The sequence below is a fragment of the Ailuropoda melanoleuca genome, chromosome 12, assembly GCF_002007445.2.
Source record: "Ailuropoda melanoleuca isolate Jingjing chromosome 12, ASM200744v2, whole genome shotgun sequence".
NCBI lineage: Eukaryota > Metazoa > Chordata > Mammalia > Carnivora > Ursidae > Ailuropoda > Ailuropoda melanoleuca.
Genome location: NC_048229.1, coordinates 49048378 through 49117787, shown reverse-complemented (window position 1 = coordinate 49117787; position 69410 = coordinate 49048378). Strand labels below are relative to the sequence as shown.

The 69410-nt window shown below is 42.5% G+C and overlaps 1 protein-coding gene across 5 annotated transcripts; it reads right to left on the bottom strand.

Annotated features, from left to right (window-relative positions):
• Positions 1–8721: 8721 nt before the first annotated feature.
• Positions 8722–65213, bottom strand: HEATR3 (HEAT repeat containing 3). Of its 5 annotated transcripts, none has more exons than XR_004629120.1 (18): positions 64861–65213; positions 64557–64729; positions 62568–62655; positions 60724–60836; positions 58615–58724; positions 55823–55963; positions 53885–54162; positions 49622–49712; positions 49360–49517; positions 49009–49091; positions 48003–48139; positions 42460–42548; positions 36502–36645; positions 32391–32567; positions 29097–29290; positions 24599–24727; positions 22618–22689; positions 8722–8972 (listed from the first exon to the last, which is right to left on the bottom strand). XR_004629120.1 is itself a non-coding variant. In XM_034672656.1 (15 exons), the coding sequence occupies exons 1-15, from the start codon at positions 64993–64995 to the stop codon at positions 29168–29170; spliced, it is 2040 nt and encodes a 679-aa protein (XP_034528547.1). In that variant the 5' UTR covers positions 64996–65212; the 3' UTR covers positions 28468–29167. The 5 variants fall into 5 exon arrangements, 2 of the variants coding, with proteins under 2 accessions (XP_034528547.1, XP_034528548.1); XR_004629119.1 differs by lacking the exon at positions 8722–8972 and adding an exon at positions 19650–19814; XR_004629118.1 differs by lacking the exon at positions 8722–8972 and having other exon boundaries at positions 19650–22689.
• Positions 65214–69410: the final 4197 nt, after the last annotated feature.

Genomic DNA, 69410 nt, shown 5'->3' with positions numbered 1-69410 from the left:
AGCCCCGGGGGCCGCGCCGTGCGTCACAGAGGCCGCGGTGCGGCGCGGCGGGGGCCGCAACCGCCTGACCCAACCGTCCCCGCGGTATCTGAAGAAGGGGCCGCATGTACCTAGGCGTCCAGGCGCCCGTGATGCGCGTGCCGCCCCGGTCTAGGTTCCCGGTCCCTGAAACCGGTCGAGGCCGGACGGACGCCGGCCGGCTCCGCCGCGAACGGATTGTGGGAGGAGCCGCCCTCACATCGTCCCCTCCCCCACCTACCGGCCTCGGGACCCCCTCCGCTCTCGCGACCCCTCCCGAGATCTCCGCTCCAAGCCCGCCTCGGGGGCGGGGTGGGGGGGAGAAAACGTAACCCACCCCGGAGCATGTGCCCTGGACCCTGCATGGATGCGGGCTGTGCGGGCACCCCCGCCACCGCCCGCGGTACTGCGTCCCCGGGGTTTTGGAGCCGCAGGCCCTGGCGGATCATCCCCCACCCCAGCCCAGACTGGGGAAACCTGCGCCCGCCCGCGTGGCTGGACGCGCTTCTTCGTTGAGCGTGTAAGCCATGGGCTCAGAACCTTCACACACCCAAAACCCGCGTTACACACACAGGCACACAGGAACGCGCCCAGATGCACAGACACGGAGGCAGCCACACACACTGCTCGGCGTGGAAAGAATCGTCACTTGCCCTCAGGTGCACCAGCAGCCATGGAAAGCTCTCCTAGGTGCAGAATTAACTTTAAGAAAACCGAAAACCTTTTAAGCCTAAAATGAGGACCATGTCGTCGGCATCAGTAGAGATTTTCCACAAAGTGGTTGTTTGCCTGTCTTCCCAATCCCTGTGGTAAAAGCGACAAGGAAAAGGGAATTTTAAGTATTTTAAATCATAAAGAGAAAAAATAAGTGAGCACGTTTCCTCTGTGCCCTCAGAGGTTGATCCAAAGTCCAGAATGAGTCCCTGATGCCGGATTTGGCCTTCTGTTTTGGAAGCTCAGTATCCTGGAAAGTTTGGGGTTTGGGGGCAAAGATGAAAAAATATTGGTCAAATTACGAAGCATTGCTCTACCGTTCTTCTTGAGACAACAACATGGCCATAAATAGGAAAGCACACCCCAAAAAACCCTAAATAGAATTTTGGCTCATCCTATTTGCTGCTGATTTACTACAAATGAATATTAAAGGTATTCCCAGAATATAATTTGCTCTATACTGAGAATTACAAAGCCAGGAAAATGAGTAGTGGTATACTGAAGGCTATTCACACTGACAAATTCTACAAAAGTAAAACATTGTATAGAAACAGGTTTCTTTTGGGGTGCCCGGCTCTTGATCTCAGGGTTTTCAGTCCCAGCCCCAGGTTGGGTGTAGAGATTATCTAAAAATAAAAAACTTAAAAAAAAAAGAAAGAAAGAAAAGAAAAGAAACAGGTTTATTTTGACAACTTCCCATTTGTTTTAAAAATCAAACAGGAGGGTGCACCTGGGTGGCTCAGTTGGTCCAGCATCGGCCTTCAGCTCAGGTCATGATCCCGGGGTCATGGTCCCGGGGTCATGGTACCAGGATCCTGGGATGGAGCCCCGCATCGAGCTCCCTGCTCAGCCCGGATCCTGCTTCTCCCTCTCCAACTCCCCCTGCTTGAGCTCTCTATCAAACAAATAAATAAATAAATCTTAAAAAAAAAAAAAAATCAAACAAGAGGGGTGCCTGGTGGCTCAGCTGGTTAAGCAACCAACAGGATTTCAGCTCAGGTCTTGATCTCAGGGGTGCGAGTTCAACCCTGTTGGGTGTGGAGCCTACTTAAAAAAAAAAAAAATCAAACTAAGAAAATTGGAAAGCCTAAAAAAAAGTAAACATTATCAAGGCCCCACCATCTAGAAATAATCCCCTTGAAGACTTTGTTAAAACATTTCCAAAAATCTGTCCCTGCACGTGTTATGTGTCAAGATAGCCTTTTTTATTTTTACTTATTTCAAACGTTATTCAGTCTTTAAAAATACTTTTTCAGATGTCCAAGAACACATTAAATGCCACTGATATCTAAGCCAAAAAAAAAAAAAGTATTCAAAGTTAATAGTTCTGGTAATAGTTCATACCAGAAATTAACATGTTATATTTGAGAACCCATTTATTTAAGGAAACCTTAAAAAATACTAAAGTATTGCCAAAATTATCAAATGGGTTAATATAAATAAAAGAACTTTGTGAAATGTGGGCTGAGAGGCAAGACGCTACTGTTTGTTCACCTGCAGGGAATGCTGACTAGTTAGCCCCATAACACATCCATGTTTCAGAACATTCTTTCGGTATATCTTGGTTGAATGTCTATCATCCATGCAGAACCAAGCTAATTGCTTTAGAGAGGATAAATAAGCAACCAGGGTCTTTGGCTGCCTTCCATGAATTTACTGTCTGGTTAGGGAAGAAAAAAGAGGTAAATATTTTAAGTTAAATTGCAATTTATTCAATAAATTTCAACAAATATATCTTGAGCAAATATGTACCATTGTTGGGGTTAAAGCAATGAACAATACTGATGAGGTCCCTGCCTTCATGGACCTTACATTCTAGTGGATAAGGCAAGCAGGTAATGTCAGACAGTGGTTGAGTGCTATGAAGAAAAAGTAGGCTAAAGGGATAGTGACAGTGTGTTATTTTTAGATGGGCTCATCAGGGAAGGCTGCTCTGAGGAAGTGATATTTGAGCAGGGACTTAAATGCGGTAGTGGGCCATGACCATCTAGGGAATGATCCATCAGGCAGAGAGAAGAGCAAGTGCAAAGGCCCTGAGGCAGGAATATACTTTGCATGCCAAATGGCAAGGAAATATAATTGCGTGTTGAATGTATGCCATGGTATAAAATTGTAATGAGTGTTGAATGACTACAGTGGTATAGAATTATAAAGTATTTTTGCGGAAGTTTCCTCAAAAATCATCCTGTTTAAAGTAAAACAGTAGGGAATTTTATATATACAAAAATGTATTTTTCCCCCAACAAATCTGCAGTGTTTTGTCTCAAAATAATCTACTACTGCATTCAAAGAGATAGACTACACTAATTTCAATAATAAATTTTGATTACTCAACCTTTTCATTTTGCTATTTAGAACAAAAGAACAGACACTTATTACAGTCTTCAAAACCATCTGCATTAAATTGATGAGCCAAAAAACACGGCTATCACAAACCCAGACATTTTGCTCCATAATCTAATGTCCTATTCATTCTCAGTATTCTTGTTCTTAGGGGGAAAATGTTGAGTCAATGGTTTCAACTTGGAAGATTTACTGAAACATCAAGATTCTGCAGAGTAAAAATCGAGTGGAAAAATGAGAAGAAAGCAAGTTACCCAAGAATCAAGCAAATTTAAATAGGATTTCGTTGATTTATTAACCTGAATAAAACTGAAGGGAAATTGCACACACACAGTACTACATGGCATTATTAATAATTGTCATTATATTTAAATCTTAGGCAGTATGTGATTACATTACTTCACTCCAGAGTTAACAAGAACCACAAACGGTAAGTCATATAGTTATTAGTCTCCTCCGTGTCTGGGTTTTGAAGCATTTGCTCCAGGTGTTAATAATCTTGAACTTGGGCCCGATTTACAAACTTTCCCCTTTTGCACACAATATATATCATCGGACCATGGCTTTTTCTCCCTCATGAATACAAGTAGGATTCCAAGTAGGAGAATCTTTTTCAATGACATTTCAAAATAATAGGCAATGTGGAGGCCTGTATCTTGTTCTGGACTGTCAAAATGTCTTCCATTCCTGTTTTAGAAACAAAATTGCTTAAGTTCTGTGCCATTCTGGAATCTTTGGAGTGAACGTGTGTGTGTGTGTGTGTGTGTGTATGTTCAGGAGTTTTTGGTATAATTTATATATTATAAAATTCACCTGTTTAAAGTATACAGTCTAATGAATGAGTTTTAGTACATTTACAGACTTACGCAGCTATCACCACAATATGATCTTGGACTGTTTCCAACCCCAAAAAGATCTCTAGGGCTTATTTGTAGTCAATGTGTTTTCCCAACCCCATGCCCAGGAAAGTACGAATCTACTTTTTATCTCTATAGATTTGCCTTTTCTGAATAACCTCTGTTTTGACTGGTGTCTCTATAGAATTTGACCATGGTGGCTGCAAAAGCCCCCACAGAGAATTGCTTGCCCAGCCTAATGACAACTAAAAACAAAACAAAAAACACTGCCAGAATTTCTGACCCATCTGTAGAAAGTTCCAGACGTTTTTCAGATTCAAGTTTATACAAGGCTGTTAAGGCAGCTCCTTCTACCATCTTTCCTCCTGTCAGGGAAATAGCTTCCTTGACCATGTGTTTGCAAAGCAGGCGATAGTCCCTGGGCAGTCACTCTACGGGGAGAAAGCCCAGAAACTCAGCCAAGATCCAACACCCAAACAACCCTCTGCGTTTTACCATTTATTTTTATTTTTTAAGATTTTATTTATTTACTTGAGAGAGAGCATGCCCAGGGGAAGGGGCAGAGGGAGAGAGAGTGAAGCAGGGTCCCTGCTGAGCAGGGAGCCCAAAGCAGGGCTCAATCCCAGGACCCCGAGATCATGATCCCAGCCAAATTACCAATTCTTTTTAACGCATCACTGCAGGGCAATCTGTGGGAGAGGGAGAAGACCCTAGATAAGGTGGTCTTGCCTAAGAAGGTGCTCACCTGCAACCACTTTTGTCAACTCTCATTGAAATTCCATTTCTAAAGACAAAGGCTTTCCAGAATATTCTCTTGATAGACCCTATATAACTTGAAATGCAGTCCAGACCTTCTTCTTGAAAAAGTTATTTGGTACGATTGTTCATTGAATTAAATTAGTCCACACGGACTCCCCCATGTGGGTGGGCCTTATCCTATCAGTTGAGGGCACAAATGGAACCAAAGGCAGAGGAAAGACGAATTTGTCCCTTTTTTCCTGCCTTAGCGATAGAACTGGGCCATTTCAACTCATCTTCTCCAGCCCCCTGGCCAATATTTACACCATTGGCATGCCTGGTTCTCAGGCCTTCAGACTCAGACTTAATTATATCACCGGTTTGAGAGGCGCCTGGGTGGCGCAGTCATTGGGCGTCTGCCTTCGGCTCAGGGCGTGATCCCGGCATTCTGGGATCGAGCCCCACATCAGGCTCCTCTGCTGGGAGCCTGCTTCTTCCTCTCCCACTCCCCCTGCTTGTGTTCCCTCTCTCACTGGCTGTCTCTGTCAAATAAATAAAATCTTTAAAAAAATATATATATCACCGGTTTGACTGGGTCTCCAGCTTGTGGACAGTGGACTGTGGGATTTCTCATCCTCCAAAGTGTATGAGCCAATTCCTCATAATAAATATCCATATAAATCTCTACATATTGGGGCACCTGGGGGGCTCAGTCGGTGAAGCATCTGCCTTCCGCTCAGGTCATGATCCCAGGGTCCTGGGATAGAGCCCTGCATCAGGCTCCCTGTTCAGCAGGGAGCCGGCTTCTCCCTCTCTCTCCGCCCATCCCCCGCATGTGCTCTCTTACTCTTGCTGTCTCAAATAAATAAAATCTTTTTTCTTTTTTAAAAAGTCTGCATATGGATATATATTATGTATACAATAAATCCAAATAAGCCATACATACGTATCTATGAGAAGTGGGGGTGCTGCCATAACAAATACGTGAAAATGCAGATGTGGCTTTGGAACTGGGTAATGGGCAGGGAATGGATTTGAAAGTCCACACTGGAAAAAGCCCGCACGGCATGAACAGACATTCATTCCTTCGTTTATAAGGTTTTATTTTTTTAAAGATTTATTTATTTATTTAAGTGTGCACAAGCAGGGGGAGCAGCAGGCAGAGGGAGAGGGAGAAGCAGACATCCCACTGAGCAGGGAGCCCGACTCGGGGCTCTATCTCAGGACCCTGAGATCATGACTTGAGCCGAAATCAAGGGTCAGCCATTTAACTGACTGAGACTCCCAGGTGTCCCAAGATTTTATTTTTAAATAATCTCTACTCCCAATATGGGGCTCCAACTCACAACGCCAAGATCAAGAGTTGCCTGTTCACCAACTGAGCCAGCCAGCAGCCCCATGAATAGACCTTTAAAAGTAATTCTGGCGAGGGGCGCTTGAGTGGCTCAGCTGGTTAAGCCTCTGACTCTTGATCTCAGCTCAGGTCTTGATCTCAGGGTCATGAGTTCAAGGCCCACAAGCCCCACAAAAGTAATTCTGGTGAGAGGTCAGAAGGAGAGATGAGAACTGTAGAGAAAGCGTCAGTCTGCTTAGAGAATCCCTCAGTGGTCTGAACAGTATGTTGGTAGGAAAACGGACAGTAAAGGCCACTCCGATGAGGTCTCAGACAGAAATGAGGAACATGTTACTGGAAACTGGATGAAACGCAGTCCTGGTGATAAAGTGGCAGACAAGTGGCTGTATTGTGTTTGCCTTCTAGGGTTTTGTGGAAGGTAGAAATTGTGGGGAATGAAATTGGATATTTAACTGAAGCGATTTCTAAAAAAAGGGTTGAAGGTGTGGCTTGGCTCCACCTGGCTGCTTATAGTAAAATTCAAGAAGAAAGAAATGACTTAAAAAGACAGAATTGTTAAGCAAAAAGGAAGTAGAACTTAATGATTTGGAAATTTTTCAGCCTATGCATATTGCAAAAAATGAGAACATTAAGGATATGGCCAAACCACCATTTGAGTTATTGGGTAATGAGTGTGGGTGGGAATCACAGATTAATCAGCCATTCCCCAGGAGGATAACTGCCAGGAGTAGGAGATGGGAAAGAACGAAAGAAGGAAGGTTGTCAGACCTCGTGGGTTTTACAGGATGAGCCCATAGAACTATTTAGCTGAGATCACACGCTATTCTTCAAAACAAGGCAAGAATGACCCCAAAGGCAATTCGGAGGCCATGAGCGCTTTCTCCTTGCTTTCCAAGTTTTTAATACTTAAACACATACACACATACAACCCACACACAACAAAACAAAATCGCCCTGTGACTTCACATTTTAATGATTTCCAAAGTAAAATCACTCCTTCAGCTCTCAAGTGCTTAGTCGGTGATCTGCCATCCCTGTAAAAGCAACACCTAGTCTGTTATTCATTTCCACCCCAGATGTTTCGTGGCCAGCATCTTCAACAAGAGAATGGCTCCAAACAGAAGTGAATATGCTTGGAACGGGTACACCATGGTTTGACTCCCTCAAAAGGAAGCAGAAAGGCAAATTTTATTTCTGGACATGTGTAAGCCAAGCCACAGGGGCCTTCTCTAAGGTAAAATGCATGACAAAAGGTGCCGAGCATTTCCCTTATTGTGTATCTAGCCCAAAAGGCATTTCATTCGAGAAAATTTTGAATAATTTGAGTTACAGAGTTACCCTGAAGTCTGTGGACAGTCGGACACAGGTTTTGAAAAGTGCAGCCAAGATCGCGAGCAGCAATTTCTGTATTTGTTTAGCAGAAGTGCAAAAAAAGCCGACTAAAAATGTGCAGGCGGAGGACAAAGGGACAGAACCCATTACACAGCAAGGAAAACAGAGTCAGAGTGTAGAGCACAGCCCTGGGGAGGCCACACACCATGTGCAACAAGGAGAAGCTGCCGAGGTTACCACTTGGGAAACAACACTGTGACATCGTGCTAGTGGAACAGTTTCCAATCTGTATCCCCTGATCGGCTTTGAAACTAGTCTATACAACAAATTTCAGATACACTGAAAGACATTTCTCCTAGGGCTGGAGAGAATATTTGAGACTCGGTTATTCACTGTCAGTAATCACAAGGGACTATGACCACAGCAACCCGAGATTATTGACCTTGTTCAAAGTTCTAAACTGGACCTGAAAACACACAACCATAATGAATGTTCAATGATTAATCAGCATCCGTGAATGGATGGCTGAAAAACAGTGAGTTATAAGATAGCATTTCTATGTAGCTTGTGAAATCATACTTAGGGGTGTGTTTGTGTGTGTGTAAAACATTACAATCACACTGGTGACACAAAGGTTGCGTCAGCTTGATACAATAATAATCTGCTCAAGCCATGCATCTTGCCAACGTGGCTCCAAGGTCATGACTTTGACTCCTGAGAAGATCAAAAGCAGCACTCATCCTCTTGGCCAAAATAACATCCTTCCCAGGAAACATTTGGATGCTTAACTAATTGGTGTCTTTGCCATCCATTCATACATTCATTCATTCATTCCACCACTCATTTAACACCGGGGCACAAAGAGGATTAAGTCAGGGGACTTGGTCACAATCCAGTGGTCCATGGGTGTGTGCTTGTGTTTTCTAGTTAATACATGTCATTGTAGCCAAATCTTTTTCCCCTTGGCTGAAATGCAAGCACCTGGATGACAGGCTGGAGGGATCTATAACTCAAATGGGGCACCTGGGAGCCCCTGGAGCAGAATGTCCTAATGGCACATCTTTGGACTCCTAAGTGGTAAGAAGGAGGAAAGAAGAATGATCAGGGAGAATCTAGCTCAACAGATTACAAAGAACAAAGAGTGCAGGCCCCTCCTGTCCCTACTTATAACAGTGCTGTGGACCCATTAGTAAGCACTCCCGTTCTAAAATTGTTCGAATCCATTTTATTGTGATCACGCAGTTGAGAAAATCTGAGACTGCAGTGCAAGATTATGTTCATCTATAATACTACATGACCTATGGCTCATTTCCCCAAATCACTGTGAATTAAATATCTTACTATTAAGTATGAGAGACCCCAAAATAATGTTCTCTTATTTTAATTTCTTTTGTAGCCATTCCAACTCATAAAATATGCAAGCAAGAAAAAACGGAAAGTGCATAGGAAAGTTTCTTGAGGGGCACCTCGGTGGCTCAGTCGGTTAAGTGTCTGACTCTTGATTTCAGCTCAGGTCATGGTCTCAGGGTCAGGAGATCAAGTCCTACGTTGGGCTCCAGGTTGGGCGCAGAGCCAGCTTAAGATTCTCTCTCTCCCTCTGCCTCTGCCCCCCACCTCTAAAAAAAGAAAGAAAAGAAAAAGAAAGAAAGAAAGTTTCTTGAAACCTCCCTGTGGAGCTGGACCAGCGTTTACATAATACCACATAATGGATTCCCAGGGATGGGGAGGGTGGGTCAAACAATTTCACTCATTAAAAGTCACACACACGTTTGGAAAAATCTCAACTTCAAGCATCCATTTGAATTACAACACAAAGAATCTGTGTTTCTCAGATTGATAAAGGTTAAACAGTTTCATAATACCTAGTGCTGGTGAGGATATGGGAGAAACTAGTCTTGTTCACGGTCTGTGGAAGGATAAAGTGGAGAAAAAGCTTTGGAGGACTATTTTGGTCTTATATCTATCAAATTTGAAATGTGTATATCCTTTGACCCAGTGTATTAGCCACCTCCAGCTGTCGTAACTGAACACCACGGACTCGGTGGCTTCAACAACAGAAATGTATTGTCTCCCTGTTCTGGAGGCTAGAAGTCCAAGATCAAGGTAGTCAAGGTTGGATTCCGGTGAAACCTCTCTTCCTGGCTTGAAGGTGGCATCTTTTCCCTGTGTGCTTACATGTGCACGTGCAGAAAGAGAGAGAAGTCAGGTGTGTCTTCCCCTTCTTAAAAGAAGAGCGGTCATATTGGGTTCGGGCTCTAACCTATGACCTCATTTAACCTCAATTACCACCCTAAAGGCCCTGGCTCCAAAGAGAGTCACGTTGGGGGTTAGAGCTTCAACATATGAATGGGGGGGGGCTCACAAATATGGTCGACAGCAGACAGCATAGCTACTTTTAGAAATTTATCTTGGGGCGCCTGGGTGGCACAGCGGTTAAGTGTCTGCCTTTGGCTCAGGGCGTGATCCTGGCGTTATGGGATCGAGCCCCACATCAGGCTCCTCTGATATGAGCCTGCTTCTTCCTCTCCCACTCCCCCTGCTTGTGTTCCCTCTCTCGCTGGCTGTCTCTATCTCTGTCAAATAAATAAATAAAATCTTTAAAAAAAAAAAAAAGAAATTTATCTTGTAAGTTTGCATATGTGTGCAAAGATCTTTGAATAAGAATATTTAAAGTTGCTTTGTCTGCAGTAGCCAACATAAACCTCCATCAAGAGGGGGCTAGTGAAACAAATTAAGGTACAGTCAATAAAATACTATGCACCTGTTAAAATGAATGAACCGGCACTAAACACATTGATAGAGAAATCACTAAAATGTATCAGTTAAGAGGAAAAAAGCAAGGTGAAGAGCAGTGTGTGGAATATGATCCAATTTCTACTAAAAAAACAAACCCTTAAGCACCAATATTTTCTTTAAGGATTTCTAAGAAACCACTGACAGTCATTAGCTCAGAGGAGTGGACTTGGAGCATGGGAGAAGCCCTTGTTCCTTCTAGCCTTCCGAGCTGTGTGTACTTAGCCCACTGTCCCTGCTGTGTGGAGATAAGTTACTTCTGTTCAAAAACTGTAAATTTCACAGAGCAAAAACATCACCATCGTAACCATTGAAAAATGTCTGATTCAGTGGTACTTAGGACTTTCACAATGTTATGCAACGATCACCTCTATCAAGTTTTAAACATTTTCATCACCCCAGGTGGGCAGGTAGTCCTCATTCTCCCCTCCCCCAGCCCTTGGCAACCACTAATCTGCTTTCTATCTCTATGGATTTACCTATCGGGATGTTTCATATAAATAGAATCATACAATATGTGGCCTTTTTTTCTCGTTTCTTTCGCTTAGGATGATGTTTTCTTTTTCTTTTTTTTTTAAGATTTATTTATTTGAGAGAGAGAGAGAGAGAGAGAGCATGAGTGCTCTCATGGGAGCGGAAGAGGGAGAGAGAGAATCTCAAGCTGACTCCCTGCCAATCACAGAGCCTGACACGGGGCTGATCCCACGACCCCAAGATCACGACCCCGAGATCGCAACCTGAGCGGAAACCTGAGTCAGATGCTCAACTGACTGAACCACCCAGGTGCCCTCTCTTTTTTCTTTTTTTTTTTAAAGTAGGCTCCATGCCCAACATGGGAATCGAACACACGACCCTGAGATCAAGAGTCTTACGCTCTACCACCCGCGCCAGCCAGGCGCCCCTAGGGTCATGTTTTTGAGGTTCATCAATGTTGTAGCATGTATCCCTTTTTATGGCTGTATGAATATACCACATTTAGTTTTTTCATTCATCCGTTAATGAACATTAACGGATGAATAATGACCATTTGGGTTGTTTCCTTGTCACTATTGTGAATAATGCTGCTATGAATATTTGTGTACAAGTTTTTATTTGAATACCTGTTTTCAGTACTTCTGGGTAAATACCTGGGAGTGGGATTGCTGGCTCATTGGGTAATTCTATGTGTTATTTTTTGAGAATGAATGTTGGTTTTCCTTGTGTTTAAATATTTAATTTTATGCCATAAATGGAACGGTATAGGACAGGTTCTTTAAAGATCTTTTAGTACAGTCTCCAGAATAAATGGACATTGACAATGGACATGATTTATCTAAATTAAAATAGTAACTTGGATGGAACAATATATTTTGCCTTAGGACCTAGTAGATGTCTTGTATAAAATGGACATTCCAATGTTCTTGCTATTGAAAACAGTGTATCTTAAAAGGATATAAGCATTCTTCTGCTAACACTAGGCTCCTTAGACAAAACACAATGCAATAAGTAGTAATTATTCTAATTTTAGAGATATTGTTGGTTCATTCAAAAAATAACTGCTGACCACTTCTCACCCATTAGGATTGTTTTATGAAGAACAGTGAAGTTAACAAATGTTGTCAAAGATGTGAAGAAACTGCAACTTTTGTGCACTGTTGGTGGGAAGGTAAGGGGGTGCAGATGCCATGGAAAACAGTATGGAGGTTCCTCAAGAAATTAAAAATATACCTACCCTATGATCCCACAAGTCCATTTCTGAGTATCTACCCAAAAGAACTGCAATCAGACACTTGATTATACATATACATGCTCAGACCACCATTATTCACAGCCAAGAGGTAGAAAAGACCCAAGTGTCCATCAACAGATGAATGGATAAACAAAATGTGGTGTGTAGGGGCGCCTGGGGGGCTCAGCCGTTAAGCGTCTGCCTTTGGCTCAGGTCATGATCCCAGGGGCCTGGGACCAAGCCCCACATCAGGCTCCCTGCTCGGTGGGAGGTCTGCTTCTCCCTCTCTCACTCCCCCTGCTTGTGCCCCCTCTCTCACTGTCTCTCTCTGTCAAATAAATAAATAAAATCTTTTTTTAAAAAATGTGGTATCTCTCTATAGTTAGAGAGACAGAGATAGAGACAGCTATATGGAAAAATATACATTACACACACACACACACACACACACACAAATGGAATAATATTCAGCCTCAAAAAGGAAACTCTGGGGCACCTGGGTGGCTCAGGTGGTTTAGCACCTGACTCTTGGTTTTGGCTCAGATCATGATCTCGGGATCATGAGATCAAGGCCCGAGCCTGGCTGCGCGCTCCGCAGGGAGTCTGCTTCGGATTCCCTTCCTCTCCCTCTGCCCCTCCCACTGTGCCCGCGCGCGTGCTCTCTCTCTCTCCGTGTCTAAAATAAATACATCTTTAAGAGAAAAAAGGGAAGGAAACTCTGACACATGCTAAGACACGAATGAACCTTGAAGACATGGTGTTAAATGATATAAGCCAGTCACAAACAACAATATCATACGATTCTATGATTCCACTTACACCTGGAGGTACCTGGAGTAGTTAAATTCGTAGAGGCAGAGAGGAGAATGGTAGTTGCCAGGGTCAGGGGGTGGGGGTGGGGGGGGAAGTTAATGTTTAATGGGGACAGAGTTTCAGTTGGGGAAAACGAAAAAAGTCCCTGAGGTAGATGATGGGGATAGTTGCACAACAACGGGAATTTCCTCGATGCTACTGAACCATACACTTCAAAAAGGTTAAAACAGCAAATCTATGTTATGCGTATTTTACCACAGAGAAAGGAACACACACATACACACAAAAGTAAATAAAAAGGACTACTGAAAAAAATTAACTATTGAGCGGCTACGAAGGGCACTGAGGATATAGCAGCCAACAAAACATAGAAAACACAGTCCCTGCCTTTATAGAGCTTACTATCTAGTAGGGAAGACAATGACAAATAAGAATTCAATACGCAGGGGCACCTGGGTGGCTCAGTCGGTTGTGTGACCCCCTCGTGATTTTGGCTCAGGTCATGATCTCAGCGTCAGGAGATCGAGCCCCACATCGGGCTCTGCACTCAGCACGAGTCTACTTCTCCCTCTCCCTCGGCTTCTCCCTACCACCTGTGCTCTCACTCGCTCAAAGAAGTAAAATCTGTTAAAAAAAATCAATATGTACGCATATGTACGTGCACACACACTCAGATCCACATACATATGTATCTTTATAAAATCAGTTTCTATTTAAAATACAGCTGTGCATTTTTTTCTGTAATTGTCTTTTCACTCCACCACCTTAGACATCTCTCAGCGTTAGCCCATGTGACTACTCGCCTCCTTTTTTAACTCTGTACAGAACTGCACACGAAACCATACCATAGTGACTTAGCCATACCGCTGTGAGAGGGACATTTCCGTAGTTTGCAATCTTTTGCTGGTATAAACAATACTCCGAGGCAGATCTTCAGAAAAGCACATGTCATTCTACTTCTTAAAGGCAGGTCTTTTAAAAACAACTCTAATTTTACTTTTTAGATTAACCCCCCCGACTTATCCAGGCAATCATCAAGGTAATCCCCCTTGACTGATGCACAAATGGAGGGACAGTTTGGATAAGTGAGTTCTTATATACATATATATATTTTTATGCCTGTTGTCTCTCCTAAATGAAAACATTGTTTTTCAAACCAGGCTGTATTGCTCTGATTTTCCAGTATCTCATTTCATCTCATTCCTGTTAAGTGACAATTTAGCAATTGCCCTATCAGCTGCAATTTCACATGTAGTTCAGCAAGAATTTCCATCCACACACTCATAGATTAGATCTTGAAACTTAGCCTTGAAGTTAGTTGTTTGGACCACAGAACCCAAACCCGGGCATCTGCGGGTTTTGAGTTTTAGGCTGAAAGATCTCCCTCTTGAATTTGCTTCCCGTGTAACTGGCAGTGACGTGGCAAACGGGGGAGTGCCATCCTATTTTTCCACTAGAATTTAACAAGTTGCTTTCCCAGTTCAAACAACTATTTTGTTCTGATCCCGAGTAGAGCGAAGTATCATGTAATCTAGCATCAAATTAATTTCTCCTAGAGATGTAAACTGACCTAAGCAATTTTTGATATCCGCAGAAGGAAACTGGTTTGATAAATGGAAATGAGAATTGTCCTCCTAAGGCAAGAAATCTAAGATAATCGCCTTGCACATTAACTAACATTATTCCACCAGTATGGCTAATGCCTAAAGCTATTACATGCCCAGATTACAAATTTATGAATTTACAAATCTTACACACACATACACAATCCCCCCCCCAAAACACAACTTTAATATGTCTTGTGTTGCTCTGGGTTCTTTCAGCAGACACTGAGCCAAGGTGTCAAGGGCAAGCAGTTCATATAGCTGGTGATCCCCAGAGACACCAGTGGGGAGAGGGGAAATCAGATAAGGAAGGGAGGGCAGCGGCAAAGTTTTGTTTTCAAGAAGGGTCCCAGCATGAGTAACTGACTTAATCCTGCTGGAGAACTCTGGGCCTTCAGAGTCTCCCCATGGAGCGGGTAAGAGTGCTGGGTATTTATACACTTCTTCCTGCCAGTCATTGATGGAGGGATTTTGGTAGGGTGGGGTTGGGGTGGGGAATTTCATCCATTCCTTATACTTCCCAGCTGTCATGCTGTGGCCAAGGGGGACCCAGGAGCCAAAGAAAGTCCTCAGGCCAGGAAATTCAGAGACTGGCAGCTGGAAGTTGGGCCGATGTGCACCAAGGTGGTAAGGATGAGGGTAGATGTGCGCGAGACAGCATCGCCACCTCTTTCTTCCTGAAATGTCTAAGTGGCGTCTTTTTTTCTTTTTCCTCCAGAATGTATTCGGCTGTCCATGTTATTACACATATCACAGACACTCACAGGTCTTTAATTCTCTGCAGGGACTCTGCAAGCACCCACCCTCCAAACACACACACACATACACACATCCCGCAGCCAGGGAGGGACAGTGACTCCCTCACCTCTCATCTCCCGCAGGAAAGAGCGTGGTGAGCACTACAGAACAGGTGGCTTCCAGATGCCCAGTTCTCTCTAAAGCCCTCCTTAAAAATCTAGAACACAGGAAGCGTCTCAGGTTTCTGGTTGTCATTTTTCTTTCCAAATGTTAAGAGAAGAAATTTGGGCCAATTTATGGAATTAAAAATACAACGTTCTCAATGTATATGTCAAATGGTGTTAAGTACTAAAAAAGAAAAATACAGCAGAGAAAGGGGGTATATATATGTTTTTTTCTTTTTACCCTTTAGTGATTCAAATTCTAGGATCTGGTGCACAGTCACACAAGTACTTGAATACTCAACATCGCCTGGAACAGCAAAAGACTAGAAACAATCTAGACATCCGTTTACGTAAGAAACATTCATGTGTCTCACAAATATTAACTCACGCCTCGACAACAAACCTGTTTAGTGGCATGGTCATTATTCATTATTCCCTTTTTCAGATATGAAAACGGAGGCATAGAAATTAAGTCATTTGTCCACATTTACTCAGTGAGGAAGGGGTAGAATCAGGATTTGAACCCACAGTGTCTGGCTCCAGAGTCTAATCTCTTGGGCTGGATGCATGACCGCCTCCTTCTCTAAGGGAGAACTAATTAAATTACAGTTCCACCCCTTTCAGTGGAATTCTATGGAGTGGCTGAAAAGAATGGGGGCAGTTCTGTACATGTTGATATGGAAAGACCACTAAGATTTTAACTGACAACATCAAAGTATGGAACAGTATGAAGAGTAAGCTACCACTTGCATCCCAAATGGGAGAACGCCACATATATGTGTTTTGTTATGCAAAGACCATTGCCGGAAGGACTCATGCAAAACCAGTAGGGGCACTTTTCATGGGAGGAAATGGAAGACACAAAAACTTTTCACGGGTTTTTTCTGGCATTGCTTTAATTGTTTATCATACACATGTAATACCTGTTTTATAATACGTAAGTTAAATATAACTTTAAAAAATTGAAAGGAACTATAACTTCTTTTACGATTTTATTTATTTATTTGAGAGAGAGAGAGATAGCAAGAGATAGCATGAGTAGGGGGAGGGCAGAGGGAGGGGGAGAAGCAGGTTCCCCACTGAGTGGGGCTCTATTCCAGGACCCCGGGATCATGACCTGAGCAGAAGGCAGACGCTTAACCTTAGACTGAGCCACCCAGGCGCCCCAGAATTTCTTTTAATAGAGCAATGGAAAATGTCATGTTTTGAATTTTCCAGAACTTACTTTACCTTATAATTCAAAGTGAAAGAGCAAAAGTGAAAAGCTCCATATCTTTCATATGGCTTTAAATTTAGGGGAAGGGGGTAGTTTATTAAGTTATTTTATCAAACTGTGAAATCCATTAAATTCATGTGCAAATTTTAGTGAAAATAATTGAATATGGTTTATTTCATTAGAGTATGTAATGTTTTAAAGATTGTGACAGGAATACTTGGGTAGCTCAGTCAGTTAAGTGTCTGCCTTCAGCTCAGGTCATGATCCCAGGGTCCTGGGATTGAGTCCCGCATCAGGTTCCTTGCTCAGCAGGGAGCCTGCTTCTCCCTCTGACTGCTGCTCCCCCTGCTTATGCTCTCTCCCTCTGACAAATAAATAAAATCTTTTTTAAAAAATTAAAAAAATAAAAAATTTTCATTTCTTCCTGTTTTACTTGAATAACTTTGCCTTTTATGTTAAATAAACTCAAGAAATTGGTCCCTATAAATGAGAGTAGCAAAGTGTTTTTCCTGATTTCATACTAAATGGAAGTAATTAAAGAAGCTCCTTTATTCAAAAAGAATTAGTTCTTTTCATGGACAGGCACACATCACTGAAAATGTTAAAAATTTAGGGCAGCTGTGTTCTCAAAATTAGGATTCCTATATAAGATTAGGGAGGATAAAAATATACGTAAGCAAATATTGGAAACCACTTGCTTATAATTTCTCATTCTGCATAGAAAAAGGATAACTCAAGTTAATTCTGTTGATCAAAATAAGAAAATGCTCAATTATGCGGGCCGAAATAGTTTCAATTAAAGATATAAATTTCTCTAATAGGGCAAAATTTGAGAATCTTCTACTATATAAAGACATAACGTTTTTTTTGGTTAGATAGTAAAACTAAGGTGAACTTGTTTATTTTATTTTTTTAAAAGATTTTATTTAGGGGCGCCTGGGTGGCTCAGTTGAATAAGTATCTGCCTACGGCTCAGGTCACGATCTTGGGGACCTGGGATCGAGCCCTGAGTCGGGCTCCCTGCTCAGTGAGGAGTCTGCTCTCTCTCTCTCTCTCACTGCTCCCTGCCCCCCAACTTGTGTTCTCTTTCTCTCTCAAATAAGTAAAAATAAAAATCTTAAAATTTTTTTAAAATTTGTTTGAGAGAGACAGAGTGGGAGAGAGAGTATGAGCTGGGGGAGGGGCAGAAGGAGAAGCAGGCTCCTGAGGCCCCTGGGATCATGACCTGAGCTGAAGGCAGACGCTTAACTGACTGAGCCACCCAGGTGCCCCATAAGGCGATTTTTTTTTTTTTTTAAACTAAGGTGAACTTTTAAGTGGAAAAGGGGACAAGATAAAAAGCGCATGACCCAAGACCTGGAAACTCTCAATGCTTCTTACCAACAGAAATAGTAAATGGGCTTCAAGGTATAAAAGGAAAAAGGCCAACATCTTTAAAAAAGAAATTAAAATTTCCGAGGGAAATGCCTCCTCAACTCAAACACAGGTATGTTCCACCTAACTTGGTCCTGAGTTTCCCATCTCAAGAAATAGACCATTATTTGATTAGTTCCGGAAGCTCTAAACCAGGTGCCCTCCTGGGATTTTCTTTTGCTCTATTCTCCACATCCAATGCATCACCCATTCATTCATCTATTTGCTGAGAGTAAACGAGCTATTGTGACTCCATCCCTCAGTTGCTCTTTGTCTCTTTTCACCCTTGACATACCCCCCCAAAGACTCTCTCCCCAACAGCTTCACTTCCCCACCTCACGCACTCCCCATCCACGTCCCTAAATCGGTGGACCTTCTTCATCTCTCCTCTTAGCGGACCTTAACCCACATTCCACATTATTGGCCCCATCCACCATCTGCAAGCATTCCCTGACCTTTCACTTGTCTGGATTTTCTCCGATCTCCCAGGTCATTCCTTCTGTGTTTCCCTTCCGGTTCATCCTCCAACCAGGCCACCAAATACTCGATTTCTCCAAAGCTTGGTCTCAGTCCTCCTTCTGTTCCCTTTTTACCTCTTTCTAGACTAGCAGTTCTCAGAGGGTGTTCCACAGAATCTTTCAGGGGTCCCACAAGATCAACGCTATTTTTGCAACAATACTGAAATGTGACTTGCATTTTTCACTGTGTTGACACATTGGCCTGTGGGCACAAAAGCAATGGCTCGTAAAAACTGCAGGTAGCTCCTGTGAATCAAGGCACTGACACCATCCTGTACCGATAGTCATTGTGTTCTTCCCTATCATGTACTTACAGAAACAAGAGCTGCACTTAAGAAGGTGCTTGATGGGGACACCTGGGTGGCTCAGTCAGTTGAGTGTCTGCCTTCAACTCAGGTCATGATCCCAGGGTCCTGGATCGAGTCCCACATTGGGCTCCCTGCTCAGCAGAGAGCCTGCTTCTCCCTCTGCCCCTTCTCCCACTTATTCTCCCAATCTCTCTCTCTCAAATAAAAAAAATCTTAAAAAAAAAAAAGAATGTGCTTAATGTTGTATATTAAGTATACTGAAATTTTTTTAAAAATGCATTTGATGAATTAGTAAAAATATTGAATTTCATTAAATCTTGACTCTTGAACATATCTCTTTCCATATAGGTAGCAGTTATTCTAGCACGTTTAATAAAAAGACTATTATTTCTTTATTGAATTAATTTGGCACCTTAGTGGAAAAGCAATTGGCCATATAATTATGTATGGGTCTATTTCTGGACTTTCAAGTTTGTTCTTCCGATTCCTATGTCTTGCTTCAATCACTATAGTTTTACACTAAGTCTTAAAATCAGGTAGTATAAGTTCTCCAAATTTGTTCACCTTTTAGAAAGCTGTTTTGGGTCAGACAGCTAAGCGTCTGCCTTCAGTTCAGGTCATGATCCCAGGGTCCTGGGATCAAGTCCTACACCGGGCTTCTTGCTCAGCTGGGAGCCTGCTTTTCCTTTGCCTGGGGCTCCCCCTGCTAGTGCTCTCTTTTTCTCTCTCTCTCTCTCCCTCTCTCTGACAAATAAATACAATCTTAAAAATAAATAAAATAAAAAGCTGTTTTGGCTATTCTAAATCCTTTGCATTTCCACATAAATTTTAGATTCAGCTTGTCAATTTCCACAGAAAAGCTTGCTGAGATTTTGACTGGGATTGCCTTGACTCCATAGACCAATCTGGGAGAAATGTCACCTTCCAATCCACGTACATGGTATATTTCTCCATTCATTTAGGTTTTAATTTCCTTCAACAATGTTTTGTAGTTTTCAATGTACATGTACTGTATATCTTTTTTTTTTAAGATGTATTTATTTATTTTAGAGAGTTGGGGAGAGGGGCAGAGGGGGAGAAAGAATCCTTGAAGCTGACTCCCTGTTGAGCACGGAGTCCAAGACCAGGCAGCGGAGGCGGGGGGAGAGGGCCCAATCCCAGGACCCTGAGGTCATGACCGGAGCTGAAATCAAGAAATCAAGAGCCAGCCACTTAACCATCTAAGCCACCAGGCACCCCTATACTGTCTATCTCCCATAAACTGATTCCTATATACATTTTTGAATGCTAACATAAATACGATGGTTATCTGAATTTCTATTTGGATTCTTCCTTGCTAATATATAGAAATATAATTCACTTTGGTATATTGATCCTGAATCCTGTGATCTTGCTAAATTTACTAATCCTAGTAGCCTTTTGTATGCTTTGAAGGACTTTCTACATATGTGTCAACTGCAAACAAAGGCAGTCTCATTTCTTCCTTGCTGGTACTCCGTCCTTTAGTCTTACTTTTTTTTTTCTTTTTTTTGCTTTATTACACTGGTTAGGATTTCCAATATGATATTGGATAAAAGTAGTCAGAGTGAAAATACTTGCCATGCTTCTGATCTCAGGCAAAAATAATTCAGCCTTTCACTGTTAAGTACGATGCTGGCTGTAGGTTTTTTGTAGACGTTCTTTAAAAGGTTGAAAAAATCTCCTTCTATTCCTAGTTTGCTAAGAGTGTTAGATTTTTGTCAAATGCTTTTTCTGCATGTATTAATAGGGTCATACGGTTTCCGCATCCATTCTGTGCAAGTAACAGAAAATGTGAATCAACTGGTTTAAACCATAATGACTTTTTTATCTCATAAAAAAATCCAATGAAGGGGGTGGTTAACTCCCTTCTGGGGCTGAAAGATGGCTCCAGCATCACTGTTTCTGCATTCAATCTGTTGCAATATGTTGTTATGATTGAAGTATAGGAGGAAAATCTGGACTCACACAGATATGATTAATACAAGCCAATCACAGTAATTCCATTCCCGTTATCAGTGGTAGAAGTAAGGTATTTGGCCCAATTCTGGCCGCTGATAATGTGAGGATACAGCAGACTGGCTGCATGTTGACCAATCCGGCTCCCGTTTTGGGGCACAGACTAAGACTACATTTCTCAGCCTCTTATGCTGTTAGGGCACGGTGGGGAACTGGTTTTGGCTAATGGAATGTGGGCAGAAATAAGAGTGGCCACTTTGGAGCTTGGCCCTAAAATTTCAAGTGAGATCCTTGCGTCACTCTCTTCTATTCACCCATAAGGCTAAAAGGACTGGACTCCAATATCATGGAAGCATGTAAAAGAAGGATCCTAGATCTTCAAGAGAGAGCTACCCAACTTGCATGGAACTGTGATGTGAGTGGGAAATAAATTTTTATTATGTTAAGCCACTTGGTAATCAAGACTGTTTGTTATAGCTATAACATTAAGCACGCTGACTGATACAGAGAGATCTGCTTCTGGGTGTTCAGCCCCTAAAGAGACAGAAAAGGAGGGCGCCTGGGTGGCTCAGTCAGTTAAGCATCTGCCTTTGGCTCAGGTCATGATCCCAGGGTTCTAGGATCGAGCCATATGAGGGGCTCCCTGCTCAGCAGGGAATCTGCTTCTCCCTCTCTCTCTGCCCCTCCCCCCACTCATGCTCTCTCTCTCTCTCTCTCTCTCTCAAATAAATAATAAATCTTTTAAAAAAGAGAGAGATAGAAAGAGACAAGGCGGAGAAAGTCCCCTTTCTGGCTCTGGACCCTACTGTCTCTAGACGTCTTCTAACCATAAAAGGGAGCTAACCCGTGTGCTGAAGAAGGCAGAGCAAAAATGTGGGAAGAGACTGGATATCTGAGGATGCCAATGAGCTGCTAAATCAACCAGCCCTCTCGCCGGATTTTATGTGAGATAGTAAGCTCATTACAATTTCAGACAGTGGATCTACATTTTCTGTTGTTTGCACTCAAAAACATCTTATCTGATATTTAACAAATCAAAAACTCATCAGTTTTCCCCAGGCCTGCTCCTCTTCTGGAGTTTCCGATTTTGGTAAATGGTAACACCATCCAACAAGTTATGTAAGCCAGAAACCTGACTCACCCTTGACGCTTCCCTCCATCTCACTGTTTTCCCCCTTGTATCTAATCCATTACCACCTGCTGTTGTATCTTTCTACTTCATCAACACCACACTGATCAGAACCAACACCATCTATCTCCCAAGCCACCCCAGTAACCTCCTGGCTGGTCCACCTGCTTCTCCTCTGGCTCACCTCTAATCTTTTCTTCACATCGCAGCCAGAGTAGAGGTTTCCAAAATTTTTGTCTGATCATATCATCCCTCCTCGCTATCCCTCTCTGTTAAAAAATACTTGAGGGGGGGTGCACCTGGGTGGCACAGCGGTTAAGCGTCTGCCTTTGGCTCAGGGCGTGATCCCAGCGTTCTGGGATCGAGCCCCACATCAGGCTCCTCTGCTATGAGCCTGCTTCTTCCTCTCCCACTCCCCCTGCTTGTGTTCCCTCTCTCGCCGGCTGTCTCTATCTCTGTCGAATAAATAAATAAAATTTAAAAAAAAAAATACTCGAGGGACTTCATTTTCCCATCGCTTGTAGGATAAAGATGTAACATCTTAAAAAACCCTGTAAGTCTGGCCCCCACCTGCTTCACTGGTCACACCTTGCAATGAACACCCACTACACGGGAGCGTCTACTGGCCCCTCATCCTTTTCTCACTCTCTCTGGCCCCAGGATCTTTGCATATGCAGCTCCCTCTTCCTGGAAACAATACTCCCTGCTTCTTCCCCTAGTTAACTGCTTCTGTCACTTCTCCAAGAAGTCTTTTCTGGTCTCCAGTGTGGCCTCATAGCTTCGTGTACCCTCTTTGTAACACTTGTCACTTGTAATTTTACATAGATTCTGTCTCCTACTAGCCCCTAAGCTCTATAAGACAAGGACCATATTTGCTTACCTTGGTGTCCTCAATAGCTAGCAGGATGCCCAGCACACAGGAGCTTCAATAAATGTGATCACGAATGAAGTGCTATATGAAGAAAGGGAAATATATGGTACAAGATGCTCTGAGTGTCTAGAACACCGACCCGTGATCTTGTCTAAATGATTAGAGAAAGTTTCCGTATGGGAATTACTGATTGAATTGAGGTTGTTTTTTTTTTTTTTTTTTTAAGATTTTAAGTAATCTCTACATCCAATATGGGGTTTGAACTCAGAACTCCGAGATCAAGAGTCACATGCTCTACTGACTAAGCCAGCCGTGTATCCCTGAACTGAGTTCTGAAGGATGAATAGGAGTTAACTAGATGAAGTGGGAAAAGAAACCCAGCAATGGGTATGCACATGCATGTGATGCAAAGGAGCGTGACATGCTCAAGCCACTGAATAAAGGGCAGAACGGCTGACGATACCGACTGAGGCAGAGAGCAGAGCGGGAGACCAGAGGGCCAAGCAGAACCAGACTACGCAAGGAGTCGTGGGTTGGATAAATGTATCATTTAAGTTCGAAACTGGAGCACTTGCTTTTTCAGCCTTTTACATATTAGTTTCTTAAGTTTTCATTTTCATATCATTTCAAATAATGAGAAGTTGCCAAGAACAGTTCAGAGAAGTCCCATGTACCCTTTCCCAATTTACTATTTGTTTACGTTTTGCCTATGTGCTTTATTATTCTCTCTACATTTATATATAAATGTTTTGTTTTTTTTCTGAATCATTGGAGAGAAAGAGACATCCTGTCTCTTTACAAGGATATTCTCTTCCATAAATAGTGATCAAATCAGGGAATCGAATGTTGATAAATCATGGTTACCTAGTCCACTTTGCAAATTCAACTTGGTCAGCTATCTGTTTTGTCCAATATAGCTGTTTCTATCCTGGTCCCACACCCAATCCTGGATCTCACACTGTTCCATCAATTCATTTTGATATTTATCCAGGGTCGTCTTGGCAGTCAAAGAGTGCTGTCGATAATTATGCTGGGCTAACAGGCACAAATCTGGACTCTATCAGGCAAACCTGGCCCAGGGGTCATGCTACTTGCAGGATATGGCAAGGATTTTAAATTTTATATCTTGTGGGTAATGAGAACCACTGAAGTAATTGAGCATAAAAGCGAGGAAGAAACTTGAGTAAGTTCATGTTTTAAAAAGACTACTTTCACTCCATTGTGAAGAAAATATAACATGGGGGCAATATTTGTATAATAAATAAACACTGAGTGAATAAAGACACTTGTTAAGAAACAACTCCATCTAGAATTGCTCAGAACACTTTCTGACTTAAAGCTTGAAAAGTAACCAACCACGATACAAAATTGCAATCTCTGATGTCCATGCATGAATCAAAAAAACCCATCAACATTCTGAACCCTGATGCAGAGTGCAGGTATGCACACCTGGTGGTTATCCACCAGGGTGCTTGGTTGGCTCAGTCAGTAGAGCATGCAACTCTTTTTTTTTTTTCTTTAAATATTTTATTTATTTGAAAGAGAGAGAGAGAGAGCGCACTATCTGGCTGAGGGGCAGAAGGAGAAGCAGGCTCCCCACTGAGCAGGGAGCCCAACATGGGGCTTGATCCTGGGACTCTGGGATCATGACCCAAGCTAAAGGCAGATGCTTAACCGACTGAGCCACCCAGGCGCCCTGAGCATGCGACTCTTGATCTTGGGAGTTCTAAGTTCAAGCCCCACACTGGGTGTAGAGACTTCAAAATAAAACCTTAAAATATATACACACACCAATTATTTGATACCCCTCCCTTCAAGAAGTGGAACTGAATTTCCCTCTGCCTGATTGTGCACTGGACTCAGTGACTTACAACAAATAAAATGTGGCAGAAGTGACGGTGCGTCAGCTCTGAAACCACCTTTCTCCTCTCTCTCTCTCTCGAATACTGACTCTGGGGGCAGCCAGGTGCTATGTCATGATGACACTCACAGTCAGGAACGGAGGCCTCCTGCCAACAGCCATGTGAGCAAGCCACCTTGGAAGAAATCTTCCAGCCCCGGTCAAGACTTCAGTTGACTGCAACCACGGCCACCGTCTTTACTGCAACCTTGTGAGACCCTGAGGAAGAACCACCCAGTTAAGCTGCTCCTCAACTCCTGACCCAAACAAACCGAGAGAAAAAACATTTTGTTATTTTAAGCTACCAATTTTGGGGTAATTTGTTACATGAATGATAACGAATGAGGTGCATTTAGTTGAGGAGTCTGTGATTTTCATCAGATTGTCAGTAAAATAATGACCTGAAAAAGGGTAAGAATTACTACTGTAACACAACTACTGGATTTTTAAAAAATCTTTGGTCCTCATCCTATGGTTTCTATGGGTCAATTTTTTATACAAGTTTGGGGTTAGGTCCAACAAATGAGAAGATTCTATTCTCCAAACCACTGGAAGACTCAAAAGAATGTTTTAAAAATGCTGTCATAGGGGTGCCTGGGTGGCTTAGCCAGTTAAGCATCTGACTCTTGGTTTTGAGCTCAGGTCATCTCAGGGTCATGAGATCGAGCCCCCTGTCAGGCTCCACGCTCAGTGGGGAGTCAGCTGGAGATTCTCCTTCCCCCTTTCCCTTTGCCCTTCCCCCCACTTGAGCACTTTCTCTTGCTTTAAAATAAATAAATGAATCTTAAAAAAAAAAAAAAGGAACCAGCTGAGCAAAGCTAACTTTACCCCAACATATCAAACTAAGATCTAAGAGAATATCTAGTAGAAATGAAGTACTTTTTCATTTTCTAAGAAGAAAGTTCTACCATTAGACCTAACCATGATTCTGATATGACAATACATCCATAAATTACTGTTAAAGAAAAAATCCAACTTATAGAACACGATGTTCCCATTACAGAAACAGCGTATTCATATATGTATAGATGGGTATGTCCAGAAAAACTTCTAGAAAGATAGAGTATCAATCAGGGATTTTTCAGCTATAAGCAGCAAAAACTCATCATGGCGATCAAAAAATAAAGTTTATTATAAAATTCTAGGGTAGGTCACAAAATTGATGAGCGGGGAGGAGGTTCCGGGTCTGCAAGTGGACAGGAAATGGCAGACACAGGGCACCAGGGACCCAGGGCAGCCATAGGAAGCTGCCCCAGAAAAGAAGATACCATTTGGCCATGGGCCTCTTGATGCCATCACGAATATGTCAACTAACCCTTGACATGTGCTGCTTCAACAACATTCTAAGTCCTACGGCAGAATCATCCAAAAAAAAACATGAATTTCGTTGGTAACAGGCAATCTATTGGTACCATGGTCTACTTAGAAGACTTCAATCGGGGCAATAATAAGAGAGGATGACAGATGTACTTTTGAAGGGGACAGAAGGTATGGATTAGATAGGTACATGAAATCTGTATTTTATAAAGATAAAATGGCAGAGAAAGGGAGTCTTCTGCCACAGTGGATGTTTAAAATACTGTAAAGCAATTTTACTATTGTTCCTGAAAAGAAAGAATTTCTGGATATTGTGAAGTGATTTCTAAAACTGTTCATGTCCTACATAGTGGTTAAATACAATCAGATATTGGTCCATGCAATTTCAAGGCAGGAAGCAAGCCTACAACAGAACTGGGTAAACAGGACCGCTGAAGAGATAAGGACCCTTCCCTATCTTGACAACTCAAAGGTATTTCTTTGAAAGGCTAAATAAAAGCAAAAGATAAAACTGCAAATAAAGAAATGTAATTAAATGACTGATATTTCAAAATCAATTCTATTTTAAAATGAGTTTCCATCTTAAAGCCCCCCCCCAAAAAAAAAAGTTTAAAAAATGAGAAGTACACCAGTGATTTTTATTTCCTTGGGCACATATGCCATGGTAGGTTGAATACTTGAAAATATCTCCTAAAACAAAGGATCTCACATGACTTCATACTTCAACACTTAAAATAGTGCATATTACTACCGGATTATTCTGGATGAGTCCTCAAGTATATTTAATATTTTCCTATCTTTCCCTGTTGTTTGAATAGCAGAATTAAATATAGCAATGAGCCAAACTATCGATGCCTCAGAGTCTAGAATTTCTGGATTTCTGGATGGCACATTTTCTTCTTCTTCTTTTTAAGAGAGGTGGGGGGAGGGGCAGAGGGAGAGGGAGAAAAAGGATCTTAAGCAGGCTCAATGCCCAGCACAGATCCCAACACAGGGCCCAATCCCACAACTCTGAGATCACGACCTAAGTTCAAGAGGTGGACGTTTAACCAACTGAGCCACCCAGGTGCCCCTAGATGGCACATTTTCAGTGTAAGAATTCACCTTCTATTCCATAGAACTATTCTGAATTCAACAACTGCTTTAGAGGTTGCTTAATAAAACAGAAACTCACTAACACTTATTCATTCCACCAATATTTATCAAGAGCCTACTAACCTTGTGCTAGCACTGGAAATTTTATTCTCCTTGAAAGCAACTATATTCTCTAAAAATCTGAAACAGGGAGAGCTCTGAAACTTTTATTGGAAGAATCTTTCTCTCAAAATCACAATGAGAAACCACTTCACACCTAGCAAGAATCACTGTTATCAAAAACGCAAGAGATACCAAGTGTTGGCGAGGATGTGGGGGTGTAAGTTGGTGCAGCCACTGATGGAAACAGTACGGACATTCCTCAAAAATTAAAAAGAGAACCACCATATGACCCAGCAATTCTGCTTCTGTGTATACATCCAAAGGAGACTAAAACACTACCCCAAAAATACATCTGCACCCCTCATGTTCGTCGCAGCATTTATGATAGCCAAGACATAGAAACAACCTAAGTGCCCATCAGTGGATGAACAAAGAATAAGTAGTGTCTGTACACACACACGCACACACATGCACACACACAATGGAATACTATTCAGCCACAAAGACACAGAAGGAAATCCTGCTATTTCCGACAATGTGTATGGACCTTGAGGACATTATGCTAAGTGAAATAAGTTAGAGAAAATCAAATTGTGTATGATCTCACATATATGGGGAATCAACCAAAAAAGCCAAGCTCATAGGTACAAAGAACATNGAGGGAGATGGCAATATGGGTGAAGGGAGACAAAAGGCACTAACTTTCAGTTATAAGTTAAAGAAGGGACGTAATGTACAGCATTGTGACAACGGTAATATTGTATTGTATATTTGAAAGTTACTAAAAGAGTAAATCTTGAAGGTTCTCACAAGAAAAAAAAACATTTAACTGTGTGAGGTGATGGATGTGAACTAGATGAGAAAGGGAAGTCCCACCCTGGGTACTGGGGCCTTTTTTTTTTTTTTTTAAAGATTTTATTTATTTATTTGACAGAGACAGCCAGCGAGAGAGGGAACACAAGCAGGGGGAGTGGGAGAGGAAGAAGCAGGCTCCCAGCGGAGGAGCCTGATGTGGGGTTCAACCCCAGAACACCGGGATCACGCCCTGAGCCGAAGGCAGACGCTTAACGACTGCACCACCCAGGCGCCCCTGGGTACTGGGCCTTTTAACAGGGCAACTGAGATCAACTGCGGGAAGATTTTCAAATCTTCATCGAATCTTCATCAACTCTTCTGATCAGGCAAACGCATGGACAATGGAGCTGGTCCAGGCCTCCCCCACCCTGCCCCGCCTCTCTGAGGTCCACCAAAATTCCCCCACCCCTTGCTCCAGCTGTCACCCTATTAACGCAAGGGCATTGAGAGTAATGCTGGAGATTCCTGATGTAAGTCTTGTTTTTAATATCTCACGTATAGTTGAAGCGATATCCGTTACCAAGCAAACAACCCAGGAATGGAATAGGGGGTATCTGGTATTTTTTAAAAGACTTTGTAAGACACAAAGCTTTCAATTAAAAAGTTATTTATTAAAAAATATTTCCTTCTCATTCTGATTCCCTATCAAATTAAACACGGAGTGATGTTACAAAGCAGTTAAGTGATCAGCTCCGTTTGTGTAGAGGCTGTCAATGACCTTGTTAACTCCTTAGGATACTCTACGGAATAGTGGAACACAAATTCAACTCATTCACTTCTGCACAAAAGGGAAACATAATTGGTGTACTTCATACCGAAACACTTTTATAAAGCTTGTCTTCGTATTGCAGTTTAGAGATTTAGCTAATATGAAATGACGCTTGCTCGCATCGGCAGTACATATAAAATGATACTTGCTTAAACGAGCATCCAAGCAATGCTTTGGATTCTCCTTTCCTGCAAAATTCAAGGAAAACATGATTGTTTGGAAGGTTCTTTGCTGCTCACAAGGAACCACCCGAGGTTCCTTTCTGTTTCGACTCTTCTGTTTGTGCTGCCAGGGATTAAAACCTGCTGGAAACATAATTTAGAGGATACTAGAAATGTCACAGAGACCCCAAGGCTTACAAGAGTTTCTGACAGGTTTTGAAGTTTTTATAAACTTCAAATTAATCGTCCAGGATACGGGGATTAAAAAATGACTTTTAGGAACACGTACACTCCAAGGAAATACTTTAGTACTCTTCAGCATTGAACACTTGGGCGAGAACTGGTCTCTCTTTCAATGGTTCAAGCAGTCAGTCTTTTCTCAACAGTTTCCTGATAAGCGACAAACCTTCTCAAATTCATCTTCACATTGTCGAGAACGCACAGCTGATCTGGGCTGTATTTACCTCTCCCTTCTTTCCGTATCTGCCAAAAAATCATATGTGATTTGGTATACGTTACTAATTCCTTTAGATAAGAAAGCATTTGATTTGGGGTGTATTCTTTTCCGAACAAAGAGCTGACAGAATTTGGTGAAAGATTTTCGCTTCCCAAGGTAAAAGAATACAGTGTGTGAGAGACCTAAAGATAAATTAAGACTACGCACCTTTTAAAAATGATAGTGACAAGAATGGCTGAATTGTAGACTTTAAAAGAGTAAGTTTTATGGTATGTGAACTAGACTTCACCTCTAGTCTAGAGCAGTGATTCTCAAATTTTAGCGTGCAACAGTATCATCTGGAAGGCTTGTTAAAAAACAGATTGGTGGGTCCACATACCAGTTTCTGATTTTCAGTAGGTCTGGAGGTGGGCCTGGGCATTTGCATTTGTAACAAGTTACCAGGTGATTCTGATGCTACTGATCACAGGGCAATTCTGAGAGCCAGTGTTCTAGAGAAGTTCTTCAGTAAAATGCATTGTATCATACTGAAATGCAACTTGGGGCTAAACATATACCCGACAGTCTTTAATGCAATTGTGGCTTCATTCACAGAAGAACTTCAGATGAAAAACTACAAGCTGCCCTTCTGACTAACAAAGAAATTTCATTAGGGCTTTTTACCTTTGAGAAAAGAAAAACACTTAATTAAACATCATTACCATTGCAATGCATAGTAAGTAGGAGAATCAATCACCAACAGCCCTCCCAGTGGTTAGGGGTTGTTTGCTGGTTCATAGTTTACGTAAGTCCTCTCTGAGCATTTGCTTCTGCAGTCTGAAGACTCAACTACATCTGCTTTCCTTGCAGCTGCAGGGAAACAGGGGGGTATTTTCTCCTTACCAGGCAGACTCCTTTTTCAGATGTTTCAAGGGCCTGCCTGCACCCTTTAAGAACACTGTGGATACCCACCATGTACTGGTATGGAATTATCTCTAGGAGATAGCGTTAAGAGAAAACACACAAAGTGCGGGACTGTGAATGTATTAGGCTACCTTTTGGATAACAAAGGGGGAAAATACTAATGCACATCGGTCTTTACGTGGAGAAATGTCACTCGATTTGGCTACCGATGAGGCAGAAAATAAAATAAAGGGAATAAAACCTTTGACTGCTTAAAGAACAAACATGGGTGAACGGAGGGTCAAAGGCACAAACTTCCAGTTATAAACTAATAAGTCATGGGGATGTAATGGTCATCATTGTGACTCTGATTGTATATTTGGAAATTACTATGAGAGTAGAGCTTAAAAGTTCTCATCGCAAGAAAAAAAAATGCCAACTATGTGTGGTGATGGATTTAACTAAACTTATTGTGGTAATTATATCCCAATATGTACATGTATCAAATCACTATGTTGTACACCTAAAACTAATACAATGTTACATGTCAACTGTATCTCAATTTGAAAAAAAAGCAAAACGCAACCCCAAACAAAAAAACCTACAGGCTTGAACAAAGGGTAACTAAGGGTAGACTATTCCATTGTTTCCCCCAGACTTAAGTTACCTATTGGTGAATCTTTTTTTTTTTTTTAAAGATTTTATTTATTTATTCGACAGAGAGAGAGACAGCCGGCGAGAAAGGGAACACAAGCAGGGGGAGTGGGAGAGGAAGAAGCAGGCTCCCAGCGGAGCAGGGAGCCCGATGTGGGGCTCGATCCCAGGACCTTGGGATCACGACCTGAGCCGACGGCTAAGCCACCCGGCGCCCCCCTATTGGTAAATCTTAACTCAGTAAATGTCAGCCACTAGGATTACATTTTTAAATAGAAGATGCCGAAACGTGAAAACGTTAAGAACAAACCAATACTGATGTCCTTAAACTAGCACTGACTTTAGATGTAATTGCGACGTAGAATGTGCATGGGTCTGTGTTGCTAGTTTTCTAAACAAAACTATTTCTTATTCCTTAAAAAAACTTCAGAGAATTTAAATTACTAGACATACAATCATATTCTCCTAAAAAAATTATCACAGAGTTCTCTCCTTGAAAAATCAATTCTGCATTAGAAGCTTGTTAGATAAAAGAAATGCATACTGGGGGCGCCTGGGTGGCTCAGTCGGCCAAGCTTCCGACTCTAGGTTTCAGCTCAGGGCAAGATCTTAGGGCTGTGAGATCGAGCCCTGCAACCTGCTCCATGCCAGCAGAGCGTCTGCTTGTCCCTCTCCCTCTGCTCCTCCCCCTGATCTCTCTAAAATAAAAAAATTTAAAAAAAAAAGAAATTCATATTGGAGAGCAATAGAAGCTAATTTTCCATCTAAATGTCTATTTTCTTGACAAAGACTGAAAAGCAAATGTTTAATTTGAAATCTAAAAGCACAAAACACAAATATGTTTATTTCTCAAAATGACATAATTTAGAAATGGAAATTTTGTTTGTTGGTTTGTTTGTTTTTTAAGTAAACTCATGCCCAACACGGGTCTTAAACTCATGACCCCAAGATCAAGAGTCACATTCTCCACTGACTAAGACAGCTGGGCACCCCTAGAAATGGAGATTTAGATAACTGGAGAATGGTAAACTTGAACTTGTAGACACAGGATTCAAGGCTGTTTTTTAAATTCCTGCTTGCCTTCCCCTGGCCAGCAAGTTTCTGAAAATACTGTTTGACTCAAAGTTAGCTTTGACGCTTCTGGTAAAGCGAAAAAATAAATAAAAGGGCAAATGAAGGTAGCTACATTCTCTGATAGAGACCAGCCTGGAGTTTGCCCTTTTTTCCAAAGGACCAAAGGGAAATATTCGGAACAGTGAAATCAAGCTGTAATATGTTACCTGTAATGACATAAAAATAAATTTAGAACGTACTCGAAAGTGCTCTGTGGGCCACTGATGGCGGTGCTTCTCCACAAGTTCTATGAGCATTACTGACCTCTTCCAGAAAGAGGACCGTGCCTACACCATTCTGGCCCAAGTCACAGTGATTCAACAGAAAGGCCTGAGCTCTGACTCAGCCAACAAGCATTCTTCAGTTCCGGGGATGAAGCGCTCTATGAATCACGGAGATTGCACGGAGGGAACTACAGACACCCCCTTCTCGCAGGATGGTGAGACCTAAGCATTTCTACGCAAAACAGCTACATACCTTCATTTTGAAGACTGGCTGGAATTCTTTCAGAGCAGATAACAATTTAATCTGAACTGAGGCCCTTTCAGCTTCTTTACCATCTGCAAAAACATCAAAGAGGGCATCCAAGGCTTCTCCTGCCACCACGAGGGAGGGATCTTTGGTGGCAACCTCAAGCAGAAAGCACCCAATGGTCTGGAGACAAGACACACTGTTACTGTCCAATATTCTAACATCGGTTTCCAAAATAAGTACTCACTTTAAATGTGGCAACAATTCACGCATGGTATTTTAAAATTTAGAAATGCCAGAGACAAATTAAAACTTTGAAAGAACTAAAGATTAAAGACTTCACATACATTTATAAATACACCAAGTATAATATCAATAAGATAAATTAAGTATATTACAGTTTATATTTCTAAATAAAATCTATTAAAATTCATAAATGATATATGAAAGATTGGTTTTGGAAATTGAAACTTCCCATCTCCCTCAAAAAGGTTTTCTCCATGGTGTCAAAATACAGATATATATCTGTAACCAAAAAATATGCTTTTAAAATTATATGAAAAAATTATATGAAAAACACTCTAGGACAATTAAAAAAATAAAGAAGGCTTAATCTCTTTCTGACTCCCTATGAGGATCTTTAACACCCATCCATCCTTGGATGCTTAGCTAGCTGATGAACAGGCCATTCCCAATCTGCAAGGAACTGCTCAAGAGTGAACTTACTTTGTTCTGGCTGTTCTGCTTCACCCTTTAGGTCTTAAGGGTGATGTGCACGTCTGGTATTATCGGTGGGAGAGTGGAAATGCTAAGAACAGCGAGTCCAAACTCCAGCTGTGACATAAATAGCAGGCTGACCCTTCGAAAGTCCATTACCCGCTCTGGACCTCAATTTTCTTATCTGAATTTAAGTACTCTAGATAACCTCTAGGATAGTATTTAGAGTTAATAACCTATAATAAAATAGGAAGCGCTCAGTATCACCCATGGAGTTGTCTTATTAAAAAGATTAACCTGAATCTGAATCTGATCTAGCCTTTAGATCTAACTTCCAGTTTGCAGAAAATACAGAGGATAAAAGGAGCAATCTTAAGACCACAAGGAAACAACGAGGCAAATCCAGAAGGTAGGATGCTGTGGGACAACCAACCCCAGGAGCTGAGGAAAAAACAGGTGGTAGTGGAGGTGCCCGGCTGGCTCAGCCGGTAGAGCATGTGACTCCTGATGTCAGGGTCATGAGTTCAGCCCCATGTTAGCAGTAGAGCTTACCTGAAAAAAAAAAAAAGAAAAGGAAAGGAAAGAAAAGGAAAGGAAAGAAAAGAAAAGGAAAGAAAAGGGGAATGGGTCAGCGCAGTGAAGGGTATTAAGGAGGGCACATACTGCACAGCACTGGGTGTCATATGCAAACAATGAATCCTGGAACACTACCTCAAAAGCGAATGAAGTACTGTATGGTGAATAACGTAACATAATAAAAAAAAAAAAAAGAAAGAAAGAAAAAAGAGAAAGAAGAAAAAAAAAAAGGTGGTGGGAGGTAGTGCTGGGGGAGAAGTTTCTAGATTGAGAGAAGCTTTGACGATCCAAAACCAGACATAACGTGTGGACTTGACTTAGATACTGGTTTAAACAAACTATCTGTAAATCGATGTTTTTGGAACTGGAAACACTTGAGGATGGACCATGCAGAAGACTTATTAAACAATGAGGGGGTGCCTTGGGGACTCAGTCGGTTAAGCATCTGCCTTCGGCTCAGGTCTTGATCTCAGGGTCCTGGGACGGGGCCCCTTGTCAGGCTCCCTGCTCAGTGGGGAGTCTGCTTCTCTCTCTCCCGCCCTCTGCTTCCCCCCTCAACCTCCACTCGTGCTCTCTCTCAAATAAATAAAATCTTAAAAAAAAAATAAAACACACCACAGCATATTTAACAATGACAGTTGATTGTATAAGGGTGATAATGGTGGTCATGTAAGAAACTGTCCCTGTTTTTTTTTTTTAAGATTTATTTATTTATTTGAGAAAGAAGGTGGGGGGAAGGGGCAGAGGGAGAGGGAGAAGCAGACTCCCCACTGAGCAGGGAACCTGACAAGGGACTCAACCCCAGGACCCTGAGATCATGACCTGAGCCGAAATCAAGAATCCGACACTTCACTGACTGAGCCACCTAAGCACCCCAAAACCATCCCTATTTTTAAGACACACATCCTGAACCAACAGGGGCAAAATACCACGATGTCTTTACTACTGAGCTTTAACTCTAACCTACTTTAACACATCCAGCAAAGAAACCACACAAAGTGCATATGATAGAATATTAATGATTGTTACATATGCTTGACTAGTTATACAAAACTCATTGTACTTTCTACTCTGCTTGGAAATGTGACTAAATAAAACATTTTAGGGGCGCCTGGGTGGCTCAGATGGTTAAATGTCTGCCTTCGGCTCAGGTCATGATCTCGGGGTCCTGGGATTGAGCCCCGCGTCGGGCTCCCAGCTCAGCGGGGAGTCTGCTTCTCCCTCTCCCTCTGCCTGCGGCTCCCCCTGCTTATGCTGTCTCTCTCTCTCTCAAATGAATGAATAAAATCTTCACGAAAAAACAAAACAAAACATTTTAAAAATCACGTTATGACCGAGAAAAACTTGCTGCTCCTCCTAAGTGGATCTTGGAAATCACAGTCTTGGAAGTACTGAAGCACATGCATGTTCATCTGTAGCCATGTACACATACACATCACACGGCTACGCTCTCTCACTTATGCGTCCAGATATCAAAAATCCCTAGAGTGATACAGAAGAAAGGAGTAACAATGGCCGGCCGTCTCTCTGGAGTCAGACTGGGGAGGCTGGAAAGTTAGCAACGGAGATGAGTCTTTCATTATATATTCTTTTCTACTTTTCTGAATGTTTTGTTATATGTATGTATCATCTTTTCAAAATAAGGTTCTTAAAAAATATCAGTCATTGGGGCCCCTGAGTGGCCCAATCTGGGTAAGCACCCAGTTTTTAGTTTTTAAGATTTATTTTAGAGAGAGAGAGTGAGCAAGCAGGGGGGAGGAGCAGAGAGAGATGGGGAGAGGAGAAAAGCAGACTCTGCGCTGAGCCCAACGCAGGGCTCAATCTCATTATCCTAAGATCATGACCTGAGCCGAAATCAAGAGTTAGATGCTCAACACGCAAGGCCACCCAGGCGCCCCAAGCGTTCAACTCTTGATCTTGGCTTTGGTCTTTTTTTTTTTTTTTTTTTTTTTTAAAGATTTTATTTATTTATTTGACAGAGATAGAGACAGTCAGTGAGAGAGGGGACACAAGCAGGGGGAGTGGGAGAGGAAGAAGCAGGCTCCCAGCAGAGGAGCCTGACGTGGGGCTCGATCCCGTAACGCCGGGATCACGCCCTGAGCCGAAGGCAGACGCTTAACCGCTGTGCCACCCAGGCGCCCCTTGGCTTTGGTCTTGATCTCAGTGTCATGAGTTCAAGCCCCACGCTGGGATCCACGCTGGGCATGGAGCCCACTTAAAAAAAAAAAAAAATCAGTCATTGTTGTAAAGTTCTCAGCAAGTCCAACAGTCGGTTTATTACCCATTAATTAGTAATTAATATTTCAGCAATTATTATTAGCACAATGAAGGGTAATTTTACTACCATGGCCCTTTTATTAGCAGTGATGCTGTGTCTCTAGCAGTGTGGTTCCCGAGCAACTGTGCTGAGATAAAGTGCTGGGGGCAAATATGCTGAGTGAGTTCCTGGGGCACTTGCTACTTAAAATTTACAGAGTGATAGCAGAGTGGACTGTGCAGTATTGTTCAGAACGCGCTTTAGCCTCATATGCTAAGACAACTGGTGAGTTGTTCCTTTATCAGGAGAATATAATATGCACACATGTACACAACATAAAAGGCAGAGGCACCTGGGACAAACGCAACTCAATTTTTCCAGTGCCTACCCAATTCGTATAGTCAGACCGAGCCGAAAGGCATAATCTAACAGTGCACCTTAGTAAGCAACTTCTCGATAGGATTCCTTCTCGTGACGTCCATAGAAGTTTTTAAAAATCCCACACCAACGGTTATTCTTCCTGTTTCTAATGATTAAATGTTCTACATTGGAAGCATATAGTTTTACCTTAAGAGTTTCCAGTGTTCCATCTTCTTTGGCGAGGACGCTGCCCGTGATTCCTAGAATACTAACAACGTTTACTCTAACCCCAGTATTACTACTATGAATGCCGGCTGTGCACAGTGTCATCAGCTGATCGGGAGTCATACACTGTGGAAGAGGAAAAAAAGAATATAAATAGTGTTAAACTCGGCCAATTCCAACAGCATGCGTGGCAGGACTGACAGGAGTGTCAACAACAGAGAAGTTATTACACACCCCAAGCACTCCTCAGTACAGCTGGTAATCCTAAACGCAGATGAGGCCTGTTCATGCCACTGTCACTATTCAACCTACCACAGCTGTAAGCCCACAAGAGGGGCTTCGTTTCCTACTAGTTTCACTTAAAGAAGACTTTCGGACGGCTCAGTCTGCTAGGCGTCTGCCTTCAGCTCAGGTCATGATGCCGGGGTCCTGGGATTGAGCCCTGCATCTGGCCTCCCTGCTCAGCGGGGAGTCTGCTTCTCCCTCTCCCTCCTCTCTCCTCTCCCACCCCACTTGGGCTCTCTCTCTCTCAAATAAATAAATAAGATCTGAAAAAAAAAAAAAAAAGACGACTTTCAGTCAGATGTACACAAACTAAAGAGATCCTAATTTCTTTTTAACGCTGATGATAAAAAAATGTTTCAAAGTGTACGTAGAATACGTAGCTTTAATAAAAATTGGTGGAATCTATACACAAGTTAAGAACTTACCCTGAGATGTATGTTATTGCAGTAAATTATTAGAGATTGTAGAAACCATTAAATTACAAAGTGCTTCTGCTGCATGGCAACGACTTTTATTCTAAGCTAATCTGAACACACACGTGGATGTAGGTAACACCAGAGAATCTGAGTATCGTGTTGCCAGGCCATCGCCTGTGAGGGGCAGCACAGTGTGGTGACTAAGGGCTTGGGCTCTGACATCCTGGGTTCACATTCTGGCTCCTCTCCTTACCCCTCAGCAATCCTGCATAAGATACTCCCCCCAAGTAAGGTCTCCATTTCCCCATCAGTGACACGGGGACAGGAGTCACCATGCAGAGTTGCTGTGAAGATTAAATAATGCATATCGTGGGGCGCCTGGGTGGCACAGCGGTTAAGCGTCTGCCTTTGGCTCAGGGCGTGATCCCGGCGTGATGGGATTGAGCCCCACATCAGGCTCCTCTGCTGTGAGCCTGCTTCTTCCTCTCCCACTCCCTCTGCTTGTGTTCCCTCTCTCGCTGGCTGTCTCTATCTCTGTCGAATAAATAAATAAAATCTTTAATAAATAAATAAATAAATAAATAAATAAATAAATAATGCATATCGAGAACTCACTAAATCTTCAATATTATTACATATAAAAATACTGAACAGTTCTAAATCAAACTCATTTCTGAATCATCTGCAGTGCTTCTGCCAAATCTAAAAGTAACAGCTAATATGCCCAGGTTTCTTAGGAAATACTCTAACGGAAACAATCTCACCAACCCTGGGATTCCTCCCAGCCGGAGCAAGGCCACTAGGAATGCTGGAGGCGTGCTGGTTTACTACCAGCATGAGTCACAGATGCAAGATGCCCAATGTGCGCAAACCGACGAGGCAGAGAACCGGACAGGGGAGCAGGAGCTGTGCTGCAGTCTGGGTGCTTTACTCAGCACCTCCGGTCCCCGGTTTCCTCTCCTTGTAAAGCACGAGAGAACCAGGCTCCTTCTAGTCCTCAAATTCCATGCTCATGCCCAATATACAGCCAACCGGAGAATTTATGGTCTTAATATATACGAATGCCCAGACACTAACTGAGCATGAGCTGGGAGTAATTCTCTTAAACGTCAGGCTGAACCAGTTAGCTACTGGTGAGGAGCATGGAAAATCAATAAAAATACTTTATATTCCCATAGGCCCTACAGTGTAGGGTTTTCTAATCCTCTCGCCATTATTACCATTCCCATATCAAAGAAACTGAGGGTCAGAAGTTATGTCCTTGACAAAAATTCTCAAATACACAAAGAAGAAAACTGAAAGAGTGTAGACTAGACACCAACAGCACATCCTGTATTTGACAGCAAAGCACCAGAGACAATCTCATTAAACTGTGGACCAAGATAAAGCTGGGAAGCACTGCTCCAGCGTGTGGCCACGGAATGACTAAGGTAGGGAAAGAAGACCAGACCGCTGGAGAAAGGGAGGTCCAAGAACTTTGAAGCCAGGTGACTGGGGGAAGCATCTATGTGGATCTTGAAGTCACTTAGAATCCTGACAGGACCAAGAAAGAGTAACAAAGCCCAACAGCAGGAATCTTCAAGGAACAAATGGTGCCCCAGGGCATGGTAGATGGCTGTAACCAAGAGAAGTGGGTGGTACCGTCTAATGACATGTTAATCAAAACTGGAAGACTTTAGAAAGGAAGGAGCAAGGATGGTTTAGCACAGTGGTCCCCAAAATTAGTGTGCATGCCAATCATCCAGAGAACTTGTTAAAATATAGATCTCTGGGCCTCTCCTCAAAGTTTCTGCTTCAGTGCATTGGGAGCGAGGCCCTAGGATCTGCCCTCATATACAAAGAAAAAGACCACTGACCCAATAGCAAAACTGACAAAAGATAGGAACAGTTACAAAAAAAACCAAAAATGCAAAGGCCCTTAAAGCACACAGAGAGACAGACATCCAATCTCGCATCGCATCGTAAGAGACATGCAAATTAAAATTGAGATATAACGTCTCAACTATCAAACTGGTAAAAATCTACGATTCTGACAACATAACTCTGCTTCTGAGGCTATAGGCAAACAGGCACTCTGAAGCACTGCTGTAGGCAATTCAAAATGCCTCCACTTCTAAGGAGGGGACTATAGCAATAATTACCAAAATCACCAATCCATCTATTCTCCAACTCAGCAAGCCCACTTCTAGGAATCTATCTCAAAGACACAATGGCAAAAACACAAAGTAACATCTGTGAAAAGGCTATTCACTGCACTTGTATCTGTAATAGCAAAGGACTAAAAATGAGAACACCCATCAAGAGCAGACGGGCTGAATGAATACGGAACACTACACGACGGAGCAAGAGAACGTGAAGTTGTAAAAAAGAAATGAGGAAGGTATCAGTATACTATGATGATTAACAAGGGAGAAAAAGCAAAGCAAGGTGCAAAAGCATTACTTTTAACAAAAAGGGTAAAATACACATGCCTACATATTTGCTTATGTTTTCAAAATAAGAACAATGGAATGATAAAACAAAACCCAAAAAGGGCGGTTAACCCAGAAGAACAGGGGCAAAGGGACAGAAGCTAGACTAGATACAAACAAATTTAAAAAACTGTTTTTGGTAAAACATATATAACGTAAAACTTGCTATTTTAACCCTTTAAAAAAAGATTTATTTGAGAGAGAGAAGGTGAACGTGAGCGGGGAGCAGGGAGAAGAGGGGATGCGGGGGCGGGGGGGAGCAGCAGACTCACCACTGAGCAGACAGGCCAGCTGGGATCATGACCTGAGCCGAAGGCAGATACCTAACCGACTGAGTCACCCAGGCATCCCTAACCATTTTTAAGTGTACAGATCAGTGGCAGTAAGCACCTTCAGACTGTTGTACAACCAGCCATTACCACCACCCATGTCCAGAACTTCATCATCACCCCATGCTGAAACTGTCCTATTAAACAGTATGTCCCTACTCCCCCTCCCCCCAACCCCTGGCAGCCACTGTTTCACATTCTGTCTTTATGAATTTATTCTAGGTCCCTCATATATGGAATCATACAATATGTGTCCTTTTGTGTTCCATTTATTTCACTCTATGTCATGTCTTCAAGGTTCATCCACGCTGTAGTAAGTATAAGAATTTCATTGCTTTTTAAAGCTGAATAATATTCCATTGTATGTATCTACCAAATATTTCTCTGAATATATCCTGTTTCAGTTTTAACTCTGAAACTGTGTATTTTATATAATTAAAAAATAAAAATTAAAGCAAAAAAAAAGTCTTTTAAAATAAGCTAAAGAAAAAAAAAAAAAAGCTAAAACAACTGAAGCTAACTTTGTAACAAGCCACAAAGAGAATTTTGTCAAGTAACTTTAAAGCACAGCAATTTGACTATACAGTCTTAGAGGGGTTGTGAGATCAAGCCCCAGGTGGGGCTCTGTGCTCAGCAGGGAATCTGCTTGGGATTCTCTCTCCCTACCTCCGCCCCTCCCACAGGTGCTCTCTCTCTCTCTCAAATCTCTCTCTTGAATCAATCAATCAATCTTAAAAACAAAACAAAACATACCTATGAGTTCATAATGATATTTTAAAAAACCCTCACTGATCAATTTTAGAGACTGCTAAAGGGCACTAATTTATTATTCTGGAAAAACCCTATCTTTTCGGTATGAGACTTATTTCAAAGTTACCAAATAATTGATGAGACAGGAAGTTCTTACTTATAAAAGAATCACAGCTAATAAATCTAAAAGAAATGACAAAACTAAGGTATCTCCGTTTTGCAACCACTGATAAAATAATAAATCTAGATGATATTAATCACTGCTGGCTATAACCATTACGGGAATCCACTGATTAATCCTTTTTTAAAAAAAAGATTTTATCTATTTATTTGAGAGGGAGAGAGATTTTATTTATTTATTTGAGATGAGTCAGGGAAGGGGCAGAGGGAGAGGGAGAAGCAGACTCCCTGCTGAGCACGGAGCCTGATGCGGGACTCAATCCCAGGACCCCGAGATCATGACCTGAGCCGAAGGCAGACACTTAACTGACTGAGCCACCTGGGTGCCCTGAATCCAGTGATTAATCTTAACATCACTAATTTATGAAAATATATAGTTTGTGATAAAAAAAGTAGAAAATATATACATCACTATGAATTATGCTTACAAAAAAATCTGATCCTGAATCTAATTAAGACTCTAGACCGAGTTCCCAGTTTATAGGATATATGGACAAGAGAGGGACATGTCAACAATACTGTCGTGAGAAACCAGCCAAATCTCATAATGGGAAAAATTCCACAGGACAAATGACAGCTTCTTCAATGAGTAAGTAATATAGGGAAAGGGGGGTTGGTAGGGGAAATGTTTTAAATTAAGAGATTTAAGAATCTGTGAATATACTAAAAACGACTGAATTTTGCACTTTAAATGGGTGAATTGTTCGGCTGGTATGTGAATTAAATCACACTAAAGCTGTTAAAATTTTTTTTGAGACCAAAGTATCAACCAAAAGCAATATGTGGATCTTGTTTGGATTCAATTCGAACAGAACAACTGAAAAAGACATTTTTATGGCAATCAGAAAAAACTGAACTTAGGCCATATATCAACTAATAATTAAGCAATGTCTGTTAATTTGGGGGTAATGGTACTGTGGTTAAGTTTTTCAGAAGTCCATTTTCTGTCACAGACACATAATGAAGCATGTAATAAAATACTTATGGGTGAAGGAACATGATTTGCTTTAAAGCAGGTCCAGGAAACAAAAACAAAAGTATAAGGGAGATGAAGGGAACAAGAATGCCAGACATTGCCAACTCTGTCACCCTTGTGGTTCATGATACTATTATCTCTGCTTTTAGAGATGTCTGAAAATTTCCTTAATAAAAAGTAAAGAATAAAAATGGGAAAGCACCTATCACAGAGATGCTGACGGATCACTGTGGAGGGTCAGCGGGCATGCTTAAAAAAATCTGTAAAATGTTACAGAAGGAGACAAATGACATTCAGAGGAAATATTTATGACAGGTACGTCAAGATAAAAAAATCTGTGTGCTGGTGACAGTGGTGGGAAGAAGCAAAATATTTCACTTTTTATTTTAAGCATTTTTGCTTTCTTTTGATAAGGATCATACATTACTCTTGTAAGAGAAATTTTACTTTATAAAGAACAGTTAAGTAATGAATTTTGCCTCCATCATACAGAATCTTTGTGGGCTTCATATAAAAATTTTTAGAAATCTTACCTGAGAAATGTTCTTGGAGGCCATTGTTTGCAAAAGGGCCCTCAAGGCACTACTTATGGCTTCTAGAAAGTCAACATGCTCAGCAAAATCTAAAACACAAAAGTGAAATATAAATTTGTCTTTCTCGAAGACAAGTTATTTTGTAGGAAAAGAAAGACTCAAACACCACGTTAAATGTTAATATGTGTTATTATAATTAAAACATTTTTGATGTTAAGACAAAACTTCTAGTTAATTGCCCCCTGTGAACTATATACTTGAGTTTGTAAAGATGTCCACAATTGAAATAACCATAACAAGGGAGCATTCTACACACAGCCCTTGCCTTCCAGAAGCTGGGTTTTCATTTACCCCGGTCTCTAGCACGACACACCTCAGCTAGCTTTTGTAGGCAGAATTCAGCTTCTCACAGATTGCCATCACGGTGCTGGGGAGACCCCACATGGAGATGTCTCCCAAATCGGCGAGCTTCCTCACCAACCCAAACTCACTGTCTGGCCAAGAACTGTTGCTTACACAGGGCTGGGCCACTATATCTCTGTGGTTTCAGTGGCTTCTGCGATTTTTACTGACCCAACTTCCCCTTCCCATTCCTGCTCATTTTTACTCTTTCCTTTCTTACCCCTTTGGTGGGAAGGGGAAGCGATGGACTTGCTGTGGTAGATTATACTGTCCAAAAATAACCACCATGGTCTATTTCCCCACCCCTTGAATCTGGAAGGACTTTGTGACATCAACCAACAGGGCACATGAACATGACAGGCTAGGTCATGAAAGGCAACATGACTCACACCTGACTCACATGTGTGCTTTTTTCTCTCTCTCTCTCTCAACCCTTACCCTTGGAACCCAGCCACCACGTTATAAAGGAAGCCTAGGTCACACGGCAAGGTCAATAGTGTGTGTTAGGGGCTCCTGGGTGGCTCAGTTGGTTAAGTGTCTGCCTTCAGCTCAGGTCATGATCTCAGGGTCCCGGGATCTAGCCCTGCATCGGGTTCCCTGCTCAGTGGGGAGCCTGCTTCCTTCTCTCCCTCTGCCCCTCCCCCTGCTTGTGCTCTAATAAATAAAATCTTTAAAAACAAAAAAAGTATGTGTGAAAGGAATGAGTGACCCTGAAGGAGTTCCTCAACCTCCCTACATCCCAGCTTCCTTATCAGAAAGGTGGGGTAATAATGCCTCGCTCATAAAGCCTACCAAAAGGCACTCAAAAATTGGAGTGAAGCTGTTACTACTAAAATTCAAAGTCGACATGGCTCTAAAGGTAGGTTATATTTATAATTGATAACAGCTATTAAGTGTAGCCCTAGAAATTCATGAACTGCACATGAAACAATGAAACTGTATCATGAAGAAATAATTCACCATGAACTACAACACACTCAGAAACAATTTTTTCTGTCTTGCATTCTTAGAAAAATAACCATTACCTTAGGTTCAAAACCCTAATCTAAACCATGTTACTGTTTTACATTATGTGTAATTCGTATTCCCCCTAAATTAAGGAAAACATTCGGGTGATTTTTATTGAATTCACATTTCTGGTCATTTATCCAAATTTGGGAAAGGAGCTTCAAATGACCCTGCCTTTCTGACAAATTCTCAGTAAAAGGCGAACACATGCGGTATTGTTAAAGAAATTAAGTACATGTCAACAGAAGTTAAACAAAAGAGGTGACCGAAGACCTCTTTCCCCTCACCAAGTTTGTACAGTATGTAAGAATTTGTAGCACACCTAAATGTAAACAGTGAACCCACAAATAACCAAGCAGCAAAGTTACGTGACTTTTTCCAACTGATTTTCAATGTTCTGATATAGAATAGGAAACCTATCCCCGAATGGGTGCTGCCACTATTCTAATTATAATGAAAATGAGCTTTCTGCTTCCCCAAACGTGGGAAAACAGAGAACGCTAAATGATGACAGAACCCATGTAATGGAGCAAATGACAGACTGACCCAATCTGAAAACGCAACATTGCTAAAATTCTCTTGATGTTTTGAAGATCCGTAGTTTTTAACGAAGGAGACAAAGATATGAATGTACTGAATGCAAGGCCCAGAACCTACTGACAACTTTCTCCTTTTATCTCTGATGTCAACCACAAACAGCATGTAAGTATCACCAATTTTATACCTATTCAGAAAGTCACTTATTTGTATTTTTAATGCTCATGTGTTTTAGCATTAAAAGTAAAGCAAACTGGGCACAGTTGTATGATCCTCACACATTTAACATTCAAACATGATAATGTGAAAAGCAGGAGAAATTTGGCCCCATCCTCCCCAGAAAATTTTCCCATAACAGTTCACACTATCCACACAGAACCCACAAGATTACATTATTTAATAAATCTCAATGTTCCAAAGGAATTTTAGAATACCAACTCTAAATACAAGCAATTATCCTTTGTCGAAAATTTCATTCTGATAAGAAAAGGTTCTGTCAGCAACACCCGTGAACCTGGACTTCACGTGAAGTGTTTAATTACATGTTCCCCCAGTTCAGAAACTTTCCATTGTTTGTCCAGGGCTGAGTTTTCCTGTGATCTTCCAGGTAATACATGTGCAAGCGTCAGTGACCGCAAACAGCCGGCTGAACCGGGAGGAACACACCCAGGTGCTGTCTGTCCGGCAGAGGCACAGAACGTGTGCGCTTTACGGGAAGCAGATCAAACTCTTTACGCTGGTTGGAGATGGGGCTTCTGGTACCTTGACTGGGACTCCCACCGAAAAATGCAATTCGTTCTGCCAGTCAGGCAGACAGGATTCCCTCAGGGTAGGCTGGTCTTGGAAGTAGTGACAGGCTAGGCTTGCTCACCTGGGGGCCTGGCAGTGCACAGCCCCATGTGGCCCAGCCCCCTACAGGGTGCCCACGTGAAGGGGTGGATGAGGTGGGCCTAGGCAATAGCAGCCCTCCCCCACTATGGGACTTTGAGCTGGGCTGGTGGGAACCAGAATGTCAGCAAAAGTCAGATAAACCATCCCCCTCCTCCAGGAACCGCCCCTCCCTGCCCCCCCCACCAAGCTCCCGTGCCATCCCAATCTCTGCCTGGTTTATAAAGCTGGGAGACAAATACAAAGCTAGTTATCAGGCCAGCTCACGCCAACAAGCCACCTCTGTAGCCAGAGCCTGCCCAGTCTTGTCTATATCCTCCTGTCTTAGGTGTGGCTGGGCATGGTTTTCATATGATCACACCAGCTGAAGAACGCACAGCCTGAGATCACCAGAAAACTGCATCTGCTGACTGATGAATGCTGGAAGGTCAGTGGAGACAGAACAATAACTATATACGGGTTTCCAAACATTTAATTTGTTTTTAAAAACTGACCTAGAACTTCCAAAACATGCATTATTGAATGCACAGCACCTTGTATTAACTTGATAAACTGCAAAACAGGGGCGCCCGAGTGGCTCAGTTGGTGAAGCGTCTGCCTTCGGCTCAGGTCATGATCCCAGGTCATGATCCCAGAGTCCTGGGATCGAGTCCTGCATCAGGCTTCCTGCTCAGCGGGGAGTCTGCTTCTCCCTCTCCCTCTGCCCCTCCCCCCTGCTTGTGCGTGCGCCCACGCGCGCGCTCTCTCTCTCAAGTAAAATCTTTAAAAAAAAAAATGGATGTCTAGAAGAACTGGGGAGTGGGGCACCTGGCTGGCTCAGTCGTTAGAGCGTGTGACCCTTCATCTCAGTGTCACTGAGTTTGAGCCCCACATTGGGTATAGAGATTACTTAAAAATAAAAAAACTTAAGAAAAGAAAAAGAACTGAGGAGCAACTCTTGAATGAATGTTTATACAGAAGCTTGGGGCACCTGGGTGGCTCAATCGTTAAGCGTCTGCCTTCGGCTCAGGGTGTGATCCCGGAGTCCTGGGATCAAGCCCCTCATCGGGCTCCCTGCTCCACTGGGAGCCTGCTTCTTCCTCTCCCACTCCCCCTGCTTGTGTTCCCTCTCTCACTGGCTGTCTCTCTCTCTGTCAAATAAATACATAAAATCTTAAAAAAGTTTATACAGTAGCTTGTATTTAGTCAAAAGTGACCATATTTTGATTTTTTTAGACTTTGAACTCTTTTTTTTAAGTTTTACTTATATAAGTAATCTCAACCCCCAACATGGGGCTCAAACTCATGACCCTGAGATGAAGAGTTACAAGCCCCTCCGTCTGAGCCATTCAGGTGTCCCCTAAGAGTTACAATTCTTGACTTAATGTGGTATCTTAGAAGAGGATAAGTTAAATAAGTAGTTTACAGGGAGGTATATACTACACGGACCGCAGCACAGTGGAGTTACAGTTTATTTGGTGGTTAAATTTTAAAGTTAGTGCAGAAAGTATTACATATCTTCAAGTTTACCCTCAAAAACTCCCAAAAGACACTCTGAAATTGAGGAGCTGAGAGCAGCAGATTCTTCTCTCTCAATTACCCTCTCTGCAGACATGCATGCTGGGTAGGTAATGTGGAGAATTTTCCTTTACTACATAAAATACAATTTTTCCCTCCCTCTTGGTCTCTTTCTTTGGTTTGGTTTGAGCTGCTACAGTTCGATGTGGCCAAGTCAGATGAGGTCCTACTACCACAAACTACGACAATCTATTAGAGGAGCACGCATTAACCCTTGCACAGAGAGGCCATTTAGAAAGAATAGTTAACTACATATGCTATCTCTCTAGGCTTCTGTATACAAATGAAATTGATCCATTGTTGGAGACCTTGGTAACACCTCTTACCATGCAAAGGTGCTCGAAGAAAGAAATGTGTTAGAAAAAAGCAGGGTACAGGGGCGCCTGGGTGGCTCAGTCATTAGGCGTCTGCCTTCAGCTCAGGGTGTGATCCCGGAGTCCTGGGATAGAGCCCCACATCAGGCTCCTCCACTGGGAGCCTGCTTCTTCCTCTCCCCCTCCCCCTGCCTGTGTTCCCTCTCTCGCTGGCTGCCTCTCTCTGTGTCAAATAAATAAATAAAATCTTTAAAAAAAAAAAAAAGAAAAAAGCAGGGTACAGTACTCTGTCTGGTAGTCTACCATTTGCCTTAAGAGCATACATACATGCTTTTTATAGTGAGAATCTCTCTGGAAGAACACACAAGAAACTGGAAACAGTGACAGACTCTGTCTGGGAGAGGAACTGGATGGTATGCGGAAAAGGAGAGAGGCTTTCTGCTTTATGTCTTCTAATAACTTGTGAATTCAGTAACACGTGTACGGATTACCCGATCAAATGTAGATCAAACAGTTTTACGTTTAAGAAGAAAAATAAAGACTAGAGAATTACCCAAATATCTTCATGGGGCCTTATATTTATGATATTTGTGATTCAGTCTTACTGGCGTGACATAACTGGATCTAGCAATTTTAATAAAAAATGAAAATATAACCCACAGACCAGCTTACATATGTTGTTTGGACTCAATGCCACTGCAACTATAAGTAGGACTCGTGGTGCTTGGAAAGGTTTCTGCAGGTTGGATGACAAACACAGCACAATGCCGAAGTCCAAGCTCCTGCCTTCAAAATTCTGCTTGATCCAGTCTTTCACAACAAGGCCTAAATATTTACCTGGCTGAGAAAAAAGCAGCTGGGACAGGTGTTGTGCAAGTGTCTGCAGGGCTGCAGGTCCCCCGAGATGGTCCACATCCAGGAGGGATACAAGACTCTGGAGACACACGAGGGCTCTGCACTGAATGGTGTTCATTCTGGAAAGGAAGGCAAAGAATGCGGTCTGTTTCTCCAACATTACCCAACAGAATTCCATCTTGGCTTTTAACCTAAGCTGCAGGCTCTGACTGGGACTATCTGCACGCAGAAGGCGTAGGGCTATTAACAGAATCTTCCAGTGAACTGGTTATCTCCCTCATCAAACTGCTTTAGCATTGAGGGCCTGAGGCACAACTCACTTAGGAGTCATAAGGAATTTGCCTTAGAAGAATTTTTACGCATGGTGGCATCAGCAGAACGATTCTGAATTGTGAAATAGGACATACATACAGCGCTCCACACGCATACAGAGTTTAATAGTTTATAAAGCGAACACCGTACCCCTAGATAAGAAACACTGCTGACACCCTAACAGTGCATCTCTCCCTTCCCCCACTTCTCTGACCCCTAAAGATCACCACTATCTGGACTTTCATGGTAAACACTGACCTGATCTTCTTTATAGGTTTACCACCTAGGTATGTATCCTGAAACAAAATAGCAAAGTGTTGCCAGTTATCGAACTTTGTAAAAATGGAATCGCAGTGTGCCTTGCTTTCTTGCTCAATGTTCTAGTTCAGATTTTTTTTTTTAATGCTATATATATTCTACTGTGTGATTATGTTAAAATTTATTTCTCCATTCTGGCACTGATGGACACTGAGGTTGTTTCCAGGTTGGGGCAACTGGAACCACACTGCTATGCATGTTCTCATGGCTTAGAACCCATACGCACACATTTTGTAGGGAATATACACAGGAACAGAGCTCTTCAATCTGGGGGGGAGTCGGCATCTTCTAATTAGTGGTCCAACCTTTCACGTAATAACAAAGTGACAAAGAGTTTTGAAAACAGAAAAGTTCTTACTTTCTAACCAAAGATTTCCAAGTGGGACTCCTAGAACATACGTCAACCGCAGTACTGTTTGGAAAGGCAGTTTTCTCAAAAATCTAGAGTCAAGAAAGGCAGTAAAGCAAAGGTTAAAGAGTAGCATCATTTTACACACGATCCCTTTATCAAGCCCCAACCTACTGAGTGAAATGGGTAGGCTTGGGAAGGATCTTCTTTCCACGTACTCCCACTAGTGTTAGTTCTAGCTTCTTCCTTACCAATTACCCACAGTCTGGAAGTGCGAGCAAACCTCTTTTGCATACATGGTGAATAGCTTGTTAAGCCCTTCCCACGCTCCACAACGAGGCTGGACTTGAGACAGACTACCTTCTTAGGGATGAGGTAGTTGGTGAAAGCGGTGTGAACCTCATGGGAGAGGCAGAGGGGAGACAGCAGCTGCCCACCGCACTCACTGAAGGAATTCTCCATAAATGCATCGCTCTCATCACTGCTAGAAAGCTCTTCCCACTCATCATCGGAGGGATCTGGGAAGAGTGCAAACCACACGTAATGGAATATTTAAGAAAATCCTCATGGAAGCTGCCCTCAGTCCAGGGGGAGAGTGTCTAAACATCAACTGGTAACAAACCTTCGCTACAGCACATGTTGACGATGATTTCCAAAGCAGTCTGCTGAGCCGTCAACAATGCTACGGTCTCTCTCAGTTCCTGGTCAGTGGGCTAAAAAATAAAATAATATAAAATAAAAACATCAAACTACCAACTCTCAATGTTTGGGAAAATATTTTCACATGAATGTCCTTAGTAAGAGTCTACTAGATGACTTTTACCCTTGGCCTAGAGTGCATGGGGGATGGGGCAGCCAGAAGGAAAGTCATAATGTGCTGAAGTACAGGCAAGCATTATGGCTGCTCCTGGCACCGCGCAGCAGGCCGCCCTTCACTGGGCTTCCATCTACCTGCACGGTTATTTTCTAAGTGTTGCTTAGTTAGCTGGAGAGAAGAGATAAAGATTCAGGAATTCTGAACTGAATTCACCCTGAAACTTAATCTAATGTGTGAAGAAGTAGCTCAGCACGCTAAGATTAAAACAAGAGCTCACTTCAGAGACCAGGCACCTACACAAAACAAACCAGCTTTTAGATGCTTAGCCGTCTCCTTGGAAAAGACTCCATTAACAAGAACTACTAAGGAGCCCTTATGTGACCAACTGGGCTTGGCTAAGGTGCAGACAGGCTTGCTGCCTGGCTTTCTCTGAAGCCTGCAGGAAAACATTTCTTAAGGGCGCCCGGGTGGCTCAGTTGGTTAAGTGTCTGCCTTTGGCTCAGGTCATGATTGCAGGATCCTGGGATGGAGCCCAGCGGTGGGCTCCCTGCAGGGCGCCTGCTTCTCCCTCTCCTCCCAGCTTGTGCTCTCTTGCTGTCTCTAACAAATAAATTAAATCTTAAAAAAAAAAAAAAAAGAGACTGAAGACTGGGGAAAGACTGAAGAAAGGGGAGAACTTTCTTCTCTGGAAATAATTAACATGAATTATCAATTACCATTCTTAAAATGGGTCGTAGAAATTTACAAGACCTTAATTCTCAAGTTATCTATGAAAAGTGAAATAGCTATGCTGATATTCCAGAATACTGCATAGGCTAAAAATAATGTATATTTTAGTGTCTGAATGTTTCCCCCTTTCAACAAGCTTTTATTGTCTTTTTAATGTCTGTACAATATTCCATTAAATGGATACATTACCATTTAATTTAGAATATTTCAGATTACTTGGATATCACAGTCCCTTAGATTTACTGGGTCAAAGGGTCACCTACAGAGCCTGTGACATGTTCCTATTTTCCTTTCCAGAATGTTCATACTGATTTATAATCCTCCAGCAACTTCTTGTGCAACAATCTGACAGCACTTTTGAACTATGTTCAAAGTTATTATTAAAAAATAATAACTAGGGGCACCAGGCTGGCTCAGTCAGGAGAGCATGCAACTCTTGATCTCAGGATTGTAAGTTCAAGGCCTACACTGGGCATAGAGATAACTTAAAAATAAAATCTATAACAATAAAATAACAATAAAAACAAAATTAAAATTATTATTAGAAGATAATTATTTCATTAATTATTTTTGGTAAAAATTATTTTAAAAGCAAAGTGCTCATTTAAAAGATGTAGCTTAGGAATCCCTGCATTTGTATTCCTTTAACTGCTGGGAAGAACGTCCATAAAAATTATTCCTATCTGCTTTTTGTGTGTATGATATTCAAGTAAACAAATGTTTATTAGAGTTGACTCAAAGCTAAATAAGACATGTTGCTGAGCACTTGTCCCCTCAAGACGTACGAAGATCTGGCTCAGAAGAACCCTGAAATTATGTTCTACTTTACAGAACTCTCCTGTTGAGAACGTCCTCTGCTTCTTGTCATCAAATGAACTTAAAGAACCAATCTCGACGAAGTGTTATGACATCCGAGATTTGTTTCAAAATATGCAAGGTGGGGAAAGAGATGGAATAAAACAGGCTATGATTTGATCACTGATAACCGTGGAAAATGGGCGAGGGACTGCTCCACTTCTGCATGTGTTAAAACAGCAACTTGGGTTGGCTCTGTTTACATATTTGTGGTTATACCTTCTTACGTTAAATGACGCAAATTAAAGGTTTCGATTCCAAAGGTCTCCTGCACAAGCCACCGGGCAGCGAGAAAGACCAGAGCTGCCGGATATTACATTTGTATTTCGCGCACATATCAGCATGATGCCCAGCACCCTACTGGCACTTCAACATTGGCTGACTGACCAGCATGTTAATCATCAGGTCTACTCAGTTATGTTAACAGACTTTAAAAAGCAAGCTTTTCGTCTGAGAAAACACTGCATTTTATAAGCACCAATGTTCTATTTTTAAACAATAAGAAGGGAAGTAAATGCCTAAATAATGGTTATTTTCAGTATTTTTCACACTGTGGCACTGAATCTTGGTAGACTGGATGTTAGTCCCCACCCTCTCCCTATAGGAGGCCCTGGGAGGCAAGGCTGGAGAGGCGGGAGGACTCAAGAGCCCGCTCTCCCTGTCCCTGCAAGGGATTTCCGATACTTCAGAGTCCCCTGACAGCCCGACTGCACTCTCCGCTCCTGCTGATGGGAACCCGGTGTGGTCAAACACGGTGCGCGTGTCATCGGTTGGACAGTCTGTGCAATGCCACAGCTGCAGAGCCTCGAAGCCCTGATCTGTCACATCCTGACTGTCCCCCAGGGGAGGGGGGCATGGGGGAGCCACATCTGTCCCAGATCTGTAACTCACCCTAGGGTTCTTTATAAACACCGCTTCGGGAGGATAAGGCTCATGGTTCTGCTTTTGTCTATCTTGTTTTACTGATTTTAGATTCTACTCGGACTACAGAACGAGGAATAAATTTGGGGTTCAAATATGTGCCCGCCCACACCAAAAGTGGTGCTATGATTTTGAAGCAACTTCACGACTTGCAAGCAGCTCAAGGGTGAGGCAGTCTTCTCATGCTTATATTCACTCCAGGACTTAACAGGATGCTGTGTACCTACGGGCTAACTATCCACGGGGGCTGGGAAAGTGATTCTCGTGACATTTTGATTTCGTTAAAATACCACCAATTCATGCTTTACAAGACTTTGTGAATCCAGGAAAGTAGGCTACTGTGTTATTTGTTTTCAGGTATATTCCATTTAAAGAACTCTTCTTCTGTTGGGCATAAACTTCTCGAAACGCTAAGACACTGTTCAGTTTCAGTTCACTTGATGTGGGTCAGAAGAGGCCACACGTGGAACTGCGGAAAGCCTGAGAGCACAGGACTAACGCTCCTCCAGTTCAGCCTCCGCCATCTTTCTTCAGAATGCCATCAGCAGCCTAACCCATCTCCCAGCCTCCAGGCCCCCTAACGACACTAACGTGCTTTCACCATGCTGTTCCACTCCATCCTTAAAGACAGCTAGGTGTTCTGCCCAAAAACTCTTCTCTGACAACCACTCCCTCTCGTCTCCCACCAGGGCCATCCATCGGCGTGCCTCGCTGTACAAACTACTCCCTCAGAAATCTGTGCGCAGACCTATCCCTGCTCTTGTCATGTGTCCTAATTATGCGTCTGTCCTCCCAAGACGGAAAAGGTCCCTGAAGACGAGTAAATGTCTTGATCGTCTTTGTAGCATCAGCATTCGGCATGGTGCCTGGCACACAACAGAAGCACAGAAAACGCGCACCTGAATGAATAAAGCCAAGTCACTGTCCTCCCTGTCTTCCCAACTACCCGCTGTCCTCCTTAGAGGGGGGAGGGACATCTTCCCAAAGCACGGCTCCACCTCTGCTGACTGGCTCCGCTGACATGCCCCTTGCCCCTGAGCTTGCTCGCCTTTACTCTAACACTAGTGTGTCGGCAAACACGAAAGACTGCCAACCCTCACAAGCACCCAAACTTCTCTGCTCGGCACTGGTGGGCTAACGCGGGCTGAGCTTGCTACTTTGGTAAGGATAAATATGAAAATAAAAGAGACAAGAATGCAAGGTATCATCCGAGCCAAGTAAGAGCTCCCTCAGTATGAAGACAATCTGGTGGAGACTGTAACTGAAGAGGGGACACACAGGAGTTAGGAAGACGACTGCATGCTTCTAAAGTGTTACAAGAGTACTGGTCTCTCCCCTCTTGGAAATCCTCTGTATAGAAAAGTTTCGTTTTAGACAGTAGGTGTTTTCTCCCCTTTTGGGAATAGATTTCTAAAGCTGCAAAGAGAGCCAATGGAGAAACATGATGGACTGAATTTCACTTTATAAGTAACTGTACTGTGACAGTGTTCTACAAAGCTCAGGGTACCTATTAGAAGAACACGGCTGTATGAATCCAGGCTTGCATGCGTCAATCTGACTTACTGGAAGCAAATCTGAAATGAAGGTTTTCCTTCTGACTTTTCTTTTGTGCGGGATCTCTTCCATTTCATCGTCTTCCGTCAGATCATCGCGGCTGGCGCTCTCCTGCACGTCCTCCGTCTCTGCAGCAGCTTCTAACCTCTGCTTTTCCGCCTCGTGCATTCGAATTACTGTCTCACCAGCGTCCAGGTCCAGAACGTCAGACAAGATCTTCAGTATGGCATTTATGATTTCTGCCTGACTCCTGGACGGAATAATGTCCTTTAGGTTCCAAATGGTGCCTGGGGGGAAAATGCATGTAAGGACAAAGGACTTGCCTGTGAAAGCTTTTATTAAATACAGTTTCCACAAATTGGCTATTTTAAGCTCAGGTGTAATTTAAAAAAAAAACAAAAACAAAAACTCAAATCCTCTGCCTGTGTTGTTTTTATTAAATGTCAAAAAAAAAAAAAAAAGAAAGAGAAAAAAAAGCTTTGCAAAGAGGCAGCTCCCTTTATTACAGTCCTGCACGATCATCCCTCCTCCTTGGCACACAATGGCTCTCTCAGACACACCGCACAGCAAGACCGAGAGAACGCTGATCGAGTTTCCCTCGACACAACAAGCGAAGCTGCCTCACTCTCTTTCATCTTAACCTGAGCTGCCCTCCTAGGCAGCTTCTTATATTCCGAGAGAGAAACGAAATGCACTAAAATTCCAAGGTCTCGTGGACAAACCAGACAGCAGGTTCTTGGTTTTTTTCTTATCAAAACAGAATAGGAGCTACCGATAAGTAGGCAGACAGACGAATTGAAAAGAAAACAAAACAAGTCACTGCTAAAATAAAAATACATTCTGGATATGGACCCAAAAGAATTGAAAGCAGGGTCTCAAACAGATGTGTGTCCCACCCATATTCACAGCATGATTACTCAATAGCCACCGACCCAAGTGCCCTTCAGCTGATGAATGGTTAGGTAAAACGTGATAGATACATATTAGTCAGCCTTGAAAAGGGAGGAAATTCTGACACACACTAACTACAACATGGATGAACTCTGAGGACATTATACTAAATGAATTAGTCATAGTTGGTACAACATGCAACTTTTGATCTAGGGGTCATGAGTTTGAGGCCCATGCTGGGTGTAGAGCTTATTAAAAAAAAAAAAGATTTAAAAAATAATAATAAAATAAATGAAATCAGCCAGTCACAAAAAGAAAAACACTGTATAATTACTCTTATATGAGGCACCTAAAATAGTCAAATTCACAGAGACAGAAAGTAGGATGGGGGCTGCTGGGGGTGGAAGAACGGGAAAATGGGGAGTTGGTTCAACGTGGGGGGGGTTTCACTTTCGTAAGATGTCAAGAGTCCTGGAGACTGGCTGCACGACAGATTGGTTGTACTTAAAATTACTGAACCGTACACTCAAAAATGGTCAAGATGGTAAAGTCTATGTTACCTATGTTTCACTGCTTTAAAAAAACAACATCTCTCGTGATAGATTACCTCTGCAAGGGCAGGAGGAAGACAAACACAGAAAATATATAAATTACCCACGACTCAACAGTTCACCAGATTACTTCTTATCTCTACATTTAGAAATGTAGAGGAGAAAGGAGCTGGGGGTAAAGAAGTAATAGAAACGTGAGTGGTCATGTCTTAGATGCCCACAGTCTATTTTCGAACTCACTGATTCATAAACAAGAGAAGATCGAGACAATAGTACTTCTCTATACAAAGACGGTAGCTTGTTGAGTTCAAAAGAAACCTATTCTAGAAGGCTCCACAACGATGCATAGCCTCTTGAATTAAGGATCTCCGCTTAAGTATTACAATTTTCAGAACAGACATAAACACAGAAGGTCATTACGTGGTGAAAATGAACGAATGACTGAATTTTGGCCTTCATCTCTACCCACTACAAATGCACACTGTCACCTATGGCTAAATTTTACCTGCCACCAATGTCTTTAATAGAATGTATTCCATGGAACTGACAGGAGAAAGCATTGCTGATTCCAGTACATGCAGTGCTGGGGCACTGAAAGATTTCAGCAGCTCTGGGTTATCTTCGGTCACTGTCTGCAAACAATATGCTATAAAGACAAAAATTAAGTATTAAAACACAAGTGAATTCTGCAGGATAATTTATACCAACTTAACTCATCAGAAAACATTTGCATCTTTTTTTATTTTCTATTTAAATTCAATTTAGTTAACATATACTGTATTATTACTCTCAGTGGTGGAATTTAGTCATTCATCAGTTGCATATAACACCCAACCCAGTGCTCATTCCATCACGTGCCCTCCTTAATGCCCACACCCCAATTACCCCATCCTCCCACCCAACTCCCCTCCAGCAACCCTCAGTTTGCTCCCTATAGTAAACAGTCTCTTCTGGTGTGCTTCCTTCTCTGTTTTTATCTTATTTTATCTTATTTTATTTATTTTATTTTATCTTATCTTTATTTTATCTTATCTTATTTATCTTATTTTCCTTCCCTTCCTCTATGTTCAACCTTTTTGTTTAAATTCCACATGAGTGAAATCATATGGTATCTATCTTCCTCTGACTGACTTATTTCATTTAACATTATACTCTCTAGTTCCATCTAAACATTTGCTTCTTTACCACTTCTTCAGACACAGATAGCTTCTGTAAAGTATGTTTTACTTCAAGGATAGAACCGTGCAAATAGGGCTTCTCAAACGGTGAGAGCAATGAAACATTTTTTTTTCTTTTTAATTTCTAATTCTTTACAAAATATACTTTTACAAAATATAACTTAAAAGGCTCTTAAATGTTGCGACAATGTGGAATTACTATGAACATTTATTAAGGTTTCTCCCCAATTTCTGTATATATCGGGGACCAATAGCAAAGAGCCTGTGGGAGAGACAACGCTTTTAGCAGTTCTGTTATCTAGAACAAGCCCTGCGCTTGGGGACATTCTGGCTACCTTTAAATTCAGCATGACCTTAAAAGTTAGGGCTATTTCTGGTGCAACAATATTACTTAAAGAAAAAAAAGTATTTTACATAAAAACACGAGTAAATTAAGAGATGGCTATGGTATTAATAGACATATGATCCCTTTAGTGCTTAACTCCTCCCTTGCATTAAAACAAAACAATGGATGACAACTTGCGTATCAGAAATAATTAACTGAAAGTATTAAAACAACTGGGATTGCCTGACAGGTTGGACAGAAGAGCCTCTGAAGCACAGAGGAAGCAAGCCCAAATATGTTTTTCTTACTGTATTCCAAACAAATCCATTTCTTTCCAGGTCTCAAAATTTCACAGTCAATCGTGCCCATCCAAATTAGTCAAAACATATGCTACTGCTGGCATCGAGTTTGGTTCCCCAAAGACATCTGTATACAAATCCACATATACGCATTTATCCAAATGTAATTTTTTTCATTAAGAGACTAATTAAATTCACTTTAGCAAAAAACCAAGAGAAACTGTGGTAGCTACCGTATAGACAATACAACATCAAAGAAAGCCATATTAATATCTAGGATGGAATCTCAGAAGTTCACTTTACTGTATGTAAACCTTGCTTGATTTTCAAACCAAAGTAATCTGACATTTGTTTAAAAAATTATGAATCTAGCTAAGTGCAAAAAGAAAACACTGCTATACAATGCAAAATGACTTTATTCTGATCCATTTTTTAAGTTTATTAGAGAACAAAAATTAATAATAAATCTACAAGACTAAAGATACAAAAATAGAAGTGAAGTTCTTCTTTTCAAAGCTATTAACTAACTTTTGTGAATTTCCCTAATTGTAAGAAAAACTGTCCTCTGATTAAAAGCCACCTACCAATTTCCTGGTTCAACTGTTTTTAAAATCCACATTTACTCATAAATCACCCTTCTGCCAAATTTTCCATTTTAAGAAACTGATTTTTTAATTTTTCCCAGTAGTATTTATTCCACTGTTTTTTTCTATTCTCTTAAAAGTATCCATCAGAGCCAAGAGAAGCATCAGTAAGGGGAATACACTCAGTCCAAGCCAGGAGAAATGCATAATTAAATAAAAGGACAGCTGGATGCCTGGCCATTATAATGGGTAGAAAAGAAATGCTTTTCATCAATTATTTCTCCACTCTCCCCTGAGTTCTGTTGGGCCACCCACCCTTCAGTCTGTCTCTCCAAATGGACAAGGGCTCCGCACTATGGCTCTCTAACCACATAGAGAGAACACGAGGGAGTCAAGGCAGCTGAAGCTCTTGGGCTCTGCTTTCTGTTTCCCACAGAAGGGAAGCAGGCCTACATGAAATTTCAATCACTTATTTTCCTCTTGCAGAAAAAGGACAGGTTATCAGTTTTCTGCTGGGAGTATGAGATAGTGGTACAAGGCATTTAAATAAGTCTAGATTCCAATTAACTTTGGCTCAGAGGCCTGGTAGTTGTGGGTGACTGTTTCTCAGTAAATGGGAGGTGAAAGCTTCAAGAATTAATAAAGCGTTCTAAGAATGGTAATATATGAGAAACCACACCTGCTCACATAATTACCTTCCTCCCTTTCAGAGAGAAGAGCAGGAAAACTGTATGAGTAAGTAAAGTATTAATCACAGATTTTAAAAGATTCAGAACAAACAGAACTCAGTTACACATTTATATAATGAGAAAAAAAAAATCACTCCTATAGAATAAACATGTTATGCTGGAATAAAAATTTTTGTATCAGGCCACACATACTTAATAAATCATCACTTTTTCTTCACTTACCTACTGAAATAGCCAGGTCAACATTGGTGGGAAACCTACTTAAATACTTTAATACAATCTCCAAACACCCTTCTTTGTTGAATATAGTTACTGCTCTATTACTGCATTCACTAAATTGAAGGGGGAAAAAAAAGTTTTACTATTCACATTTTAACATTAAGAAATCAACCACAGAAATTCATGAAAAGATAATTAGGCTTTATAAAAAAAAAAACCCAGTAATTGGAGTCAAACACCCCCCCCCCTTTTTATAGACGAAGAAACCAACGCCCATTCATATTCACCGTACAAAACCAAAACTGGCTATCTGTATTTTTATTTCTATCACCGTAGGACATTTTAGCCAATCTCTTTACCTGCATGCCAGTTTCTTTATACAAGGCTGGAGCTGGCAGAGATCTCAGAAATCATTTACTTCTATTCCTCATCTTACACATAAGGACACCCAGGCCCCAAAAGGTGAAGTGGTCTAGCCAAAGATCAAATATCTTGTTAGTGGTGGTTCCTTGGGTCCAGACTATTGCTTCTTCCACTACCTAACAGTAAGTTAAAGTGAGAATGAAAGGCCTCTATACTTATACAAAAAGCACAAATGCAAAAGAAAACTAATTTTATTCATTCCCTCTAGACTGCTATTATAACTTCAACAAGCAGGATTTGCAGTCTGCAAAAGAGAAATGACTGTAATACATTTGAAACTACACTATCTTTTAATACAGTTAGAATTAGCATTAAGAGTATTATTAATAAACATACATTCTAAATACAGGGTAAACAGAGCTATTTTAATAATCTGATCCATGTTTCCAGAGAAAAGTATTCCTCCATACATATCACATATGCACAATACACTAATAGAGCTGACCAGATTATTAAACAGAACTGACTAAATTATGAAATTCAATCCTGTTATCTAAAGATAAACTATTTTCTGCCTGCCTGCCTGCCTATCTACCTATCTAGTTACTACAACACTGCTATGAGCTTACCCTCAAGATGCCCACAGTAAAGTCAGGTATAGTCAGGAAGATAAGGCATACGTGCGTTAAAGTAATTGCATATACATACACGTGTATACAACTTAAATAAATATGACTTAAAATATGAAGTATAAAACAAAAATGTGAAGAGCTAGGGCAACTGGAAACGATACAGATAGGGCTCACAAGCATTCAGAAAAGAGAGTGTGGAGAGTACTTTTTCAGGCTCTTTTCAGAGAAAAAATTTTAAAACTTCCAAGTCCAACAATTAAATAAGTTAAAGTTATCTGGTGCACAGGAAAATGTAGCCCCCGGCTTGCTCAAATGTCATTTCCTCACACCTGATCTCTCCACTTTCTCTGGTGGAATGCATCCACTAGTTTGAAATGGTATCACAGGCAAGTTCAGACTGCTATGCTATCCTTTTCAGGATCCAACTTAGTCCTGCGTTCTAAGATATACCTGTGCTTTTAAGTCAGAACTTATCATCACTGCTGACTAGAAAATAAGGAACTATGGCAGAATACTGCTAGAAAGGTGGGACATAAAATAGCGTAGGAAAAACTAAATCCGGGGAGTGTTTCTAGCCATTTCCACTCCTAACAGCAAGTCCACTCCAGCCCACCACCTCCACAACCACGGAGAGTGTGGCCTTCTTCCTACCAGGGCCAAGGCAACTCTTCTTAGGCATCTACTTCCCTGTCAAATGGGAAGTGCCAGGGAGGAGGAGTAAAGCACCAGCTGAGGGCTGTGGCCCCCACCTCTTCCAGGTGCTAGACCAAAGCAGCTACTGCTTGGAGGCCTGACCAGCTTTAAGACAGTGACTGCTTACAGTGACGCAGGTAGTGGGGGAGAACTGGGGTGTGGCAGGTGGTAATGGCCATGATTCCTCTTATTTCTGTCAGCAGCAATGATTGGAGAGACAAGTTATAAAGCAAACACAGATGCAGTGATGCTATGAGGAAAAGGGCTTAGAAAGGAGGGCTGATCTTAGGTCACTTGAGACTACCTCCTACCAAGCATTAACATCAGGGATTTAGGGGCCCACCAAGGAGAACAGAGACTGCAGTTTAACAGAAAAAGCGTGAGCGGTGCTGTAACAGGAGGCTGTGTTTAGAAAGATTCTTACCATATATTCCACAGCACATTCATGGCCTCATTGGCTATGTTCTCAACAGAATTTCTGTTCTGATCTTTTTTTTCCTGTGGAGACATCTCATTTGAATCCAGGCCAGCACTACACTGTAACCAAATATCATGATTAGCACCCTGGTTCAAAAGAATAATTAAACAAAAAGGCTAATGATAGTGAAGAATCACAAAAACTAAACATCAGAAATTATAGTGGTTAACGAGCTCATCAAATTCTCATAAGCAGTACCCTTCCCACAATCCTGCTCCCTTCTGGCAGGAAACACAGGCAAGAAAAGTTCACAAGTCATTGTACAAACCTGGATACAAAGCATTTAACATTTTAAAATGTAAAATCAATACAAAGTATTTCATCTAACGCAATAAAGATAGTAAATCAGGCACAGAAAGGTAACATGCAACAAGCGCTACCTTCCATACAGTGTCTTCTATGTGCAAGGCACCACGATAAGCACTTTCCATGAAGTCATTTAATCCTGACCACACACCTGTGAAGCAGATGGGCTATTCTCCCCAGTCATCTACTACAAATAGGAAACTGAGGTACAGGGAGATTGCTGAAGGTGTAGCTTAGCACACGGCAGAGCTGGGATTCAGATCCAGGTATTCTGGCTGCAAAGCCGGTGCCCGGTACCACTGCAGTCCTGCCCCTCTAGCATAATCCGCGGCACCCTCTAGAGCAGGGCTTCTCAATCTCAGCACCACTGACACTTGGGACTGGATGATTCTTTGTTGTGGGGCTGACATGTGCATTGCAGGATGTGTAGCAGCATCCTTGGCCTCCACCCGCCGCATGCCAGTAGCAACACCTACCCTCAAATCAAAGACATCTCCAGATATTGCCAAATGTCCTGTGGGGCAAATCACCACCAGTTGAGAATCAACACTCTAAACAGAGTAAGACTGATGCCTCTCATCAAAACTGGATATTCTTTATAAAGACTTAAGTAAAAATTATCCATCAAGGGGCGCCTGGGTGGCTCGGCTGGTTGGGCGTCTGCCTTCAGCCTCAGGTCATGATCTCAGGGTCCTGCGATCAAGCCCCACATTGGGTTCCCTGCTCAGTGGGGAACCTGCTTCTCCCTCTCCCTCTGCCGCTCCCCCTCCTTGTGCTCTCCACTCTCTAATAAATAAATAAAATCTTTTTAAAAAATTAGCCATCAATACAGAATAGTGAACTAGAAGCACCTCAGAGAGAGAGCTTTTTTTCTTTCTTTTTTTTTCCCCCCACACAGGGCACGGAGCCCAGAGCGGAGCGCAGCGTGGGGCTTGAAGTCACAACCTAGATCAAGACCTGAGCTGAGGTCACTTAACTGACTGAGTCACCCAGGCGCCCCAAGAGAGAGGTGCTTAATCCCTGAACTACATCATGCAATAAGGTTGGCATGATACTAAATTTGAAAACTTAATGTAATCTTCATGGCAAATTATGCCTCAGCTTTCTCATCAGTAAAATAAGAATACCACCTTTCAAACAGGACTGCTGCAAGGATTAAAAAATACATAAGATACCACATGACATAAAAATAAGCAATTAATTATTTTTATTTACAAAATTTAACGTCTAACGGAATCAGTCTATAGTTTTAGGAAGGTCTTTCCCAACTAGCATATAAATAAAGATAGTAGGGACAAAATAATAGAGATTGGTATTAATGATGAGAAATCAATGTTTCTAGGAAAAGAAACAAAATTCCCATAGAATGTTTTGAGAGAAAACAAAATAACAAATACCAAAGTGCTAAAAAAAAAAAAATCTAAGTGTGTATACAAAAAGCTACAGTTAAAAACTACCACCAAGATACTTTAAAAACCACATACCTCTTTGAGCAGTGCAACCAGAGGAGTCATGATATCCTTAGTTACCATGTCATCACAAACTTCAAAACCTCCACAAGCACTGAGGTTTCTACACAAAAAGTTTAAAATGTTTTACTTTCTCACATATCACAAAGCACTTTCTCAAATTTAATCTCTACCCATACTTATGTGTTTCAGATGAAATTGCTTATGATTTCTGCAAGACGCTGCAGAACCAATCCACAGATTTCCATCTGTTCTGATCCTGTCCCATGTAACAACTTAATTTTGAAGTCTGAGACGATACACAGGGCTACAGGGAACGGAGAGGGGAGAAGACTTTTCCTATTTAATGGGAACAAATCACAGCATGATCTGATATGAAGGGACCTCTTCTTGGGATCAAGACTTCAAGGGCAGCAAGGGTGAGGCTGAATGACAGCCCCTGAAGGAACCCTGGCGAAACTGAATTTTAATTGGGAAGACGCTGCTTGCTTGACTTCTGAGTGCACAGCACTGTGCCAGGCACTGAGGATATGGAGATGAATCAGATGTCCCCACAACCTTCCAGGAGCTCCCAGGATGTGTAAGCCTCAGGAAAAGGGCAGGGCTTCCTACATGCAGTTTCCTCCAGCATGTGGCTAATCCCCATCCCTCCCTTAGGGTTTTCTTCCTTGAGCACCCAGTTATATCCTCTCATAGCACCCTCCGTAATTATCACTGGTTGTAATTATACACTTGTGTGATTAATTTGGTTAATGCCCATCTCCCTCAATACTGTAAGATCCATTAAGAAGAAGAAATTATGTCTGTCTTGTTCACTAACACCTGCCCACAGCCTACTTAGCCCATTGCCTGGTGCATAGGAAGTACACAAAATACACTTGCTAAATCAATGAACGAAACATAATGTAACAGAGCTGCAAGAACTGCGAATATTAACTTCTACTCTTGCCCCCTCTACAGTTCATTCTCTGTACAGCCACCGGGGTAGCCTTTTCAAAAAGTAAATTAGATCAGGCCACTCTTGCTCACAATAGGCCCTTTAGCCCTACACCACCCAGTACCCGTCCATCACTCCAAGCTCATCCCCTATGATACCCATCCCCTACTCTGTTCAGCCACACTAACCTTTCCGGTTTGTTTTATTTATTTATTTTTTAAGTTTTTATTTATTTGTCAGAGAATGCGAGCGAGAGCAAGCACAAGCAGGGGGAGCTGCAGGCAGAGGGAGAAGCTGGCTCCCCCGTGAGCAAGAAGCCCGATGCAGGACTCAATTCCAGGACCCTGGGATCATGACCTGAGCCGAAGGCAGACGTTCAAACGACTGAGCCACCCAGGCGTCCCAACCCTTCTGTTCTTTAACCATGCCAAGCCCTTTTTGCTGCCTCACTTCTTTGCTGTTCCCTCTGACGGGAATGTTTTTCCCTGGATTTTCATGCCTGCCTCTGATGCATCAGGTCAAGTGTCATCTACAGGTCGGAATTTAAAGAAACTTCCCACCTGCGGCTCATCATCCTCTTCGTACTCTCCATCGCACTTCTCACTATCTACTATTACCCGTTCTACCAGTTTCCTAGTCTCCTGTCTCCTTACCAACATGGGTTCTGAGAGGGCAGGGATCTCGGCGCTCTTGCTCAACGTTCGGTCTGCTCAAAGTCCTGCACCTAGAACGCCTGCCACACACACTTGAGGAGTTCACAGAACCTCGGGACTTTGGAGGGTTCTTGGAGAGAGCGTAAAGTATGGTGGGCCTTGCGGGGAGGTTCCCTGACAGATGGCTGCTGCAGCTGAAGCAGCCAGCTGGACAGATGGAATGCGTGGGGGGGCCTGGGCGGCCTGGGCTCCTATGGAGTCTGCAGCCTGAGTTCAAATCCCCTCCTCTGCAAATGGGAGACCCTGGGCAGTTCTGGGTCTCCCGAGCTGGCAGGCAAGTGCACCGGGACAAGCGACGGTACGTGGCACACACGGGCGCATTGGCTGGCCGCCGCAACCCCCCTCCCGGCTCACCTCAGCGCGCCGGCCGCCGTCTCCCTCACCGCCAGGCTGGGGTCGAGCAGCAACGGCCCGAGACGACGCACCGCATCCCGACGCGCCAGGCCGGGCAGCACCGGCCGCTGCTGCACCAGCCGGGCCAGCCCCGCGCAGGCGCACTCGCGGACCTCGGCGCTCGGGTGCTGGAGCTGCGGGAGGAGAGCCGTTGTCAGAGACGCCGCAGAGCGCAGGCGCAGGGGCCGAGGCAGAGGCGCGCCGGGCTGCCCCCGGGCTCCGAGCGAGCCCCGCCCCTCGCGGCCCCTGCGAGCCCCCGCCTCACCTTTTCTAGTAGCTCCGCCGCCGGCCCGTCGTCCTCCTCTCCCTCAGTCCCGTTCGCCGCTGCCGCTTCGGCCTGACAGTCGCCCGTAGGGGAGAACTGAGGTCGCTTGAAGCGCTTCGTCCTGCTCTTGCCCATGGCGATGTGCGCTGCGGGGGAAAGGCCGAGAGAGGAGGGCAACAGCAGGACAGTGGAGGCTGCTGAGCTGCTGGCAGGGTCCTGTTACGAGGGGATCTCGGTGCAACTGTTCAGTCGGGCCCGCTGACGGCCAGAGCCCACATGGGGAAGCAATGCGCAGGCGCGCCGCGTGTCGGCGGGGAGGAGGGGTGACGCGGGGAGTGCGCAGGCGTAATGACGGATGGGCGGGTCCAGACCTGGACGAGGGGCGGAGTCTTGTGTTTCTTCCTGGGAAGGGGGAAGCAGGGCTTCAATGGGATTCCTGACTCCTGCCAGCTGCTCAGAGCGCATCACCCACCAGATAGTGACGTTTATTGTTACTGAACCTTGCCAAATCTGTATTTCCATTATATTCAAATGCGATTAAGGATACCTAATTTGCAAGGTTATTGTGAGGCTTACCTAAAATTCTGTAAAGCACTTAACACCAAACCCGACGTATTTCATTTGTAGGTGCTCAAAAATATTAACCACGATTTTTTTGTGTCTCCAGGGCCTAGCACAGCTCCTGTCATAGTCAAAAACCCAGTTAATGTTTTAGAATGAATGTACATCTATTTTTTTTAAAGAGTTATTTATTTGGGGGAGAGGGAGAGAGAGTCTCAAGACTCTGCCCTAACCACAGAGGGCTGGATCTCACTACGGGAGATCAGGACCCAGCCGAAACCAAGAGTAGGTGGCGTAACCGACTGAGCCACCCAGGTGCCCCAATGTACATCAGTGTTTGGTAAGATGGACTCCCTTAAGTTAATCTTCCTGCCTTAGTTTACTCATTTGTATAAATGGGAACACCAATAATACATACCTAATGACGTTGGTATAAGGATTAAATGTGTTAGTGTGTTTAAGGTGATAAAAACATTCACTGGCACACAATAAGTATTACATAAATGGTTGAAACTTTTTTTAAAAAAAGATTTTATTTATTTGATAGAGAGCTAGAGAGAGGCAGAGGGAGGAGAAGCAGGCTCCCCCCTGAGCAGAGAGCCCGATGTGGGGCTCGAGCCCAGAGCCCTGGGATCACAACCTGAGCCAAAGGCAGACGCTTAACCAACCAAGCCACCCAGGCGCCCCGGTTGAAACTTTTAACAGCAAAATGATTCTTCGACAAATATTTATTGAGCAGCAGGCACAGTACTGGGCAATGGACTAAGGCAATAACCAAGACAGATTTGGTCCCTGTCCCTTGTCCTTGTCCTTAGGGGGTTTGGAGTTTAGAGAGAGATGTGTTAAATATATAATCATACGAATAATTGGTTATAGTATAGCGCTAAGAAAGAAGGAGTTGTACAGAAGGATCTGCTGTAGGGTTTGCAATTAAACACGTACATACTGAGCACCCCCAAACGCTAGCTTTCAGGTCAGTGTTATACGGGAGAAGAGTTCTACTCCATGGCAACCCTTCCCTCCAGGAGTGGACTGTCTATTAAGGGAGATAACATTAATTACTATAGCATATTTTGGAAAACAGTCACAGAGGTGTAGTTAAGCTTGTACAAATTTTCGTCCTGTCAAAGACCACTGTAAGTACAAGGAAAACTTGGAGCTCCAAATATACATTGGTAGGTTTTACTTCCTACATCTATTTGGTCAGTTTTGTCCTGCCACCCCCCGCTCCCAAGTCTGAGCTACTGTCTTCTCTTGCCTTGACCACAGGGGCTTCTGGTCTCTCTTTTTCTACCCTGCCTATCCATAGAATAGCTAGAGATTTTTTTCCCATCCTTCTCATATTCACTCCCTTGATTAAAACCTTTCAGTGGTTTCCCTTCATCTTAGATCGAAGACCAAAATCTTACCAGGTAGCAGATAGGAAGTAGCAAGGCCAGATTCCACCTTCATCTCACATGACCTCCTGTGCTCTGGCCCTTAGCCATCCTCCATAGGGCCGAGATCTCTTCTGCCTAAGGGCCTTGAAAAGGCCCAGTCCCCATCCCTGTCCTGGTGAATGCAAGTGTCACTTCTTCATAGGTAGCTCCTCTGATTTCAAAGTATGAGACAGATCTCCCTTGAGACAGCACTTATCTTGTTCCTTTGCTTCAAAGCACAGCTCAAAATTACACTTATTTAATTTTTTTAAGATCTATTTATGTGAGAGAAAGAGAGAGAGCAGGGGGGAGGGTCAGAGGGTGAGGGAGAGAGAGTCTTAAGTAGACTGCGCTGAGCGCAGAGCCCAACAAGGGGCTCAGTCTCATGACCCTGGATGGACCTGAGCCAAAACCGAGAGCTGGATGCTCAATTGACCACCCAGGTGCCCTTTAAATTTGTGTCTAATACTCAGACACATCCACACAGTCTCTCCAACTGCACACTAAACCCTGTGAAGACAAGACCGCCCATTTACACAGATCACTGTACTTCCCAACACTGGCCCAACAGGGCCCGTCTGGAACAGAATAGGCAGGCAATTTCTTGAATGAATAGAGACCACGTAGTCAGGAAAGAGTAGGGCATGCCATCCAGACAGAACAGGAGATTAAAAAAAAAAAAATTCCTGCTGTTTCTTTCACTGTGGGGATGAGCAAGATAAGGTCCAAAACCTTAGCTAGGGGAGAACTTTGTGATCTGTTTTCATTAGTTACTCTTTCCTAGGAGAAATGAGCATTTCTGTTAAAATGAATGATAAACTTTATTTAATGAACTTAAGATTCCTTCTGGGAACCACAAAGATAGAAGTTTTAGGACGAGCCCGGTGACCACTAAGTAGTCTAATAATCCATAGCCAGTCACTTTTTAAAAATCCAGTCAAGCAATGATTATCCAACCATCCCTTTTTCCTATAAATTATCTTTGTTGAGAGGGAATTTTTTTTTAAAGAATTTCTTTATTTATTTGACAGAGAGAGAGAGTGAGTGCACAAGCAGGGGGAGTGGGGGAGGGAGAAGCAGGCTCCCTGCTGAGCAGGGAGCCCGATGTGGGGCTCAATCCCAGGACCCAGGGATCATGACCTGAGCTGAAAGCAGACGCTTAACGACTGAGCCACCCAGGCACCCCTCTATGCTACATTTGAAAAAGTTACTGTAGGGGCACGTGGGTGGCTCAGTCGGTTAAGCCACCAACTCTGGATTTCGGCTCAGGTCATGATCTCAGGGGCCTGGCATAGAGCCCTGCATCAGCTCCACACTCAGCGGGGAGTCTGCTTGAGGATTCCTTCTCTTCCTCTCTCTCTGCCCCTCCCATAGCCACTAGCCACACATGGTTATGAAGCACTTGAAGTGTGGCTAGTGCAGCCGAGGAACTCAATTTTTTTAAAGATTTTATTTATTTGACAGAGAGAGAGAGCACAAGCAGGGGAGAGGCAGAAGCAGACTCTCTGCTGAGCAGGGAGCCTGATGCAGGGCTCGATCCCAGCACCCTGGGATCATGACCTGAGCCGAAGGCAGATGCTCAACCGACTGTGCGACCCGGGTGCCCCAGGTCTTCAACTTTTTCTCTGTGTCTCCTTTCCCTTCCGTTTCTTCCCTGGGATCTTCCTCCCTATCCTCCTACCCTAATGTGGACTGGGAGTTCTCTAAGGACACTGCAGAGCAGTCCTCCTGGACTTTCACTGGGCTTTTGTGTTGGACTCCCCTTTTCCTATGTGGTTGCTAGTACATGAAAAGACCGTAGTGGTGGTCACTATGATAATGCTGTTTACTATAAAAGCTTGTGGCAGGAGTCACTCTACGTTATTTATGGGAAAGCATTCTATAAGCATAAGTTACGTCTACAAATGTAATCAGATGTAATTTATACATAGTGATTTCACTGAAAAACAAAACTGGAGGTAGCAAAATTCCAGATTTCAAGTTATATTACAGAGCTGTGGTGACCAAAACAGTATGGTACTGGTACAAAAATAGGCACACAGATCAATGGAGCAGGATAGAAATCCCAGAAACAGGGGCGCCTGGGTGGCACAGTCATCAAGCGTCTGCCTTTGGCTCAGGGCGTGATCCCAGTGTTCTGGGATCGAGCCCCACATCAGGCTTCTCCGCTAGGAGCCTGCTTCTTCCTCTCCCACTCCCCCTGCTTGTGTTCCCTCTCTCACTGGCTGTCTCTCTCTGTCAAATAAATAAATAAAATCTTAAAAAAAAAAAAACCAGAAATCCCAGAAACAAACCCACAATTATATGGTCAATTAATCTTCAACAAAAGAGGCAAGAATATACAACAGGGAAAAGACAGTCTCTTCAACAAATGCTGTTGGGAAAACTGGACAGCAACATGCAAAAGAAGGAAACTGGACCACTTTCTTACACCCTATGCAAAATAAACTCAAAATGGATTAAGGACCTAAATGTGAGACCTGAAACCATAAAAATCCTAGAAGAGAACACAGGAAGTAATTCCTCTGACATAGCCATAGAAACATTTTTTCTAGATATGTCTCCTGAGGC

Coding starts and splice junctions, on each gene's coding strand:
- HEATR3 (XM_034672657.1), bottom strand. CDS start 64,995: ATGGGCAAGAGCAGGACGAAGCGCTTCAAGCGACCTCAGTTCTCCCCT. Junction 55,964..58,614: donor TGACCTGGCTATTTCAGTAG/GTAAGTGAAGAA, acceptor TTGTCTTTATAG/CATATTGTTTGCAGACAGTG. Junction 36,646..42,459: donor CCTCCAAGAACATTTCTCAG/GTAAGATTTCTA, acceptor CCTCTTCCACAG/TGTATGACTCCCGATCAGCT.